This window comes from Lagenorhynchus albirostris, chromosome 13, assembly GCF_949774975.1.
Source record: "Lagenorhynchus albirostris chromosome 13, mLagAlb1.1, whole genome shotgun sequence".
Lineage (NCBI taxonomy): Eukaryota > Metazoa > Chordata > Mammalia > Artiodactyla > Delphinidae > Lagenorhynchus > Lagenorhynchus albirostris.
In genome coordinates this window covers 38,067,754-38,139,842 of record NC_083107.1, presented here as the reverse complement: position 1 = coordinate 38,139,842, position 72,089 = coordinate 38,067,754, and the positions used below count along the sequence as shown (strand labels likewise).

Genomic DNA, 72,089 nt, shown 5'->3' with positions numbered 1-72,089 from the left:
AACCCAGGAAACTTTTGAAAGGGGACGTTCAGGGAAGGCGCAGGAAGGTGAGATGAGCTGCAGGAGAACTAGGTAGGACAGTGGCAGATAGAGTCCAGGCCTTAGATATTGGTCCAGTAGGACAACAGCATCCATGAGGGGTCACCCACCCAGGAAGACGGATAAAGGACAAGATCTGTGTCAACAGCCACGTTTCTGGCAGACTCAAGACTTCCTAACTACAGATGGCTCACTGAGGTGGACCCCACAAGACAGAATCCAAGGAGTATATCAGAAAAGCAAATGTCTGGACTCAAAAGCATAGGGAAATAAAGAGGAAAACATTAATCAGTACAGCAAATGGTGCTGGCTGATGTGATAAAGAAGGAAATGATCAACTCAAGAAGCAAGTTAAAGTGTTAAAAATGTGGCTGAGTCTTCCTGAAAAGAGAAGTGGAACAACAGAGGCAAACAGATGATCAGAGACATGAGCCACTTCACAGAGAAAGAGGACATAGGGAAAGTCTCTGCTGCCTTTGACCCAAGAGAAAGGCAGTGCTTTGTGGACTAGCACACGGCAGAGGTGGTTGTCCTCACCAGCCCCAGGGAAGAGCCTCAGAACCACCACCACAAACAAGTATGTGCTGAGAACCTTCTGTGTGCCAGGGACTGTTTTAGGCCCTGGGAGTACAGCAGTGAACAAAGACCTCTGCCATCACGGAACACATATTCAATAGCAGCTTTAGTTGAGGAATCCACTATGAGAGATTCTCCAGACTAAGCAAGTGACACAACTTCTTTAGGAGGCCTGAGAAATTCCAGGCAAGAGGCTGTGTGGCTCGTAAGGGCTCGTAAAAGCTGACACTAAAATGTTCAGGGGGCTTCCCTGGTGGCACAGTGGTTGAGAGTCCGCCTGCCGATGCAGGGGACACGGGTTCGTGCCCTGGCCCGGGAAGATCCCACATGCCGTGGAGCGGCTGAGCCTGCGCGTCCGGAGCCTGTGCTCCGCAACGGGAGAGGCCACAGCAGTGAAAGGCACGCGTACCGCAAAATAAATAAATAAATAAAAATAAAATAAAATATTCAGGGATGTACCTGCAACTTTGGTAGCTTGAAACCTTCCACAGTGGGAGTATTTACACCAAGGAAATTGGCAAGTGCTATCAATCAGGGCTTTTTTTTCTTACACAGAGCTGGTTTACCAGCACACCATTGCAATGACTGCTCACAAGAGGAAATGTGGCTGTGTCCTTAGTTTGACAGGGACACAGGGGAAATAGAAATTAAGGGGTTTTTAAGTGGGGAAGAAATAAGCCTCCAATAAATCCTGGAGAATCATTAAAAATTTCTAAATTTTGCAAGAGGCTGGGAAGGTTTCAATTTCCAGATATGATATGGTAAATCTAGGCCATAATTAACATCTTGATGAAAGACTTCTCCCAACACCATGTAAAGTTAACAGGTCAAGGGACTTCCCTGGTGGCACAGTGGTTAAGAATCCGCCTGCCAATGCAGGGGACACAGGTTCGAGCCCTGGTCAGGGAAGATCCCACATGCCACAGAGCAACTAAGCCCATGTGCCACAACTGCTGAGCATGTGCTCTAGAGCCAGCGAGCCACAACGACTGAACTCACGTGCCACAGCTACTGAAGCCTAGAGCCCGTGTGCCACAAGAGAAGCCTCCCTGATAAGAAGCCCGTGCACCAAAACAAAGAGTAGCCCCTGCTTGTCACAACTAGAGAAAGCCCGCGCACAGCAACGAAGACCCAGTGCAGCCAAAAATAAATTAATTAAAAAAATTTTTTTAAAGTTCACAGGTCAAGAACTATAGAAAAGTGATATATAGACGGAGAGGCATTCAGACAAGGCTAATATCAATAAGGTTTTTTTCTTTCATGTTTTTTCAGCCTTCCCTCCTCCCCTCAGATTCTGCTGGACCTCTGCCTGGGTCTTCAGTTGGTGCCAGTACTATGTGTGTGTTCTGGGATTTCAAGAACTTTATTTTGACTGAAGTAGACATTCATCTTGATTTTTAGGTGCCCATCATCTACACCTCTTCCCACTCCTTAAGAGTCTTGGTTGGAGGCAGAGTCTATCTCCTTTTATAGAAGCAGAAAATGCTACTTACTCACATTTCCAGCTTCCTTGAAGCCATATGACAAGAGTGCGGCCATATGACCAAGGCTTATTCTGTGAGACCCACCCACCTTGGACTTTGAATCAGGAGTCAGTGACACACAGACCCAGCCCCAGCAGAGAATTCCCCAAGTCTGTGGGTCCAGGGCTCAGCTGCTGACTACAGGGTCTTCTCAGGACCAGTTCATAGGTAACACCAGGTTTTCCAGTCTTCCCTGTGATTCCGCCAACTGCCCAAAGAACTACTAATACATTCCTTCTCTGCTTAAATCAGGCAGAGTTGATTTCTGCAGCTCAAAACCTAGAATCAAGACTGATACAACTGGTCTAAATGCCAGGTAGGGCCAGCAGATTTGACCCTGTTTTCTAAGTTTCTTGGGTGTGGGACTGGTGCTGGGAAATCTATGTCCTGTTAACCCTTTGGACTCTAAAAGTAGAGCATATAAGAGACTTTGCCTGCAACCGCTGAGGGAACTCCGCTCTTTCGAGGCACTGAATGATGCCCCTGGGCTGAGGCTGAACAGGATGAGAGTTTGTGTAGAAGATAGCTGTGGACCTGAATGTCTGTGGTCTTTACCTTACCAGAGCAAGGAGATTTGATTTGGGAGCTTTTAGTCCTCTATGGGGATGTAATACTATGTTTCATAACATCTAACACACTACCAAGAGAGGGGGAGAAAATGCCCACTAAAGTTTGCACAACACTTGTCACTTAAAACGTTTATCTTATACTTTCTTAATAAGCTCGTTTAGACTTAGACATAGATCTTTATCGTACATTGTTCTCATGCATATATTAAAAAGAATATGAGCAAAAAAACTTAAAGTATTCTTAGAAGCTCTTTATATTCAGAATTCAAATATTCTGAATCATGCTTATTTTCAAAGTTGGAAAAGAGCTTTTGTTGAATATCCTTTTACTTTTTTCCCCTAAAAGATAGTTCACATGTCTATAAGCAGACTCTGAATACAGATATTTTTTCTTTTTCATATTCTTTTCCATTATAGGTTATTACAAGATATTGAATATAGTTCCCTGTGCTATACAGTAGGTCCTTGTTGGTTATCTATTTTATATATAGTAGTGTGTATCTGTTAATCCCAAACTCCTAATTTATCTCCCCTCCCCCCCCCCACTATCCCCTTTGGTAACCATAAGTTTGTTTTCTGTATCTGTGAGTCTATTTGTTTTGTAAGTAAGTTCATTTGTATCATTTTTTTAGATTCCACATATAAGTGATATCATATGATATTTGTCTTTCTCTGTCTGACTTACTTCACTTAATATGATAATCTCCAGGTCCATCCATGTTGCTGCAAATGGCATCATTTCATTCTTTTTTATGGCTGAGTAATATTCATATATATATATATATGAATACACACACACACACCACATCTTCTTTATCCATTCATCTGTCAATGGACACTTATGTTGCTTCCATGTATTGGCTACTGTAAATAGTGCTGCTATGAACACTGGGGTGCATGTATCTTTCTGAAGTATGGTTTTCTCTAGATATATGCCCAGGAGTGAGATTGCTGGATCATATGCTAACTCTATTTTTAGCTTTTTAAGGAACTTCCATACTGTTCTACATAGTGGCTACACCAATTTACGTTCCCACCAACAGTGTAGGAGGGTTCCCTTTTCTCCACACCCTCTCCAGCATTTGTTATTTGTAGACATTTTAATGATGGCCATTCTGACCAGTGTGAGGTGGTACCTCATTGTGGTTTTGATTTGCATTTCTCTAATAATTAGCAATATTGAGCATCTTTTCATGTGCCTGTTGGCCATCTGTATGTTTTCTTTAGAGAAATGTCTATTTAGGTCTTCTGCCCATTCTTTGATTGGGTTGCTTGTTTTGTTTTGTTTTGATACTGAGCTGTATGGGCTGTTTGTATATTTTGGAAATTAATTCCTTGTTGGTTGCACTGTTTGCACATATTTTCTCCCAGTCTGTAGGTTGTCTTTTCATTTTGCCTATGGTTTCCTTGGTTGTGAAAAGCTTTTGATAAAATTTAATATTATTGAACTGAATACAGATTTTTAAAAATATAAGACCTCCATATTGGATGGTATTCCAAAAGGTACTTTTTAAAGCTTTTTACTTTGAAATAATTTTGGACTCACAATAACTTGCAAAAATAGTAAAAAGTGTTCCCATATATCCATTACCCAGCTTCTCTCGATGTTCTGGATCACTTTTTAAAAATGAGATACCATTCATATACCATAAAATTCACCCTTTAAAAGTGTACAATTCAATGGTTTTTAGCACATGCACAATGCTGTGCAACCATCACCACCACCTATTTCAGAACATTTCCATCATTCCCCAGAGAAACCCTGTATCCATTAGCAGTCACTCCCCAATCCATTCCTCCCACTCTCCCAGCCCCTGCAACCACCGATCTACCTTCTGTCTCTATGACTGAACCACTTTTTAACTCAGAGTGGCCTGAATGATCTCAGATGGTATCACCATCTGTGTCATTAAGAGCACCTCGTGAGGGAGCATTTTATAACAACACTCTGCTCTGTCTGCTGGGTTTTCTTCCAAGCTGCTGACACCCATTCTGCCAGTTTTGATGCACATGGCAGGCAATGACACCTCCAACATAACAGCTGCCTGGCTGAGGAGACTGTAATATGACTCCCAATTTTAGAGAGGTTAAAATGTGGGAAAAAATTCACATCCTAGAATCAATGAGATTCTGTAATGGAAGAACGTTATTTGAGACATTTCAATTTTATTGGCATTGTATCATTGTCAAACATCATATTATCATAAGTTTATACTGTCATTTGATCCCATTGCATATCTTCTGGTAAACCAGTTGGACAATACAGCTGAGCAAATATGGGATAGGAAAGAGGACAGTGATGAGTTTTCACCCTAGGGTGCAGTGGGCATTGAAAACTTTATTAAATAACAGTTCTGCTCCCATTTCAGAGCCTTCTTGGAACAAAAGCTAAACGACCTAACAGTGGTTGAAGGAGGGACTCCAAGGAGCAGTGGATGGTAGGGGGCAGGGTGTGGAAGTTAGTCTCATAAAGGTGAGGACAGAACCATGTGCTGGTTCTTTTCTTTTTTCTTTTCCTTTTTTTTTTTTTTTTTTAAACTTCTTGGCCCTGTCGCCCAGCATGTAGGATCTTAGTCCCCCGACCAGGGATCGGGCTGGACCCCCTGCAGTGGAAGCGCACAGTCTTAACCACTGGACCGCCAGGGAAGTCCCTGTGTTGGTTATTTTCTGATTGCCCATTCCCACCCTTTTCTGCCCTGCTTTGTACCTGGGCAGGCTGACTGCTTAACAGACTACATTCCCTTGTCATTATAGTGCTCTGGTTTCCTGTGCGTTTCGTCAGTGGGAGGGAGTTTAGATGGTGGGAAGAATGAGTAGGCTGGATATTTCCCCCCTCACCGCCCCCAGCCCATCCCTACCGCTGGCAGTCAAGGGCACACTTTGGGCACTGACTCCTTCCCTCTGCCACATTCCTGTTGGGCAGCGCCTCTGCCTCAGCTACAACTCTCCTGAGTTCTGTACGAGCTCCCTCCTCTTGTCCCTAGAACTAGAACTTCCATGTAAATCCTGGATGCTTCCACATCACTTTTTTGTACCCTTAACCTTGCCCACACCTCTGCAAATAATCCCTTTGCTACATTCCCTTAAATTACCTCTTTTTAAGTATACCATTTATTTCCTGCTGAAACACTCAGTCCTTCCCCCAGGGGGAGTGACTCACCGACAGCTTGGGTGCTTCTTTCTCCTCCCCTCTCTCTCTCTCTCTCTGGATCCGTGCCCCCTGCAGCAGGCACCCAAGTCCTCTCTCCTACATGATACAATCTTACTGGGGCAGGCTCTATTTCTGAAATAGGGATATAAGCAGTGCAGGGCAATAGGTTAAGTCCTCGGGGAAGATATTAAAAAGTCCAGGTTTGTCTACAGATCAAAACTATACTCTATAATCTAGTTTAATCAATTAACAAAAGTTAAGGTTTTGTTCCCTAAGGTCTATTTCTCAAGTTGCTTCTGAACTCAGAAGTTAGGGGGCATTATTCATTGGTCCCCTTAAATCCCAACAACCACTCTCAAATGTATATCTCCAGTTTCAGACCCATATAGACAGCTGTCCTGTCATTTTGCTCTTCCTCTTTCTACCCCAACCTGTTCCAAGTTCCCTATTTCATTCCATCTAACCACTCTCCACCCAAGTGCTCATGCTGAAAGTCATTCTTTTTTATTTGTTTTCTGAGGGCCCTCTTCCAGGTTTATTTTATTTTTTAACATCTTAATTGCAGTATAATTGCTTTACATTGTTGTGTTAGTTGCTGCTGTATAACAAAGTGAATCAGCTATATGTATACATGTATCCCCATATCCCCTCCCTCTTACGTCTCCCTCCACCCTCCCTATCCCACCCCTCTAGGTGGTCACAAAGCACCGAGCTGATCTCCCTGTGCTGTGCAGCTGCTTCCCACTAGCTATCTATCTTACATTTGGTAGTGTATACATGTCCATGCCACTCTCTCACTTCATCCCAGCTTACCCTTCCCCCTTCCCGTGTCCTCAAGTCCATTCTCTACATCTGCGTCTTATTCCTGTCCTGCCCTTAGGTTCATCAGAACAATTTTTTTTTTTAGATTCCATATATATGTGTTAGCATACAGTATTTTTCTCTTTCTGACTTACTTCACTCTGTATGACAGACTCTAGGTCCATCCACCTCACTACAAATAACTCAATTTCATTTCTCTTTATGGCTGAGTAATATTCCATTGTATATATGTGCCACATCTTCTTTATCCACTCATCTGTAGATGGAACTTAGGTTGCTTCCATGTCCTGGCTATTGTAAATGGAGCTGCCATGAACATTGTGGTACATGACTCTTTTTGAATTATGGTCTTCTCAGGGTATATGCCCAGTAGTGGGATTGATGGATCATATGGTAGTTCTGTTTTTAGTTTTTTAAGGAACCTCCATACTGTTCTCCATAGTGGCTGTATCAATTTACATTCCCACCAACAGTGGAAGAGGGTTCCCTTTTCTCCACACCCTCTCCAGCATTTATTGTTTGTAGATTTTTTGATGATGGCCATTCTGACCAGTGTGAGGTGATCCTCATGGTAGTTCTGATGTGCATTTCTCTAATGATTAGTGATGTTGAGCCTCCTTTCATGTGTTTGTTGGCAATCTGTATATCCTCTTTGGAGAAATGTCTATTTAGGTCTTCTGCCCATTTTTGGATTGGGTTGTTTGTTTTTTTGACATTGAGCTGCATGAGCTGCTTATATATTTTGGAGATTAATCCTTTGTCAGTTGCTTCGTTGGCAAATATTTTCTCCCATTCTGAGGGCTTTTTGTCTTGTTTATGGTTTCCTTGCTGTGCAATAGCTTTTAAGTTTGATTAGGTCCCATTTGTTTATTTTTGTTTTTATTTCCATTTCTCTAGGAGGTGGGTCAAAAAGGATCTTGCTGTGATTTATGTCACAGAGTGTTCTGCCTATGTTTTCCTCTTAGAGTTTGATAGTGTCTGGCCTTACATTTAGGTCTTTAATCCATTTTGAGTTTATTTTTGTGTATGATGTTAGGGAGTGTTCTAATTTCATTCTGAAAGTCATTCTTGACACCTTCTTCTCAACCTTATATACATGAATTTTCAAATACTGCAGATCCTGTCTATGAAGAAATCATTAATCCATCCAACGCTCTCCATCAACACTGCTACAACCTTGGTACAAGCCACCGGTAACTCTTGCCCAGACCTTAGTAATAGCTTTTCTTAAAGTTTTAAGGGGGAGACAAACTAAAGAGACAAAAATTTGTCCATAAAATTTCAGATGTATCATGAAGCTTCCAGGAAGTCCAAAATAATAGCTAAGAAACATTCATTCTAATACAGAATGAATTCTAGTCCTTTTTTCTAATAGTAAGTGACATATTTTTAAATGAAAGTGACTAATATCTAAGGGCCTTAAAACAATAAAAAAATAAGTGTCCCAGGGTTTGGAGCTGCGGGAACCGTGAAGGGTGGTGCTCTCTATTTGCTTGATGTTTGCAAGTGCTCCCTAGGATGAGACCTGAGCCAAATCTGGTGTTCATCAGTAGCATCACTGTTCTAAGAAATACATGATAAGGAGGACATCTTTGACCCAAAGATCCTCCAGGGCTCTCTGCCCAAATCCATTGCTGTTGTGGGTTGAATTGTGTACCTCCAAAAGATATATTCAAGTCCTAACCCATAGTACAAATGAGTGTGATCTTACTCAGAAATAGGGTCGATGCAAATATATTTAGTTAAGATGAGATCATACTGAATTAGGGTATGACTGGTGTCCTTATAAGAAGAGAAGAAACACAAACACAGATACAGAGGGAAGAGAGCCATCTGAAGATAAAGTCAGGGTTTGGAGTTATGCTGCCCCAAGCCAAGGAACACGTAGGGCTACCAGAAGCTAGAGGAGGCAATGAAGTATCTTCCCTCAGAGGCTTTGGAGGGAGCAAGGCTCTACAACAGGTTGATTTCAGATTTCTGGCCTCTAGAACTGTGAGATAAAGTTCCGCTGTTTTAAGCCACCCAGTTTGTGGTACCTTGTTACAGAAGCCCTAGGAAACTAATACGCCAGCCTTTAGGAACTTAGTCCTCTAGAGCAGGGGTTGGCAAACTGGCTCACTGACTTTTTATTTGGCCCATGAGCTAAGAACTTTTTTTTTTCAGAGGTACAATTTGCAATCAATTTGAGGATAGGAAACATTAACTTTGAACCTCAATTAAGTGAAATGTTGTCTCCTAAAAAAGAATTCCGTTTTTCTCATTAGCAGACCTGTATTACAAAAAATATATATACTCAATTATTATTATATTTTTAATATCATTTTGAAATGTGCAGAAATTTGTTTTCTCTCTTATTATATGAATTCCTACATAGTATTTATGGTTTTGCCTCCTGGCCTGCAAAGCCTAAAATATTTTCTATCTGGCCTTTTACAGAAAATGTTTGCTAAACTCTGCCCTAGAGGAATCTCAGCAACGTCTTCTCATTTAGCCAAGGAAATTTCTAAGCATCAGTGAAAACATTTTTTTAAAATATTTATTTAGGGGCTTCCCTGGTGGCGCAGTGGTTGAGAGTCCGCCTGCCGGTGCAGGGGACACGGGTTCGTGCCCCGGTCCGGGAAATCCCACATGCCACGGAGCGGCTGGGCCCGTGAGCCGTGGCCGCTGAGCCTGCGCGTCCGGAGCCCGTGCTCCGCAACGGGAGAGGCCACAGCGGTGAGAGGCCCGCGTACCGCACACACAAAAAAAACAAAAACAAACGAACAAACAAACAAAAATATATATATATATATATTTGGCTGGCTGCGTTGGGTCTTAGTGGCGGTACATGGGCTTATCTCTAGTTGAGGCAAGTGGGCTCCAGAGTGCATGGGCTTAGTTGCCCTGCAGCATGTGGGATCTTAGTTCCCCAACCAGGGATCAAACCCGCATCCCCGGCATTGGAAGGCAGATTCTTAAGCACTGGACCACCAGGGAAGTCCCAAAAACATTTAATTATGATTTTTATCTGTTTTCATTTGACATAAACTTTTTTCCCTTGTTACTTTTTTTATAACAGCTTTATTGAGATATAATTCACACAACATACAATTCACCCACTTTATTAAAGTGTACAGTTCGATGGTTTTTAGTATATTCACAGTTTTGCAATCATCACCGCAATCAATTTTGGAGCATTTTCAGCACCCCATAAAGAAATTTCGTACTCATTGTACCCATTAGCACTTAGCCCCCATGTCCCACTAGCCCCACACTCTCCAGCCCTAGACAAGCATTAGTCTACTTTCTGTGTCTATGGATTTGGACATTTCATACACATTTTCCATGTTACTTTTCTACATTTTCTTTGGTTGATCTTAATTTTTATTCATTTTCTTTCAATCCTTTAAACCAAGAACAAGAAGAATTAAGACCAGAGGTGTGAGCCATAAAAAGCTTTTACTTCTCTGACATCCATCTTTCCCATCCTGATATTTAGCTCACACATATGGTCCCACTGGCTGCATGTCCCATGTAGACTAAAAATGTCCTGGACTTTACCCCACAGAAACGTTACATGATTGAATGTCCTGAGGTCAGGAAACTGGAACTCAGTCCATAGAGTTCCTAAACCTCCCTAAACCTCCCAACTCTATGGACTTGAGCTGCTGAATTGTGACAAGTCAGGAATCACCCCAAATATCTGTCATAGTTTGTTGATAATATGAATCTCTGAAATAGGAAGAAAAAATGGTAAAAAAAGAAAATTACTTACACAAATTGCCTTTGAGAAATACAACATAATCTTTAAACATTTCATGTTTACATAAAGTGAAGTTCTTTCAGAGTCAAGGTTTTTTAAAAATATTACTTGGCCTCACCAATTAATTATTTGCTTTAATTATCGGTAACAGATCCTCTGACTGGAAACCACCAGTTCATCTAGCTCGTTATAGTAATTAGCTATAATGACTTCTAATGGTCCTAGAGTTTTTTCCTTACTTATTAAAGAGCCATAGCATTTAAATCATCTCATCTATTGTTCCGGCTATCTATTGCTGCATAACAAACCACCCCAAAGCTCACTGGCTTAAAATGACAACAATCATTTTATTATCTCTCGTGGTTTCTGTGGGTCAAGAATTCAGGAAGAGCTCCACTGGGTGGTTCTGCCTTAGGTTCTGCAGTTGAAGTCATTCAGTGCCAGGAGCTGGAAGAGTGAGCACTGGGAGAGCTTGGGCTGGCTGAGCACCTCTCTCCATTTCAGAAGGTCTCTCCCTATGGTCTGTCTGCAAGCACAAGCATGGGTTAGCTTATGCTTCCTCATAGCACGGTGGTCTCAGGGTGGTACTGCTTCTTACACAGTAGTTCATGTTTCTAATGCAGGGCCCAGCAAACCAGGTAGACTCTGTACCACCTTTTATGACCTACCCTGCGAAGTCACATAATATCAGTTTTTGCCACAGTTTACTCGTCAACCAGTCACTAAGGTTTAGCCCAGATTCAGAGAGGGGCCACAGAATTCACCTCTTTATGGGAGGTCAAAGGATTTGCAGAAAGTTCTTAAAGCTGTCATTGTCTATGCAGAAGACATTTTTTGGCTTATGCAATAATTACTCCAGTGAGAGACATTATTTCTCTCTTCCTTTTACTTCCTTGTGTTTTTTTTCCTTCTTTCACAATCCCCTTAAAATGTTTCCAATTTAAAGATTTCAGCTCCACATACTTTGCTTGGTACTTTTGTGTTCTGCAGATAGACTAATTCTTGAGCCAGACCCAAATATTTCTGGCTGTTCTGTTCTACTCTGCCTACTTCCTGTTTGGTTGACTTTTATTTCCTGTACTCTTTGTCAAGGGCTTTGTCAAAACTGTAAACTTCCATTTTGGCCTAGGCACTGTGTTCTATTTCTGAATCTGCCAGTGGTCTTGAGCAATAGTATGCATACAGTAACTGCAAGTATAATACCAGAAGTGAAAATTAAAATACTATGTCTTAATATAGATAGAATTAAATACCCACTTTAAGGAAATACATATTTTAGTGGAGACCATTTTCCAGGAGATCAGACCTCAAAGAGTCAGCTCACCTTCTCAGGGGTGAACCGCTTTGAGCCATTGGTTGGACCATCGACGATCCAGCCCCAAAGATCTTATTTCCAAGGGATTACAAGGCTAGCTAGAATTCTTTCTTTTAGAGACAGTTCTATAGCTCTTAAATTGTTTTGGGCTGCAAACAACGGGAACCTCAACTCAACTGGCTTAAACCATAAGAGAATTGTTTAAGCAGCTAACCATGTCATCAAAAACTCAGATTCCCTCTAAATCTTTCTGCTGTAACATCTTCAGTATGTCGGCTTTATTTTTAACTCACGGTCTTAAAATGGCTTCTATAGTTCACTTGTCACTCGCAGACACAGCAAAGTACAGTAAATTCCTAGATGTCTCTTTTTATTATGAATGAAAAAAAATTATTCCAGAATCTCCCTAGCAAATTTCCCATCTTGTTACATTGCTCAGAAATGTATCATTTGCCCATTTCTAAACCAGTCTGTGGCTCAAGAATGGGATTACCATGATTGGCTTAAAGATGCACTTGGCATTTGTAGCACGGTGAATTACCCAAACAAAATCAAGATTCTGGTAAAAAGGAGGAAGAGAAGAAAGAATGACAGATGGGGAGCTTTCTAATATTTGGATTTAATGTAATACAAAGGGAGAAATTCCCCTCCCGTGGAGTTCCTAGATCATTGAATGGGACCACAATTAATACAGTTGCTCAAAGCAGAAAGCTGGCAGTTCTCTTTACCTATGTCTCCCAATTATCTATTCCCCAAAGCCACTGTCTTAATTCAAGCACGTATATTCTCTCCCCTCCATTGTTACAATTATTTTCCTTACTGGTCACCTGCCTCTAGTCTTCCACTTCCCTTAATCCATCTTCCACATTGTTGAGAGGCTGAGCTTTCTTTCATGGATTATCAGGGTATTCTCAGTGGAGCACAAATGCTAAAAATGGAGTGACTTTCACCGTCCACTTCCTCCACACGAGTTGGTGAAATGTATTTTGTGGCTGCAGATGTATGAAACAGTTCTGGTGCAAGGGTGTTCAAGAGACAGGTGGGGAAGCAACAGAGGAGATGGGACGGCATTCGTTGCTATCATCAGCCTAATGATGGTATGGAGTCACAGAAGGGGTTAGAGCCGAAAGATAAAGATACTGTATTCATAGTAGATTCTGTGAGACTTTAGGCACAAGCAGTCTTTTGTGAGTCCCAGGTGACTGTGATACAGTGTTGGACAGAAGGGAAGGTCTTCTGAGCTCAGCAAAGCAGGAAAGAATATTTCATGATCTATTGTACTCTGTCCCTCCTATTTCAGTGATATACCAAGATCATATCAAAAGTCTAAGGCAACATGGATGGACCTAGAGATTACCATACCAAGTGAAGTAAGTCAGAAGGAGAAAGACAAATACCATATGATATCACTTATATGTGGAATATAAATATGGCACAAATGAGCCTATCTGTGAAACAGAAACAGACTCACAGACATAGAGAACATACTTGTGGTTACCAAGGTGGATGGGGGGTGGGGGAGGGATGGACCGGGAGTCAGGAGTTAGTATATGCAAACTATTATATATAGAATGGATGGATAACAAGGTCCTACTGTATAGCACAGGGAACTATATTCAATATCCTGGGATAAACCATAATGGAAAAGAATATAGAAAAGAATGTATATAGTGTATAACTGAGTCATTTTGCTGTAATCAAAAATTAACACATTGTAAATCAACTATTCATCAATAAAAATAAATAAATTTTAAAACGTCTAAGGCAAAAAAATACTCAAAATATACCCAGTAATATGAAAGAAAACTTTATGATTTTTAATATTGATCTATAACATTGAATAAGTACTAAATAAAAATAAATGTGTGTATGTTTACTATGAAAAGGAAAAAGTTCCTTCTGGAATATCCAAAATTAGGTTTAATATAGTCTGAACCTCATTAGAGATTTTGATAGCTTGCTGTAAATATTAGATGAAATATTAACAATTATTATTAGATGAAAATTATGCTTTCTTCAATTTCAGTTGTTAGATAACAAAATACAAGTCTTTCTTATGCAATAATTTAAAAAGCCCACATTTCTGCTCATAATTTCCTATTTTTCCAACTTTCCCACTCCATGGTCACACAAAATCTGTTTTTTAACCTCAGTAAGACCTACAAACCTTGGAACTATTCTCAGTTTGCTAGGACATCCATTTTCCAGCCAGCTTCCTTCCTGAAAGAACTTAGTATAAAAACTATGTAGCAACACAAGACAAAGTGGATGGTATAAATATCAAGTGGGAAAAAAAAAGGCTACCAAATTTTATGTATGCATAGTATTCATCGCTGTAGCTATATAAATTATGTAATAAAAGTTATCTGAGGATATACTCCAAACCATTACTCTTGGATAATTTTTTCCCAGGGTTGGAGGTAAAGTCATTTTAACTGATTCGCATTTTCTCTGCTTTAATTTTTTACCATAATCAAGTAATAGCAGAAGAAATCAAAGTCTGCATATGAAAAAGTCCTGGAAGGAAACACATACACACACTCACACATGCACATAGGTGATATCTGTATTAGTAAGATAGAATTATAGGCCATTTTTCTTCTTTTCTATAACTTTCTTTAATGTTTTATATATATATATATATATATATATATATATATATATATATATATATATATAATTTTTGTTTTGGCTGCACTGTGCGGCATGCAGGATCTTAGTTCCTCGACCAGGGATCAAACCCATGCCCGCTACAGTGGAAGCGCAGAGTCTTAACCACTGGACTGCCAGGGAAGTCCCCTATATGTATAATTTTGATGGAATTTTAAAATAAAAATTTTAGCAAAACTTTAAGAACTTTGCATATTATTGAATAATTTAACTGGTTGGCTCAACTTGCTTCTATGATATTAATCCGTGATTTTGGTATTTGTCTTAATATAATCACTATTATGCCTCTCTGCGGGCATGGTAACTTACCTCTTCGGGGAGGGAGAGTTGAAGCCTTGTGTGTGTGTCTCTTTCTCTTTCTTTTTTAATAGTATCTCATGCCCAGTGGTAATAAATTGTTACTCATATCAATACTGGACTGATGCAATGTATAACAATTTATATTTCATTAGATATTTACTGAGCATCTCAATACTCAGGGCACTGTACTGACCACTGTAGGGAATAAACGATGAATATGATTTTTACTTTTCCCATGGAGTTCAATTGAGGACTTTTGGGAAAACAGCATAAGGGTCTTCTTTTTTTTTTAATTGAGGTATAGCTGATGTACAATATTACATAATGAGAGTCTTAAAAGATACAGAGCCTGTGAATGCTAAGAACTCCATATGTTAACATTTTTATTAGTAAGATTATGGCTGCTAAAATTTTTTTTTATATTGCTTTATATCTTAGATCAGATTTGGAAATGCAATGTGACATACAGGACAAAGATCCAAACTATTAGTTTGGAGGTCTAGTTTCAAGTTCCAATTCAGCAACTAACTAGCTGTATGATGTGGGCATAGTACTAAAATTTTCTGTCCCTCAGTTTTTCCATGTGTAAAATGGGTTCCTTCTAACCTTAAAATTTAACTGTCCTCTGTTGAGACATATCAGAAACATCATATGACTTTAAGGTGATGACGACTTTATTACCAGTTCTGAAAAATGCTAATTCTAAATCTGTGCAAGTAATTATTGGATCACATGCTTGTGAAACACCAGCTATTATTACTACCATTATAGAAACCAAGTTAGTATACTATGTCATACTTCCAAGCAGTGCTATACACATAAAACTAGCATATATAGAGCTATAGGGCCTTCACAATGTAAAGATTAAAAAGAGAGAGGTATTTTATAAATGAATGTTTTATGACTGCTTTTTAGAGTTTTCACATACTAAGATTTCATTTCTCTGGGTGTTCATAAATCTCACGTTTCAGTTCCTTAAATGAAAATAGGTGAGTGGGGAGGGTTTCCTCAGAGCTATAGGTTCTTACTTTAGGGACTGGTGTTAGGGAGAACAGGCAACACTGATGATGGCAGGATCTGGGTTTGCTGCCACACTCCAAACAATTTATGCATTTTTGAAGTTAATCTACATATTTCCATTTTCCTGACAGCAATTCCTGCTGTATCTGCAGTTTTCCAGATTAGAAATCTGGGACTTTTCTTTGACTTCTGGTTCTTCTCAATTCCCTATATCCAGTTAGTCACCAAGGCTTATTACTTTTCTTTGTAATACCTCTTATTTTCCTTCCTCTTCTTTTTTTACTTCATTTCCACATTCACCATCCTGGTCTGTTTCAGACTCATATTTGTTTCACTGCAATAACTGCTTAATGGAGCCTTTTTTAAAAAATAAATTTACTTATTTATTTAATTTTTGGCTGCATTGGGTCTTTGTTGCTGCAAGCGGGCTTTCTCTAGTTGTGGTGAGTGGGGGCTACTCTTCCTTGCGGTGCATGGGCTTCTCATTGCAGTGGCTTCTCTTGTTGCATAGCACGGGCTCTAGGCACGTGGGCTTCAGCAGTCGTGGCTTGCGGGCTCTATAGAGCAGGTTCAGTAGTTGTGGCGCACAGGCTTAGTTGCTCCGCGGCATGTGGGATCTTCCTGGTCCAGCGCTTGAACCCGTGTCCCCTGCATTGACAGGCGGATTCTTAACCACTACGCCACTAGGGAAGCCCTAATGGAGGCTTTATATGCTACCAGTGTGATTTTCCTGAAACACTGCTCCCATCACAGCACTCTCTAGTTTAAGAACTTGGAATATTTCTCTAATGCCTATGAGACAAAACTAAACTACTCCTCTAACCCCTCCATTACCAGGTTTTAACCTTATTTCCCTCTGTTTCCTAACACGTACTCATATTAGTTATTGTAATGCTAGCTGCTATAACAAAGAGATCCAAATGCAATGGATGAGAAAAGAGAGAAATTCATTTCTCAATTTAATGTCTGAGTTCCGGGATGCTCCATGCAATCACACAGGTTCCTTCCATCTTGTTTCTCGAGCCTAACCTCTAGGACAACGTCCTCAATATTAGAACTGAATCTGGATGACAGGACATCTTCTCATTAGCCTGAGGGAAGGCAAAAGAAAAAGAAGCAGGCTAAACATCTGAAAGGCTCTGCCTATGAATGGGTGGGCATATATTTCTACCCAAGGGAAGCTGGGAGATAGAGTGTAGTTGGTCAACCATATATCAAGCTACAATTAATACAGAAAAAGAAGAAAAGTCAGCTAGCACTGTCTGCTGCACACCCTCTGCTTCAATTGTCCTGGTCTCTCCAACATGCAGTTTTTCTTTCTTTCTCTCCTTCCCTTCTCTCCACTTAGCCAAATGACATCCACCCTACTTAAGCATTACCTCCTCTTGCCAGTATTGCAGCCATTTTCAAAGAATGCTTCAGTATGCTGAAGAAAGTGGAAATGGTTCCAGGACTGTTCAAAACTGTTCAAAAGTCCTCATTTTTTTATGACGTGTTTTTCACTTTAATTTTGTCTTTTACAACCTCTTAATCCACGGAAGCGGATTTTGGAGGTCTCAAACAATGCCCACATAGGAAGTAAGTAAATAGGAGAGTAGCAGGAGAGTAGCAGTGAAGAGTTCTGGTAAAATCCACTCCTAACAGCTGAGTCCGGCCATTACAACTGTATGTCCTGACTGGTAGTATTCGAACTGGGACTAGTGTGTAGTCTTGATAAGGCTTAATTTCTTGTAAAGTATCCTTGTGGCCTAAATTGATATAAAATATCTGCATAAACTATGGATAAAAGTGGTATCAAAGAGAAGCAATGTGGTCATATTCATCTAAAATTCTCTAAGAGACACAACGAATCTGATGAACAGGATCATTCTGGTTATCAGAGAAGTATAAAAATAACTGCTTAGGCACGTTAAAGTATTGAGAAGTGTACCACTGTCTACAATCCAAGGTCTGTGTTGTTTGCAAAGCCAGGGCCCTTAGTTATGTATGGAATAGGGATAATTCAACAGACTTTTTTCACAGCCTCCATTAAATATTATTCAAGACTCTCTCGCTCTTGGGGTAGTCAATACCAAATACAGATTCCAGGGCCCTTCTCCTACCCACTGAATCAGAATTTCTGGGAGCGGGGACAAAGAATCTGTATTCCCAACAAGCTCCCCATGTGATTCTTCTGACAACCAAAATTCAAGAACCACTGTTCCAAACCACTGGGGATATTTTGGAACTCTATGACCAAACAGTCCACACCACTGGCATTTACTGTAGGAGTGGTCAGGAATGCTAGATGCCCTGCAAAGGACAGTGCAGCATGGCTAAGGACTGTTCACCATCCTCATGACTTACCTACGTTTCACCAGAAATTCACGTTCATGTAGATGAAAAGTCTATTATAATAATACAAGCCTAGATCACCACTCCATTTTACATATAAACACAAAATATTTTTTGCATGGTTTTAAAAGAAACTGAATTTCCCAGTAATACAACTACAGTCATCCCTCAGTATCCAAAAGGGATCGGTTCTAGGACCCCCACAGATGCCAAAAATCCTTGGATGCTCAAGTCTCTTACATAAAACGGCATTGTATTTGCATATAAACTACAACACATCCTCCCTATATACTTTAAATCATCTCTAAATTACTTATAATACCTAATGCAATGTAAATGCTATGTAAATAGTTGCTAGTGCACAGCAAATTCGTTTTGCTTTTTGGAACTTTCTGGAATTTTCTTCCCCAAACATTTTCAATCTGTGGTTGGTTAAACCTGTAGATGTAGACCCATGGATGACCGTACTGAGTAAATCAAGAGTAGATTGTTTTATTAGAAAACTGTTTAGAAGTTGAGAAATTGTTAACTATGACAGCTTACCAGTACAACATATCAGTGTCAGGCTGCATTTGGAGCCTGTGATTCTACATATAGGTGCAAACATTTGAAAACTTCATTATGTCTTTTTTTTTAATTAATTAATTTTTCACTGCACTGGGTCTTCATTGCTGCGCACGGGCTTTCTCTAGTGTGGCGAGCAGGGGCTACTCTTCCTTGTGGTGTATGGGCTTCTCATTGCGGTGGCTTCTCTTGTTGCAGAGCACGGGCTCTAGGCACATGGGCTCCAGTAGTTATGGCATGCGAGCTCAGTAGTTGTGGCTCATGGGCTCTAGAGCACAGGCTCAGTAGTTGTGGCTCATGGGCTTAGTTGCTCCGCGGCATGTGGGATCTTCCCGACCAAGGCTCAAACCCGTGTCCCCTATACTGGCAGGCGGATTCTTAACCATTGTGCCACCAGGGAAGCCCCATTATGTCTTTCAATGTAGTCATGCCCAAGCATTTACATATCAAAGTCAATATTATTTTTTATAAATGACTTTTTTATTTCACCTTGATATTGCTATTATGGCATTATTTTTGTTTGAAAACATACATGGAAGGTAGATTATACATATGATTTTCACTTCAGGGGAGTAAAGGGGATGTTACAAATATCTGTTATAAAACAGTGGACACTGATCTGGTAAGGCAGAGAACCACTGCTCTTGATACTAAAGAACATGGCTTAAACATTTTAAATCTTGTTGTTGGAAGAATGAAAAAGACACTTGGCATCGAACTGAATAGATGTAGTTATAACAAAGTTTTAGAATTAGATCAATTGTAGGCTCAGAAGAGCTATCCAAATGCAAGGTGTATGATATATAACACACTAAAGACCAGACCTGGTAGGATGTTCAATAACCCAACCAGGCTTGAGAAACAAAGGTGCTGATCTCTAGACAGGATAATTCATTCAACAGATATTGAACATCGGCTATGTGCCAGCCACCTGGAATAAGTTTTCCTGCTTTCAAGGATTTTATAGTTTAGTAAGGGAGCCAGGCACATGACCAGATAACTGTAATTCAGTGTGGTAAACCGGCTGATAGATAATATGCTGGCTATTATGTTGTCCAGAGAAGAAATAGCCTATCTGGCCAGGGGAATCTGTAAAGGCTTCCTGTAAACTGAGTCTTAAAGGATGAGGAGGAATGAACCAAGTGAAGAAGTGTGTGTGGGGGGGCAATATAGGGGTTGGGGAGTGGGAGGTACAAACTATTAGGTGTAAGATAGGCTCAAGGATATATTGTACAACACGGGGAATATAGCCAGTATTTTGTAATAAATGTAAATGGAAAGTAACCTTTCAAAATTGTATAAAATTTTTTTTAATGTATTACATTGTGAAAAAAATAAAATGAAAAAAGAGTACAAAAAAAAAAAGAAGTGTGTGTTAGGACACGGAGAGGAGGAAGGTGGTGAGGAAGGTCTCAAGGTAGGGCTGTGCTGGTTGTGTGGCCCTGGTGGGGAAAGGTATTCAAAAATCTTTTCAAGTATTTAAAAAAATTGAGATGTAACGTATATAAAATAAACAAGTCTTTATACACCAGTATAGCTCAATTAACTTGTAAATATACGTAACCCATGGCAAAGGTAAACAAAGCCAGACACTAGTTACAGTGATAAAGACAGATTCCATTCAGTTCAGTAGGGAAGACAGCCCAGTGTAAACTGACTTCAACTTTCATTTGTGCAGAGGTAACTGGGCATTTTCAAGGGAGAATGAGGGAATAGGGAAGGAAATGAGCAGCATGAGGGAAGTGGAAATTTATAAAAAAGTGGGAAGGGGAGCTGGTCAGTGTATTAGGCCATGCAGGTTTGTTAACTGGCACTTATGGAAGTGAGGCTCCCACTCTCCCACAGAGACTGGGAGATAGAGGCCCTGACTTTAGGTGTTGGTTGGAATAAACAGTAAATTCTTTTGGCAACCTTGAGTTTTCTCAAGCAGGAAACTATGGGGGCTGAACTTGTCATCTTAGGGATGTGGCCTTGAGCTATTAGAAAATTTGCTGGTGTTATTCAAGTCTCTTAGCAAGAGAGGATTGGCAAAATCATTTGTGCTGAGAGTCTTCAGTTGTTATAGGCCAAGGTTGAGGCTTAGTTGAGAAGCGGGCTCAGAGGAGCCTGCCAAGAGTTTGGTCAAGGAGAGAGCCTTTCTCACTCACCACCCAGATCAAGATATGGAAAATTTCTAGCAACTCAGAAGGCTCCCTCAGGGCCACTTCTTGTCAATTTCCATCCTTAAAGATACCTAATATTTTGCTGTCCATCACAATAATTAGTTTTATCTGTTTTTGAACTTGATATTGATGGATTCATATAGTATATACTCTATTGTATATGACTTTTCAACTTATAAGACCCACCCACATTGTTATGTGGCAATAGTACATTCTTTTTCATAACTGGGGAGAAATCTATGTTACGAATATAGTGCAGTTTATTTATCCATTCTGCTGCTGATGAACATTTGAGTTGCTTTCCTATTGCTGGATAATACAAATAAAGGTTCCCTTAAATATTCTTATCTGTCTTTTGGTAGATACAAGCACTTATTTCTGTTTGGAATATACCCAATAATAGTGCTGCTGGATCATTGGGTATTTATAGTTTAGGTTTAGTAGACACTGCCAATTTTCCAAGGTTGTTTTACCAATTTATATTCCCACAAAAAATTTTAAGAGAATTCCATATCCCCACCAACACTTGGTATTATCCTTTTATTTTTAGTCATTCTGATGAGGTGTAGCATTATTTTATTGTTTTTTTAATACATATTTTCCTGCTGACTAGTGATTCTGAGCATCTTTTTATATGCTTATTAGTCATTTGGCTATCCTCCTTTGTAAAGTGCCTATTTGAGTCTTTTGCCCACTTAAAAAAATTGAGCTATCTTTTTTTTTTATTGATTTGTAAAGTGGATATGAGTGTACCAGTTGGGTACTCTGGGAAGCAGATGCCAATATGTAATGAGCAATGCAAGAGATTCATTGGGGTAACACCTACGAAAGACAAAGGGGAGAGAAAGAAGGAGTAGATAGGGAAAGTTCAGATGCAGGTCTGACACTTGTGAAAAGAAAGGGGGAAGGAAGGAGGAAGTGGACAGGAATAGAATTAGATTGGGGTGCATCTATGATAAAGTCTCAGCCAGCCCCATGGGGAGCTCTAACACAAAGATTGCCCACAGAGAAGTCCTGTGCTGGCCAGAGACAGCAAGCCTTTGTACCACCACTGTGCTTATAACTGGCTACGTGCTTCCAATGAAACACACGGCCCTGGCTTGAAAGCTGAGGTAGACCCTCTTGAGAAGGGAGATCTGAGCAGAGTATCTTCATGGATGCCATAGAGTTCTTTATCAGATGTATGTATTGCAAGTATCTTCTCCCAGTATGTGGCTTGCCTTTTCATTATCTTAGTGGCTTTTTTTTTTTTTGCAGTACGCGGGCCTCTCACTGTTGTGCCCTCTCCCGTTGTGAAGCGCAGGCTCAGTGGCCATGGCTTACGGGTCCAGCCGCTCCGCGGCATGTGGGATCTTCCCGGACCGGGGCACGAACCCGTGTCCCCTGCATCGGCAGGCGGACTCTCAACCACTGTGCCATCAGGGAAGCCCCTTAGTGGCATTTTTTAGTTAATTTTAAGTAAGTCTAAGTTATCTATCTTTTCTTTGCTAGTTAGCACTTTTTGTGTAATGTTCAACAAGTCTTTGCTTATTCCAAGGTTATGAAGGTATTCTGTTTTCTTCTAGAAGGTTAATTATTTTACTTTTCACATGGAGGTCTATGATCCATTTAAAATAATATTTTAGGTATGGTATAAGTTTGGGGTCAGGTTTCATTATTTTCCATATAGATGACAAATTTGTCCCAGCACCAGTTAATGAAAAGACCTCCTTTTCCCCCACAGAACTGCAGTGGAGACTGTTGTAACAAGTGACTGTATATGTATGGGTCTATTTCTGGATTTTCTAATCCAGCCCATTGTTCTATTTGTCTAAAATTATGCCAATATCACTCTATCTTAATTTCTGTAGTTTTATAATAAATTTGTCTATCTGGTAAGGTACATTTTCCATCTTTATTTTTCAATATTGGCTTGGCTATTCTAGGACTTTGGTATTCCTAGATATATTTAAAAATTACTTTGTCAATTCCAACAAAAAATATGCTGTTTCTTTTTCCAATTTTTCAAAGACAGTTTTAATGCCATGGGGAAAATGCTCACGACGTTAAAATGGAAAAAGCAAGATACAGTACCATATATGCAGCATGAGCTCAACTATGAAATAATTTTAATATTTATACATTGAAAAAAAAGACTGGAAGAAAATGCACCAAACATTTAACTGTAGTTACCTCTGTATAGTGGGAAAACAAGATACTGAATTTTTTACTTTTTGAAAATTTTCAAATTTTCCAAGAAATCAGTATTTATACATCAGAAAACCAGTAAAAAAAAATTTAAACTTAAATGTTAAACTGCTTCACAGCTAACTACCAATGGACTATTAAGGAAGTACTAGGTGAGTAAACTGGCTTTGAGGCATGGCTACATGGACTTTTTCACCTCAATGAAAAAAATGTCCAAGAAAATTTTATTGCAAATTCATAACAGTTTTGTATTATTAATGTTGGAAGCTTTAGTTAAGTTTTACCCACAGAAACTTCAGTAGCTAATATCTAATCTTAATATATAGAAAATGCCAACTTTTCATCAAAAATTTAATGCTATCTTAATTGCCTTAATTTGTTCAGAGGCTGGTGTGAACAAAGGGTATAATTTAAAAATTCCAGCCTTCAGAAGAGTTTCAATTAAAGAAGATTTAAAATAATCAATTTTGGGCTTCCCTGGTGGCGCAGTGGTTGAGAATCTGCCTGCCAATGCAGGGGACACGGGTTCGAGCCCTGGTCTGGGAAGATCCCACATACCGTGGAGCAACTAGCCCTGTGAGCCATAATTACTGAGCCTGCGCGTCTGGAGCCTGTGCTCCGCAACAAGAGAGGCCGCGATAGTGAGAGGCCTGCGCACCGCGATGAGGAGTGGCCCCCACTTGCCGCAACTGGAGAAAGCCTCGCACAGAAACGAAGAGCCAACACAGCCATAAATAAATAAATAAATTTTTTAAAAAAATCAATTTTAAGCAATTAAGAGATGAGATTTGCTTTTGGTGCATTAATCTCTTACTTCTTAATTTCCAAATAAGTTTTTAAAACATTTTACTGTTAAATAACTATTGACAGTTCTGTTATTTCAGGAAGATGCAGAATGCAACATTCAACAAACATTTATTAAGAATCTACTGTGTTCCGCACTTTGTGCTAGGAGTGTGGGCAAGAGGAGGAAAAGGGATTCTGAAAGGTGGTTGGATATAAATCCCCCACAGGTCAGTTCTAATTAATTCTGTACAACAGAAAATTGCCAAGAAGTTTCTTTCATACTGTACCATTGGTTTAAAAGCACTTAACCTAAGTATTTGTGTGGCTGTCAACATTTGTTTCTATATATTTAGCTTTATCAATGGATGGAATGAAGAGTGACAGAAAAGGGGAGAGACACAGAACCAAGCATAAATAATCAAATTTCTTCTTAAAGGTACAGATCTCAATTTTATCAGGAAGATTTGTTCTCACCAAAATTTGGGAACTTCTCTACTACACACAGGCCAAAGAATGTTCTGACAAAATAACAAAAGCTACAAAACTTGTGCTCAAAGGAGCAAGAAAATCCTATTGGTCCATGCTGCCTAAAATCACAACTTTCCAAACTGTAGGCGAAGAAGGGATCCATTTTATGACAAATTAGGAATCTGCCTTACATTTTTTTCTAAATAAAAATTCCTACCTGACCTTACACCCCTAAATATATCAAATGAATGCATTTATCTTATATGGCCCTATACTCAGTCTCTCCAGATCCAAGAATCTTGTCAAGCAACTTAATGATTTTAAGAGACTAAGGATCACCACATACACCAGAAAAAGACTTTTTTAGACCAAAAAGAGAAGCCAGATATGGAGCCTATTAACTCCTGAAGCGATGGCACCGTGCCTCAATCTGATTGCCTGGGATTACATGCTTCAAACTGTCTAATAATACAATTCTTTTAGACTAGAAACTCCTTGAGAGATTATGTGATTCATCTTTGTATCACCTGCCCTTATCACTAGCCTCTAATAAATAGAATGCTTGGCTGTTTACTATGTTCACTAAATGTTGGGTAATAGGAAACGCTACAGAATGACAAGATACATTTGTATTTTTAAATGATCACACCTTCCACAGAAGGATTTTAATTGCAGAAATCAGAACTCATAACACCACATATGCTGGGTTTTTGATTGGAATCCATTAAATCTATAAGTTGGAGAGAACTGACATTTAAACAATATTGAGTCTTTCAAACCACAAACATGGCATGTCTGTGGGAAGGAGCATTCTAGGCAGAAAGGAAAGCATGAACAGGGCAGAAAGACAAGAAACGGCATGGCTCATGGAATATGAGAAGCTATGAAGCAGTTCAGTGAGGTGTGAAGTGCAAGGTGTGGAGTGCAGAGGATGAGGCTAAAGAAATGGACAGAGGCCAGATTATGGGGGAACTTGTCAGCCATGTCCAAGTTTGGATCTAAGGCTAATGGGTGGCCTTAAAGCACAAGAGTGGTAGGTCTGATGTGAATTTGTCCAGAGGATTCAAGCGGCAATGGGTTTGAATATGATTGAGTGGCTTTCAAATGGGACAAAAGTATAGACAGGCATAATAGTTAGAAGTCCATTCCAGTAGTTCAGGTGAGATATGATGAAGATTTGAACAAGGACAATGGCAGTTAAGATGGAGAAGCAATGGATTCACACTGGACTGGTAAAATCAGCAGGACTTGATGATTAGACATTGTGGGTTTAGAGGATGATTAGAGAGAGAGTCAAAGATGGCTCCCAACTTTCTAACTTGTGTCTGGGTAGATGGTGGTACAAGGAATATGGGAATAAGAGTAAACCTGGAAGAGGAGATGCTGTGTTAATTGAGTCTGGGATGTCTATGAGTCTCCTAATAGACAACTGGATATACAGGTCTGAAACCCATGCAAAGATCCAGGCTGGATATATGGTCCTGGGACTATAGGTAAAATAATGGGAATGGGTGACATCACCCAGGGAGTGTGTGTGAGCTGAGAAGTACTTAACATCCCTCCCTCATATTCCCATTTAGACTTAAATTTTCCTAGTTCTTTGTCTTCTTCTTCAAAAATAAACCCACTGATATCCCCTGGGTTAAAAACCATACAAGAAATACTGTGTACTGGTCTGACATTATATTTATGACCACAAATTTCAAATGATTATTCAGTACAGCCAGACACATCTAATGTTCCACTCTCACAGACTGCATTTTCAGCTTCTCCTCTTGCTTGTTGCCCTCCACTCTCAGCTGAACATAACCTCATACCTCATACTTCACTAAAAAAAAAAAAATGCAATTTGACTGACTACTTCATCTCTATACCATCAGGTCTACTAGGTTCTACTTTCCTTCTTGTTACCACAGAGGAAGTGTCCCCATTCCAATCTATGGCCAATCCTATAACCTGTGCTTTAGATTTCATTCTTTCTCCCTTACTCATTACTCCCTTCCTCTCAATCATCACCAATTTCTCCTTCACTAGTGAGTCAGTCTTATCTTTTACAAACATGCCTTAATCTGACCCTCTATAAACAAAACAAAACTGCAGTACCAGAGACTGCTAGTGATTACTCATATCCAATTTCTTCTCTACTTCCACGGCACATATTTAAATTCCATTTCTCAAATTATATTTCTCAGCCCCCTTGTGGAGACCATATGGAAAACAGACTGTTACCAGAGGAATGTATTCCACTTTCAGGTCTGGCACATAAAAATCTCCCGTTCGTGATTCTCTACCCTCTTTCCTTTTCCAAGATGACTTTAAAATCCACATGTTGGTGCTACAAGATAGAAGGCATCTAGGTTCCTGGATAACTTCTGGAAGAAAGCCACTCAACTGACATTGGACTGTGACGCAAGTGATAAATAACCTTTGTGTTAACCTGGTGAGATGGAGGTTGTAGCACAGCCCTTAGCCTAAGACAACCCCACATCCCCCTCCAGCTATTGCCCCATTTGTTTCCTTCAACAGTCTTCAAAGAGTTGTGTATACTCATCCTTTCCATCATTCTCTTCTCAACCTCCTCCAATTCAGCTTTCATTCCCACCATTCCACTGACATGGCTCTCATCAAGGTTACTGATGACCTTCATCTTGCCGAATCCAAGGTCATTTCTTTATTCTCATCTTTTGCAGTCTCTCAGCATCATTTAACACAGCTGACCACTTCCATTCTTTTTGAAACAGTCTCTTGGTTTTCCTCTTCTTTCACTGGCAGCTCCTTCTCTTCTACCAGCCTTCTTGGGTTCTTTTTAATTTTTTTCCTCTGTGCTCCTTTTTTTTAAATGAAATGCTGCTGACTCACACATCTTTATTTCTACCTTTGACCTCTCCCCTTAGCTTAGTTCTATATATTCAACTACCTACTCAGATATCTAATAGGCACCTGTAACTTAACAAGTCTAAAACAACTCCTGGTTTTCCCTCTCAAACCTTTCTCTCACCAGCCTTCCTTTTTACCTTGTTGCTCGGACCAAAAATGTGAGTTATCCCTGATTCCTTTTTTTCCCCTTCCATCTGCATCCAATCCATCAGCAAGTCCTTCAGGCTCTGACACCTGAATCTTACTGAATATGACCCTTTTTCACCATCTCCTCTGCTAAAACATAAGTCCAAACGACTTTTACTTCTCCCTTAGACGACTGCAACAGCCTCTCTGCCACTCTGCCTTCACTCCTGCCCCTGGTTAGCATACAGTGCCCCTAGCAGTTTAACACATCAGCCAAAGTAAACATCTGGAAATGTAATCATAAATCAATCACATGCTTAAAACTTTCCAGTAGGTTCCTGTGTGCACCTGGAATAAAATCCATCCTCATTACCATGGCCTACAAAGCCCTACATGATCTGGCCCCTGCTTATCTCTTCAACCTCATTCAGTTTGGTTTGGTCCCAGTGGTGTTTCAGCCCCTCACGTAAGCTCTTTCCTGTCTCAAGGACTTCGTACTTGGTGTTCCTCGCACTGGAATGCTCTTTCCCTGAATCTTTCTGTGGATGTCTCTTTCTTATTCCTCAGGACTCCACTCAAATGTCACCTCCTCAGAGTATCCCTCTCCCTCAGTCACTTTCTATCCCATTACCTCATTTTCTTGACAGCAATAAAGAAACAAAATGGTTTAATAATAGTATTGTAGATGATCTTACTTGCTAACACGCTTGATGTCTTTCATGCGAGACAGAGCTGCACGAAGGCAGAGATTTTGTCTTTTTTTTTTAATTGAGGAGTAGTTGATTATCTTGTTATTAGTGTTCGTGCCACAATCTAAAGAGCAACTGGCACAGAATATATATTTGTTGGACTGAATAAATAGTATCAAAAACTGTAAGCCCTTGAGGAATAATACCATGTGTTACATTATAATCCCCACCAATTAGCTGCCAATCATCTTTACAGTAATAAACTATTTTCTCCCCACATAAGTCTGAAAAAAAATAAAAACCACTACTCACATTTGTTGTTGTTTTTAGTCCATCCATCACCTTGTCTTGTAATCTTCCTTTTTTTTCTAATTAAGTTTATCCTGCACAAGTGAAACATTTTCACTTTTCAGATGTGGACTGGATCTTTGAAAAAAGGGTTCAGCAAGTTTCTAAAATAGTGAAAGGATTTTCAAAAAAGCCTTTAAAAAGGTGAGATAATATAAATCTATAGCTTCTTCATGTGACAAATAGCCCTGGAAATAAATACAAACATGCCATCCTATTAGTGAGGAGGTTTAAATAAGTGAGTCTTTGAAAAATAAAAATAAAATAAATTCAAAATTCTGTAGTGTTACTAAATCTCATAAGATCCAGCTTGTGATTTCATAGTCGGAGTGGTTTTAGGACTAGTTTGAGGTCCTGAAACTGGGACAGATTCTGTTTGGCCCAGAACTCTTCAGTAAGCAAACATTATTGTGTCCTATTAAGAAGCACCTATGGGCTTCCCTGGTGGCGCAGTGGTTGAGAATCTGCCTGGTAATGCAGGGGACACGGGTTTGAGCCCTGGTCTGGGAGGATCCCACATGCCCGTGAGCCACAACTACTGAGCCTGCGCGTCTGGAGCCTGTGCTACTCAACAAGAGAGGCCGCGCTAGTGAGAGGCCCGCGCACCGCGATTTAGAGTGGCCCCCGCTTGCCACAACTGGAGATAGCCCTCGCACAGAAACTAAGACCCAACACAGCAAAAATAAATAAATAAATTAATAAACTCCTACCCCCAACATCTTAAAAAAAAAGAAGCACCTAAAACCAATCAATTTCTGGAGGTGAAATATAAACAAATACACGCAAACTATTTTCCATTCCTATTCGTCTCTCATCTCCTGTTGGATTCTTAAACATTTATGCTTAGTTCATTCATATAGTTCTCACATTTGGGGTTGTAAGGGTGAATACAAGTCTAAAATAATTAAATTTAAAAATCTGCCTGGTGCCAAAAAGAACAAAGAACATTACCCCCTTACTTTTCATTTAGCAATTCTTTTAGAAAAACAGAAGCTATAAATTATTTCTCTGAGATGTATGTACACCTTTTAAAAAGCTAAACAAGTTTCTTGCCAGTTTTGTACCCCCTGAAGATCTTTCTTGGGGGCCTTTGAGCTATCTCTTTGAAATGTGAATATCAAGGAGGATGGTGCCCCATCTCTCTGTCTCTGTGGGAGTTTAAACCTTGGCTTTTGGCTCCAAGATGTAACTTCCTATTTTTTTTCCTTGGGAGAAGGACAACAGGTATGTAATTGATTGCATCTGTCTGATTATATAAACGAGTGAGATTTCTTCTCTTTGCAATCTCTTTAGTGCATCACAGTATGGTTTAATGCTTATTCTATAATAAAACTATTTCATTCTTTTCTACTTTTCTATATTTTGTGGAGAGGATGTTTTGGGCGTGGCAGGAGAGTTTATTTTTAATTATTTCCCCAACTGGGTCCTCCAGTTTTGGCACTAGTATGGCTGATATTTCCCATTGCCCCTCCATACTTACTTTAGGCAGTAAAGGATAGTGGAAAGAGCATGGAGCTTTTGGAGTCAGAAAACCCTGAGTTTAAACTGTTCTTTTTTTTTTTAGTAGCATTCTGAGGTATGAACAAGTTACTTAACTTCTCTGAACCCTGACTGCCTCATCTATAAAATGAGGATAATACATTATAAGGTAACTAAACTGACACATAGAAGGTTATTTACACATGAAAGAAACAAAGTTAACTTAGATTCCTTTAGCATACTAAACTTTCGTCCTCCTTTCCACGTGGGTAACTCTGTCAAACCCCAAGGCAGTGTCCACGTCATTAATCTCGAGCACACTGAGTGATGAGGCAACGAACTCACACTGCGGACCTCAAGAGTTTAAAAAGTTTTAGTTTGTAAAGTACGTTAACAGAACAATTGAGATGATGCAAACGGATAAGATCAGACTGCTGGGGTCCCCGTATGCAAATACCTTAATTACAGGCGCGCAGAGGCCGCTGCAGCTTCCGCACTTCCCCTCGAGTGCGCTCCGGGACGCCCGCCAGCGCGGGGGCGGGGATTTGCATGTGCGAAATCAGGAAGAGGGGGAACCACCCAACGAAAACCCCAGCTGTCCTTACCCCAGGCTGGGAGGACGGGCCCCACTTCGCCGCCCGGCCCGCCCCCAAGTGCTCGCGGGCGGCCGGCCCTCTAGACGTCACCGCACCCTCCCACCCGCTCCTGAACTTTAAGCCACGCGTCCAAGAACACCCTGGAGGAGGGGGATTTCTCAGGAGCCGGCGGCTTTCGCACGCTCGGGGCCGTCACCTCCCGGCTCCCAGCGTTCCCTGCGCTCCCGAAGGTCCCGCGCTCGCGCTTCCGCGACGAGGTCCCAAGCCCACCGGGGCTCCGGGGGAGCGGGCGGGGCACGGGCGGGGCACGGGCACGGGCGGGGCGGGGCGCGGGCCGCTGAGGGCGGAAGCACGCGCGCCGGTCGCAAGACGCTCCGCCCCCGCCCCAGCCCGGGGGAAGCGGCGGTGAGGAGTTTACGTCAGCCGCGGGAAGTCCCACCCCGCCGGGCTGTTCGCTTCTCGGGCCGACCTGCCCTCAGCTGTAGCAGCGCTCCGCCTCCTGGCTCCTGCAGCCGGGACGGGCAACGCCGGGTGACAGGAGCGCGAGAATTAAGCGGGTGGGAAGGTGTGAGCCGCAAACCCAGAGGAGGGCGGGAAGGAGGAAGAGGAGGACCCGGGGGTGGTCAGGGGGACTGGGGATCCCGCCGGCAGAGGTCCCTTGGCCGCCTGACTAACGGGCTGATTGACTGCAGCGGCTTCGGGTCCGGACGCTCGGAGCGGGGCGGCGCGGTGAGCTGAGCCATGGCCTCAGGTGAGTGTTCTCGGCGCGGGCTACCGAGGGCCGGGCGCGAGCCTGGCCCCGACGGCGGGGGCGGAGGAGGAGAGCGTCCGAGGGTCTTGCCGCTCAGGGTTTCGGGCGCTCAATTTTGGTTGTGACTCATTCTGTCTTTAAAATCGCCTCTGGCAAACTGTCAGCCTTTTAAAAAAGTAAGCTGGTTCAGGGTTTGCGTGCGAAATCAAAGTCACGCTCTGTAATTTGATGCCATTATAATAGCCGGAGCCTTAGAGTTTCCCAAAGACTTGGTTTTTGGATTAGGGAAGTAATAAGAATCTAAATAAAGGAGAACGAAGATTTCCCGTATTTAAAAATTGATTTAAATTGAAACGGTGGTTTTACGTTTTAGAACAGGAACGAGGAGCCTTCCGACCTCAGGAGAGGTCTATCTTTTTTAGTTTAATTTCATCAGTTGCCAAGAGGTGATCGCTGTCGTGCTGACAGTTGGACAAAATGCGGTGCGGCTTTAAAAATCACCAGTGGTATTTTAACAGGTCTTACGTGGAAATGTTGCTTCAACAAAGTGAATCATTTTTACTGTAAAGTGCGTACTTTCTAATTTATGGAACAGAAGTCGAGTTTTGTTTTGTTTTCCTTTGTTGGAAAGAAGGGGAAAAGAGGATTTTTAGAATCCCCGTGCTTTAAAATATGAGTAAGAATGAAAACAACTTTCTATCACTTATGTGAATACTTACTTTTAGTCAATAAATGCGTGGATCTCTTGCTTTGGGGGAAACCAGTTTACCAAGAAACTGCTTAAAGGGTGAGGGAGGGAGCCTCACATCCAGCCATGGTTTAGGTCTGCCTGTAATCTAAGGGAAGTAAATCAGGTAGACTGCATTCGAGTGGGATCTTTACAGAAGTCTGGCAAGGTTTATGGGGGCACTTTCCCGGCAGAGGGAGCAGCGTGAGCAGAGGCTGGGGGGCCTAAAAGTGTGGATTAACCCTGTGCTAGGAGGCTACAGAGGGAGACTTGTTTATGCTTGACCCGCATCCTCCCAACTCCCTGGTTCAGTGACCCTCAGTAGAAGGCTGATGACTAGCGGAGAAGAGGAAGTAGAAAGCATAAAGGACTTTTTTTTTTAAAGGGTTGAGCAGAACAAATCCATAGCTAGTGCTGTAGGCTGAGAAGGAAATTGGGGTGGTTCACATGACATTTGATTTCAGTTTGTCTGTGGTTTTCATGTGAGAATACAAATGTAGTTTAACATATTTCAACTTTCTCTTTAGCCACCTAAGTGACCCTGAACTTTCAGATAATCCTGTAAATTCATAAATTCAAACCGTGTATAAATTAAAAGTGCAAAGTGACTTGAAACACTTGGTAAATTTATTGATTATCAGAAAGATTTTGTATGAAAGTTAAAGAAGAGCCAGCATTATAAGAAAAAAAAAATCAGCCTTCTGGTAATTTAACCAAACTTTGTTGATATATGGCATGAATGTAATACTCCTAATTCTTTCAAAAGAGAAAGAAAATAATTAGCCATTTATATAGAGTATCCTAAGACCCACATCATTTAAAAATGTGATACAATTTAAACTTGTTTAATGACACTATATTTTGTTCTGTTGTGAGGACTGATTTCCTAAATTGAAGGGGAAAAAATTTAAAGGAGTGGAAAGTTGTAGGGTAATTTTCTTTTCTTGTTTTTCCTGTTTTCTGGAGTTGCATTAAAATGGGACTGTTTAAAATATAACAAGTTATTTAAGTTGTAATTCAGTTGTCTGAAAACTGCTGAGGAAAAGTCTGGGTGTCCTTAATCACTCAGTAAAGACCTTAGACAAAAACATTCACAAAATTATAAACTCCCATCCTGTTTTGAAACAGTAATTTAACCGAAAGAGTAACAACAACGACAAAAAAACTTTTGCTTCATTAGTTTACCATTGTCTAGTTTAGAGTCTGTTTGTAGTAAAGTTGTATAAAACCTCAAAAAGTATTTTTTATTGATTACCAAGCATTTAAGACCATTTCTTACCGGATGTAATATGTAAATAGGTGTCTGTAGTTGAATATATGATCTGTATAACGTGAAAGTAACAGATCATTATTTCATAAATAAAATTATATAAGTACCATGAATAACTGGGACTTTATGTATGATTCTGAATTTTGTTCAATTAAATTATGTTATTTAGGATTTCACAGCTCAAGTTCTATTAAGCTGTCTTTATTGCTTTTTTAAAAAAAATTACACCTTGGTTCCAGTCTTTTGACACAATTAATGAGGACAGGCATTAAGAAAAATGTTCTCAGTCCTATCCAAGGTATGCATAGACAGTCATTACTCTTGTATATTTATGATTCTATCCTGTTTAGTATAAATAAAATTAGCTCTTTTTTTGTCTGAATTTAAAGCTTCTCATTGTTCCAGTAGAAAGTGCAAATGTTCCTGTGTGCGCATAGCTCTGTTTACTAATAAATAGTACTGTATTTGGTAAAATATGTTTTAAAATTTAGGTAATTTATTTTTATTTACAGTTTTAAAAATTATTATTTTTTAAATTGGAGTATAATTGATTTACAGTATTGTTTAGTTTCACATGTACAGCATAGTGATTCGGGGTTTTTTTGCATATTCGGGTATATTCCATTATGGGTTATTACAAAATATTGGGTATAATTCCCTGTGCTATACAGTAAATCCTTGTTGCTTATCTATTTTATGTATAGCATATTCACAGTTTTCTTTAGTATAGTTCTGCTACGTCACATAATAGGAAGTACATGAAGATATCGTGTACTACTTACCAACTTTGCACTACTTACCAACTTTGTAGTGTAAATTGCAAGAGAACTGTTTGTCTTGAGTAAAGGGGAAAAACTCAGTGTAGTACGACACAATTTAATGAAAAACTGGAGCTGGAATTGATAGGTAAAGACAGTGATTTATTGTTTTTAGTAGAAGACTGAACACATAAACATGAAGGCAGCTTCAGAAGTGCAACACATGAAAATGTAGAGATAACAGTAGTATAAAAGAATTAAGATGATATATGATAGACATAGAGTGAAGGGAATGAGCAAGTGAAATGACTAGGGAGGAATCATGATGACTCATAATTGGGAACATCTGGGGTGTGTGTAGTATCTTTCTCAAATATAATTTGAGGGACTCAGAATTTCCTTTTGTTCCATCTTTCTTTCATCTGTGTTTTCTGCAAATGATTGTGTTTGTAGGCACATGACCCAAATAATTGCATGGGATATACTTACAGTAAAAAATTATTTGTTTAATTCATATTTAAATGGGCATCCTATAATTTTTATTTTTAAATCTGACGGTCTTAATCCAGACAGATGATTTGGCCCTGCCATCTGTTTTTAATTTCGTTTCTCTACTTTTTTCACCCTGGAAGTTAAAATTTTTTTTCAGGACTTATTCTTCCACCCCACACCCCAATGGCAGTGGAATCTCTAGCAGTAAAATCTCTTTGCCAAAATTTTTTACATATTTTATTTACCTTGTGGTGCATACATCAGTCAAATACTCATCTGCAAATTCCCTTACTTGGATTCTTAAAGCCCAGATGAGAGAGTCAGCCTGATATATTAGAGTAAACCTGGATTTTAGTCCATGATGGACCTGGGTTGGTTTTTATTCCAGTTCTGCCACTCTATGATTTGAAAATGGGTATAACAACTGCAGAGTCTTAATAGGAGCAAATGAGGTAATGCATGCCCATAAATGTTAGTTTTCTTCTGTACTGGAGCTCTTTTGGGACTCAGACCTCTAGGAAACAGGAGCTCCTAGAAACACTTGGCACTTAATACTGTTTCAGTATCCTGATGATTCTAGAATTTTACGAAACCTTAAGGTTTCATAAAAATAGACTAGACCAGATGCTAGATAGAAAATATATCTTTCAAGAATATGTAAGCATGCCCATTTACTTTTAAATAATTTGAAGTAGTTTTGTGTATATTTAAACTAGGGGAGTAGAAGTTGACAGTGATGTTTGGAGGCAGTCTCCTTTGTCCACTTAAATGATAGTAAGCATTCTGAAGAAGAAAGTAAATAAAAAATTGCTTAGTAAATAAACCACGTGTCCTTTTGCTAATTTGATTGATATAACTTATCCTTCCTTTGATTTCTTTTGCACCTTCTGTGTTAGTCTTTTTCTGTCTTTATGGGAATAGGCTTGAGTTTTCCTTGCCCTTTTGTTAATTGGATACAATTCTGTGTAGGAAGTGGTAACTCTAAATTTTTATCATAATTGGGAAGAAATGGAAAAACTCACCTGTGTCTTAAGGTAAAGAAGGTCATCAACATAATTCAGTTGGGCTTGAGGAAAGAAGAACAGGTCTTTTCTTTTTCTCCAAAGTGAGTAGAGGTGATATTTAGAAAAGAATATATTGGTAACTCCATTTGCTCCTTTGGGTCTCAGGCAATCTGTTATCCTGTACTTCAGTGAATGAGATTCAGTCTCTAGTCAGTTATTCAAAACTGTGGTGTTCACACATTGGCATGCTGTCTTGTAAGAAGTGTTACTGATGATAGTTAAAATATTAATTTTGTAAAAGATTTATTTTAAATATCAGTGCAGTTGAAGGCTATCTCTGTAATAGTGCTTTTTTTCTCTTGCTTGCATTTGGGTAAGCTTTTTAGAGTGGGAGAGAGTTACAAGTAGTCAGAATTCCTCAACCTAGTCTGTCCATCACCCGGCTCATCCTTGTACATGAATTTTGGGGTTGCTTCTCCAGATATGTGCATTGTTGTTTCCACTTCTTTGTGTTTTAGGGCAATGGTTCTTAATCAGGAGTGTGTTCAAATTGCTTGGGAAGTTTTTTTCAGAAACAAGTCTGGGCTTTAGATGGATTTCTATCTCTATTCAGCAGATCTCAGGTGGGGTCAGGACATGTATGTTTTTTGAAAAAGCTACCTAGGTGATTCTGATATATAGCCCCAATATGAACTTTGTTCCAGGAATTTCATTGCATCTAAATACTCACTTGCCTGTGCCAAGATGCATTATCTTCTTAAACTAATTTGCATTTATTTTAGCTTATTTGCTATATCAGTTATTGTGACTTTATCCACAGCTGCTTTTATGCTGCTTGTTCTCTGAATTTGACCCCCCTGGGATCCCAGCTGTCATATTTGCTAATGTCATTCATAATTTCTTTTTCTTATAACTTTATATAATTTTGAACTTTAGTTTTAGCAACTGTAAAATGGGATAATAATTCCTGTCCTGTTTTTATGAGACTAAAGTTAAAAGGATCAAATGAGAAATGTATATTAAAGTGCCTTAAAACAGTGTTTTAATTACTATAATTAACATCTTTTCACTGTGCAATTAATGCTGGTCCCAGTGCTAGCTGTCTGACAGTTGATCATCCACTTTTATCTTTTATTTCAATGTACGTTCTTTTTTTTCCAATGTACTTTCTTTTTTTAATCTTAAAAACTCAAATAGCACTCTTTCTTGCCTAAGTGCAAATAAAAACATAAATATATCTTGCAGACATTTTGGCTATATTTCAAATGTTATTCTGGTCTGTATGAGCATTTTATAATACTGTTAAAAATTTAGGGGTCAATCCCAGCTGTGCATAATATTGGTTAACGAAAAGTACAGTAATCAGCTTGTTTAGAACCAACTTTTGAAGACGTTTCTATGATTTTCAAAACTGTAGTGATTTGAGATAATCTTAGTTAAGAGTACTCATTTTCTCTACAGTTCCCTGATTTATGTTTTACCAACTTCCACTCCATAGATGATTGCATTTCACCACTTTTTATCTTCAGGAAGGATGGCACTTCAGAACAGAGTACTGAGGAAGGAAGTAACTGATACACTGTACTGATGCATGATATTATAAACGATTTATAGCTGGGAATTTTTTTAAAATTATAAATAGAGGTAAAGAAATGAGAATATGAATAGGTATGAGGAGTATGAAGGTGTAGCGATTTTAGTACTTACAAAGCACTGTTTTTTTCCTTAGTAGTACAACCTAATAAGGAAAATGTGAATAATTATTAATATAGTCTTTCAATGTTTGCATAATGTAGACAAACAAAAAGATCTTTAGATTTTCAGTCATTCATTCCACAGATATTTACTGAATATCTGTGCAAGGCACTGATGAGTAGGACACAATTCCTGCCTTTAGGTAGCTTGAAGAAATAAAACAAGTTGTTTGAAGAAATAAAACAAGTAGCTTTTTTTCAAGAAGAAATAAAACAGTGAGTCTTCCCTAACTTCAGTTATTTGCAATAATTGCCATAAACAAAACGCTGTGATAGTTTAGAGGAGGGGAAGATTATTTCCAGCTGGGGGAATGGAGAATATTACAGTAAACTCTGGTTGTTAGACTTTTTACCAATAAAGAGCTTCTACAATAGAAAGAATAGAGTTCAAGGGTTTTTTTAAGTACTTGATGTTATATGATAACTAATATTTGTCATTTTTAGAATTTAAAAATCTTTAGAAAATGTTTTATTTAATCTTTCAGCAACTGCTTTTCTGTTCTCTTGTCTACAGACTTTTTTCTTAAACACACTTTCTAGTTTAAGGAAGTGTTGTATAACCAATGAAATATTTGAGTGCTCACTTTAAGCCTAGCACTTTTATTCACACTCCTCCCTCAAAAGTTAGCCACTTACCATTAGTGATGTCATTCTATATCAACTTCCCACTAAGACACCTTTAAATAAGCAGTGGGCAGGGATTTATTTGACCTTTAGTTCAACCACAAAGATGATTTAAGATATTACTTAAAAAATACTGTTGAGTATTTTGAACTTCGTTTTCAGAGGAAAATGTACTTTCTTTTAAATACTCCTACAAGGATATATAAGGTTGTGAAATTTTTTGTCTTTTTTTATTAGAGTATAGTTCACTTACAATGTTGTGTTAGTTTCTCTTGTACAGCAAAGTGAATCATATATATATATATATATATATATACACATACACATATATATACAAATATATATCCACTCTTTTTTAGATTCTTTTCTCATATAAGTCATTACACAGTATTGGGTAGAGTTCCCTGTGCTATACAGTAGGTTCTATTTTTGTGGCTGCGCTGGGTCTTTGTTGCTGCGCACGGGCTTTCTCTAGTTGCGGCGAGCAGGGGCTACTCTTCTTGCAGTGCACGGGCTTCTCATTGCAGTGGCTTCTCTTGTTGCAGAGCATGGGCTGTAGGCGTGAGGGCTTCAGTAGTTGCAGCACGCAGGCTCAGTAGTTGCGACACATGGGCCCCAGAGGGCATGGGCTTCAGTAGTTGTGGCACATGGGCTCAGTAGTTGCGGCGCACAGGCTCAGTAGTTGCCCCGCAGCATGTGGGATCTTCCCAGACCAGGGATCGAACCTGTGTCCCCTGCATTGGCAGGCGGATTCTTAACCACTGGACCACCAGAGAAGTCCTATAGAGTAGGTTCTTATTTGTTATCTATTTCATATATAGTAGTGTGTATATGTCAATCCCAATCTCCCAGTTTATCCTTCCCAAGGATGCAAAATTGAAATACTCATCTGCGTGCGTTACATTTTTCAGTAAAATTGAAATAAATATTATTAACTTGATTAGGTTAAAGTCAGTTTTCCCTGGCTCTTTGCCTTTTGAATAAACAAATAGGTAGTAAATTCAAGCACAAGGAGTCTAAACCAAACAGAATCAAATTAAAGATACCAGTAATACTTTACTTAGTAACACAAAGTAGAAAATATGGAGCCATCAATGATTCTTTACTTTCTCTTAACCCTAATGTTCGTTCAGTCACCAAGTACTGTCAATTTTATCTTTTAAATAATCCTTCATTCCTATTATCACTACCAAATTTCAGAAATACTCTCATCATTGCCCACATTACTGTAACAGCCTCTAAATTGATCACCTTACTTTCTCTTTTCCTTTTAATCTGTTCACTGCCACCAGAATTCTTACTCTAAAATGTCAATCAGATCATGTGATTCCCCTGCATAAAACCTTACATTGATTCTCTGTCGCTCATAGAATGAAATCCAAATCTCCAAATGTACTCTGGCTTTGGTTCTCTTTCTAAGGGTGGAAGTGTACTTCATTTCCATTGGGGCTGTATTGTGATTCTTTGGCTCTTTTTTACTGTGCCTCCACCTCTGGACACACTCTTCCCTTTCTCTAGAATGCCTGCGTTTCTCCCTTCCCCCTCCCCACCCTTTTGCTTCAGTACCTCTTTTTTTCCTTTGACATAGGCTTTCCTGACTCTTTTGTTCTTATTACAATTTTATGCAGAATTTTGTTAGCATAAACAAAATTTTGTTCCTTCCTCTATAGTCTAATAATTTGTGTTGTTTGCCTCACTATTCTGTAAGATCCTTGAAAGAAGCAGTTGTGTATATACTGTCATGGTATCACTATAAATCATTGTTTTCAAGAAAGCATTCAAGATAATAATAGACCATTTACTGAATATTTGTTATATGTCTGATACTTGGTAAGAACCTAACACATGTTATCTCTAATACTCACAACAACCCTATGTGGTAGGTGCTATTGTTATTATCTCCATTTTATAGAGTAGGAAACTTAAGAGATATGATATTTCCAGGGTCTTCAATGTTAAGATGTGGCTGAGGAGTACTCAAAAGGCCTCTTCCCCATACTGCACTGATAATACCCACTGTGTTACCCTTTCTGAAGATTTGCTTGCATCATAACAGAGGATAAGCCTTTAGTCAAATAAATGGATATCTTAATTGTGGGAATTTAGAAATCACTAAACTGATTGAGGGAGGGTTTTTTGGGGGGTTTTGGGTTTTGATTTGGGGTGTTTTTTTTAGTGGAAGGCATCTTTATACCCCTGAAATAAAGATACATTGCTAAGTACCCTACTTGTAAGCACACTTGAGTGTCTTTATTAAACTGTCATTTCCATGATTTGGATCATTTCCATGATTTGGATAATAAGAGGGGGCAAAAGTGCATATGTTTTAGACAGCTTTATTGACATATAACTAATGTACAATAAATTACACATGTTTAAAGTATGCAATTTTATAACTTTTGATGTATTTATACAATTTTGAGATCATCACCACAATCAAGTAATTAACATGTCTGTCATTCCCCAAAGTTCCCCATCCACTCCACACCCCTATGCTTAGGCAACCAGTGATCTGCTTTCTATCATTATAGATTAGTTTACATATTCTAGAGTTTTATATAAATGGAATCATAACAGTATGTGCACTTTTGATCTGGCTTCTTTCACTCAGCGTATTTATTTTGAGATTCATCCATGTTGTTCTGTGTATCCGTATTGATTCTAAAGGTATATATTTTGAATTACATTTGCTATAGAAAGTAAATAGTTATTTTCTTTTCCTCTGTTGTGTCTTATACTTTAGGTGGGACTGACTGAAAATTCTTTTGAGCGTAAAGTCCCTTCTGGAACTTGTTTTGCTGTACTATGTATAAGTCCTTTAAGATTCCAATGGAGAAAAAAAAACTTAACATTTCCTTCTGCGAGGATTTAAATACATTTTCATTTTCAATGAACAGTCTTTTAGTCCACTGTTAAGTCTAATGTAAAATCAAGCAAAGTCACTTTTGGAATATAATATTGTACTTTTGAATACTATCTTCTTGACCCATTTGGGAGAATTTTGGGGAAAAACCCTTCTACTTGGTCTCATGTAAGTGGGTATCTCTGAAGTGGTTATCACAGAACTTCACTCTGGCATTAGTTATAGATATTAAACAATAAAGTGCTAACCAGTAAATATGATTTGAATGACTTGTGTTTACACTGTACGGGAGCTCAATTTGAATGAGAGAGAAGAGTGTCTTTGCCACCCAATCTTTGATAATTACATTTCAACCTTGTTATTTAATATTGAGAGGGAAAATTTTTTAGTCTACTGTTTTATAAAAAACAAAATGGTCAATATCCATTATCATTCCTATTTTAATCTCACCCTCCCCCCTTTTAAAATTTTCAGGTGGTAATGAACCACGTATAGAGATAATTGAACAACCCAGGCAGAGGGGAATGCGTTTTAGATACAAATGTGAAGGGCGATCAGCAGGCAGCATTCCAGGGGAGCACAGCACAGACAACAACCGAACATACCCATCTATCCAGGTAATAGACCATTCTCCTGTGTGTGTCTGTCTCTTAGTTGCTTCATATTTTAGCTACAGCAACTATGTTAAAGACCCAGCTTCTTCACAGTGATCTCCAGCAGCTTTTCTTCCTTTTTTTTCTTTTTAATTGATCTATATACTGCATAGAATTCTAGGGACATTTATTAAGTACAGCATGGATTCTTCATCCCTGTGGATAGTTATACATTGTGTGTTAATCTAAGTAGAGTGATTCCCAGTGCTTAGTATACATTGGCAGCTTTTGGATGATGATCCCTTTCACGGAACAAAAAGCTAATGAGGAAAAAGCATTCTCTCCTTGCAGAGGTGATCAGAATTGTTCTGTAGATTGAAAACATGGATTTGGGAATTCAATTAGAATTCTTCCTGCAGTCACTTGGTTAATCTAGGGTCTATGTAAAAAGAGAACATTTTTTGTCTTTTTTCCCCCTTACCTTTATTGCCTATCCCTGATACTCTGGGTTGCCTTGACTGATTTGAAATATTGTCACTTTTTAAATATAGTTTTTTCATATTAGCATAAATTTCGAAAGCAGTTTGACTTTGGTAATATACTATAATTATAAACTATACCATATTTGTATTTTATATTTATATACATTTCCTTCAGTTTTTAATGATTTTTTTTTTATTCTTTAAATGCCAATTTAAAACCTTAATGGCAGAGTGGATTTTTGAAAAGTTTTATTCAATGTTTCATCAGCAGATCTGAATTCACTATTTTATAACTAGATTATTTACAGAGTTTACTCTATTGAACTTAAAGGAAATGCTAAGTTATATAACAAGCCAATGGCAAAATTACATATTGAATTACAAATTCCAATCTTCTATCACACTTTTTTGTTAGCAATATAGATTTGAGTTAGATCTAAGTCTTTTGATATAATGTTAAAATGGGAGAGGTGCTAATAAAAGGTAAATAAGAAAACAGTAATCTTCTATTCCTTTAAGAGCGAATTTTAGCTCTTCTCCATAATTCAGCTTATTCTATACATTCTCTTTAATATTTCTAAGGTCTATATCCTTACCATTCCAGTATGTTCTAAACAACTTTGCAGCTTGAGTTCTACATTAGCCTACCTTATGCTTTTTTCTTTTTTCTTTTTTTTTTGGCTGTACCACACGGCTTACAGGATCTTAGTTCCCCAACCAGGGATCGAACCTGTGCCCCTGCAATGGAAGCACAGAATCCTAACCACTGGACCGCCAGGGAATTCCCAGCCTTACACATTTAAGTTGTTACCTTCTCTTTTATTCAGAAAAGCAATAAATACTTTCTGGTTACTGTTCAAATTAAGTTTAAATTCAAAATTATGAATTTTAATGCCCTTTTACCTGTGAAACCACCTATTCTTACTTAACTGCCTTGTCATTTGTGCTTGCAAATTTGCCAGCTTCCAACCTAAACATTAGCTCATCCCCACATGCTTCCGTCCTCTCCCATGTTTAACTCTTCTCTTCTTTCTCAGTGTTCTGTGTGAAAACTTAATTTTGCAAAACTCAACTAGATTTATTGCCTGTTATACAGTGAACACTTGCAGTATGCTTACTGATTAACAAATATTTTTTTAAATGGAATGTAATGTATTAAGTAAAATGATCATATTTGTGTGTTATCATTTCCATTATGGCTTAAATATATACTTTTTTGCTTTTTGGCTGCATTGGGTCTTCATTGCTGCGTGTGGGCTTTCTCTAGTTGCGGCGAGTGAGGGCTACTCTTCGTTGCGGTGCGTGGGCGTCTTATTGCCGTGGCTTCTCTTGTGGAGCACAGGCTCTAGGCGCACCGGCTTCAGTAGTTGCAGCACGCGGGCTCAGTAGTTGTATCTTGCGGGCTCTAGAGCATAGCCTCAGTAGTTGTGGTGCACGGGCTTAGTTGCTCCGTGGCATGTGGGATCTTCCCAGACCAGGGCTCCAACCTGTGTCCCCTGCATTGGCAGGTGGATTCTTAGCCACTGTGCCACCAGGGAAGCCCTAAATATATACTTTGAAGGGATGTTTATGGTATGACAATGAATATAAGAGCATGGCATTCAGTGACTCAACATCTTAGAATTTCCTCATGCTCTGTGATAATATTTTGGTGTAATTTTACTTGTTTTCAACGGAAAATAAGCAGAAATCAGATGATATGACCAATTGAATTAGGGCACAAAATAATATGCCAAGGAACTGAGAGGTAAAATTCTCCTCTACTGGTATTCTCTGTAAAGTTTCATCCAAACTGCAGTTGCCAGTCAATTGGACTTTATTTATCCAGTGCTAACTGTATTATATAAATTGAACTCTCATTTTGTAGATCAGTTCTTAATGAGATGTATTTATGGATCATATATTTAATTTCCCCCCTTTTCAGATTATGAACTACTATGGAAAAGGAAAAGTGAGAATTACATTAGTAACAAAGAATATCCCACATAAACCTCATCCTCATGATTTAGTAGGAAAAGACTGCAGAGATGGCTACTATGAAGCAGAATTTGGACAAGAACGCAGACCTTTGTTGTAAGTACACAGTCACAGACATTTTTAGGAATAGGATAAGCATAGAATGAATGCTCTTGATTCCTATCCATGTACATCTGTTATTTTTTAGCAGAATAAACTAATTCCTCACTGTACTTCTACTTACTATAGTATACATTTACATTTTCTTATCATTTGCATTGGAACTACCCTTTCATTCTTTATTAGTAGACACAGTCCATGATGGTAGCAGGAATACTTCTTTATTGTAACTAAAAGTAAACAAACTTATTTTATGCTGCGATTTTTTTTCTTAGTTTTAACAACTTATGAAATATTTTCTTTCATAAATTTTTACTCTCTTTTCATTGATAGTTAACTTAAAAATTGCCAGATGTGAGAAAATCAACTGGAAAACTGGAATTATTATTTGAAAAGGGCAGTTATAAAATTAACATACAGCAATAGTTCTAAGATTTTAAAAAAGTATGTAATAGTTTGTGTTTGAGGCTGCTGGATGGATCCATTCATCCTATTGGTGAGAGTGTAAATAAATATAATCTTTCTGGTAGGCATTTTAACAACTACATAGCAAAAGCCTGAAAAATATGAATGTCTCTTGAACTAGCAATTCTATTTCTAGGAATTTATCCTGAGGAAATAATTTCTAATTAAGCATGTTCAGAAATTTAGCTATAACGATGTTCATTGAAGCTTTGTTTGTGATGGCAAAAAGTTAGAAGCAATCCAGATAATAAACAAAGGGGGATTAGTTAAATAAACTGGTATATCCATGCAGTGTACTCCTATGTAGCCTTAAAAATAACCTTGCAAATATGTCTTTGTATAGAATGATATTCCCAATATTTAGATAAATAAAATAGGGCTTTAAAACAATGTGTGATAAATAATTTTTTTAATTTTCATTTTATATTGGAGCATCGTTGATTAACAATGTTGTTTTAGTTTCAGGTGTACGTGATAAATAATTTTTTCAAAAGTAAATGTGTACATACACATAGTAGTATAAACACTAAGGTATTGATAGTAGTTGTCTCTGGGTGGGAAGAATTGTGGGGTTTTATGTTCTTTTAACTGGTGTTTATTTTATAATTCATTTTTTGTAACGAACATGTGTTGCCTTTGAGGAAAAATGAAACCAATTGCAATAGGAAAAGATTAGTAGCCTCCTTAAATACTAGCAGTAACCATTTAGAAAGTATACTTTAAAAATATTCCTCTTTCAGTAACAACACAAAACATAAACTATCTAGTTATACAAACTTGGCAAGAAGTATTTCCTGCTTATATTATTTGACCTCCCAATAGCATTTTACATTGTAGATTACTCCTTTATTGGAACATTATTATTCCTTGATTTCTGATTTAGTGAGAACAAACTTTCCTGTTTTACTTCTTACTTCTCTGGCTGTTCTTTCTCAATCCTAGTTACAGGCAGTTAAATTTTTGGACTACCTTAATTATGTCCAGTGATGCCCAATAATGCCTGTTAGGGCTGTCCTACCCTTCCCCTCAATCCAAGATCCTGTTAAGGATCATACATTATTTTTAGGTGTCATGCTTATTTAGTCTCCTTTGATTTAGAACAGTTTCTTGGCCTTTGTTGGTCTTTCATGACATTAACATTTTTGAAGAGTTTAGGTTGTTTTGAAGAATGTTGTTCAATGTGGATTAGTCTGAATGGTTGCTCATGATTATGTCCATGTTACCATGAATAATAATTTCATGTTAACATGAAATATTTTGGATGAGAAATCTACAGAGGTGATGCTGTATTATTCTCAAAATAATGTTTTAGGAGACGCTATATTAGTTTTTTCCCATTGGTGATATTAATTGGCATTCTATTGTAAAGAACTTTTCCATCTTTCCCTACCTCAGTTGAAAAAATAACACTATAGACACATGGATTCTTTTATTCAGTGTATTATAATTGAATGCTAGTCCATTACTAGCATTATTATTTTGATTTTCAAATTGACCCAAACTTGACCAAGGCAAGCCCCTTCAAACTGTTTCCTGTGTCCTTTTGACATGTCCCCATCTTTCTTCGAGCACTTCTTTACTTTCTGACACAGCGAAGTGTTCAAGAATTACTCATACTTTTCTTGCCCAAGCCTTGAAATCTTCAGTTGTTTCTAAGGATCCCTGGTTTCTTTCAGTAGGGAATGGTAATAAGGGTGATTGCCTTTTTGACATATTCTCTTAAATAGCTCAAAAGCACCTCAAATAGAATATGCCCCAAACTATGATCTTACCCTGATCATATATACCTCTTTCCTCTCAAAATTGGTCTTCCAGTGTACCTTGTTTTACTAGTTGCTGTAAAAGCCCCAAACATAGGTGTCATCATTGACACCTCCTCACAGAGGTGCACACGTTGAATTCACTAACAGGTACCTCCTAAATAGGTCTTGAATCTATCCACTTCTCTCCATGACTCCATCACCAACATACTAATTGATCAACTCTCTCCCATCATAGGTTCCTGTGACATAATGTGTATCTCCTTTATAAAACTTGTCATGATTTCAGTTTAGCATCTTGGTGTGTGATTACTTCATGTCTGTTTCACTAGAAAAAAAGTTTCAGCAAACTTTTTCTGTAAAGGACCAGACAGTAAATATTTTAGGCTTTGCAGGCCCTGTGGTCTCTACTGTACCTGCTCAACTCTGCTGTTGTGGCATGAAAGTACCTGTAGATAATATGCCAACAAATAAGTTTGTTCGAGTAAAACTTTATTTACAAGAACAGGTAGGTGGTGGGCCAGATTTAGTCCATGGGCTATAGTTTGCCAACCCCTGCTCTAGACTGTAAGCTCCACGAGAGGAGGGATTGTATACTCCCATTACTTACCAGAGTTTTTGGTACGTAGTAGGAACCCCAGAACTTGTTGAATGACTATGAATGAATGAGTAATTGATTCAGATAATCTCTGTGATCCTTGGTTTCCTCATGTCAGAATTTCAGTGTGTGAATAGGAGTCAAATATGATTATTCAGATGAAACTGTCAAGTAGTGTATAAATATATAAAAACAAAGAGTTCTTTAAAATCTTTTGTCAAAGAAAAAGTGAGAACCAACCTAAGAATCTTTCAAAGAAGTGGAATACTTTTGAGGAAGACAATCATGATTTCAGGGTTTCGAGAAAGGATTACAAGTTCAAGATTGACTTTTTAATTATTGGAGGCAGAAGAAGGAAATGTTAAAGATATTTTAGGTGCTAACAAAATCACAGGTGTGGTGAATGTGAAGAGCATGAACAATAAGACAACAGTGCATGGAGGGGGCAAACAAGGCAAGCGACCTCCTGGTGCAAAGGGCCATGTCAAGTTTGAACAAATAGTAATGTTAGTATAACCAAGTTTTGCTTCCTTATTCACACCCACCCAACTTTAATGATGTCATGGTTTTTCCATGTGGGAACAAGTATGACTGGTGGTGGTAGGGGAGTTCCCCCCACCATCATCTGTACTACACATATGCAAATTAGTAATATTTGTAGCAGTTGAGAAATTTTCCATAAATGACATTTTGAAACTTTTGTTAAATATTATTGTTGGTATTAAATATCTTTCTAATGAAAAAAATATGTAGTTTGATGCTTTCTTATGATGAATGATTATTATAACTTCATATGATAAGGCACAAAACATATTCCACTGCTGCTGGCCGTGAAGTCATTTGAAGTCAAAAACCAGATGTCCATGGAGTGGAGAGGTTGAGGTGTAAGAGGATTAGCAGGCACTGTAGCGAACTGCAGAGCCCTGTATAAATGGGGCTGCAGGTGCTTAGCTCCAGCCAGGTGTTTCTGTGCCAATCTGCTGTTGCCAGACCTTTAAAATGTTCAAGAGAAGCCAGAAATCCAGAATGTTTATATGCAGTTACCTGGTTTTTAAATGTTGGTAGTCTACGCACATTTTTTAAAAATGTAGTCAACACTTTTATGAGCTCAGCAAAACTATACCTGTAGGTGTCAGCCTGTGGGCATCTTTTTACAACTTTTGCTTTACATTATCAAATGTACAGATTTTATTGATTTGATTGTGAATTCGTTTGGGAGGTGAATTTTAGCTTTTTGGTGTTGCTTTCCTCTTAATCTTTGTCCACTTTGGTATATTTGATGCAGGAATATTAGTAAGATCTAACCATAAAATACTGTATGTAAAAGTGATAAAGTATACACTGCTTTTCTTTTAACAGTTCTTTTAGAAATATAGCCCCATTTTTTTATCCTCACATCTTTATCATAGCAATTGGAAATGTACTTCATGTTTTTAATATCTCCATCTGACATTATGATGACCTTTCAGTGCTGCTTATATGCTTGATTTTTGCAGTATCCTTTAATAAAACCTCATTTATGTGTCCTTGTATTCAGCTATAAGGAAATTTGAAAGTTCTGTGTTTTCCTTCTAGTTTTCAAAATTTGGGTATTCGATGTGTAAAAAAAAAAGAAGTAAAAGAAGCTATTATTTCAAGAATAAGGGCAGGAATCAATCCTTTCAATGGTAAGTATGTTTGATTTAATTAATTCTATTATTTGGATATTGACTTATTGTGATAAAGGATTTCTATTTGTATCTTCAACCTGTGCTTTAAAAGCTGTCTTAAGTTCTGTGTTAACTTATATACTTGTCTTACACCTGTAAATGAGGATTAAAGTATATTTAAAATGCTTCAGTATTGAAAAAAAAAATCTTATTCACACAAGGCTTTCTACTATCAGTGAAGAGTTTCATTGTTTTCTATAAGAAAACCCTCTCAAAAATATTCTGATTCTTTTGGAATGTGGCCTTCCTTTTGCCACTCCAGCAGACAATATATACTCCCCCCTCTGAATATTGAATAGGCACTGTGGTTATAAGGTATTGGAGTGCATTTAACTCAAGGGCATATTCAACAGTGAAACTTAAACTAATCCCAATGTGGAAGTAGTATAGAAATAGTAGAGGCTATACAAAATATTTTCATAGTATATTTGTGTGTACGGCTAGATATTTACTGTTCAGTGGATTTTGTTGGGGATGGCACTGTCTGGTGTAGCACCTGGTAATGATGCCACAATTGCTACAGAATAGGTGAGGGCTATATTTCTTGAATAGAAAAATGACTACCAAGCTGACACCCTACACTACAGTGGTCTCCATTGTAAAGTCATCTGCAGCCACTTAAATCTGCATGATTCAGGTATTGAACAACTATAAAATTTTCAAAGAATAGATTTCTTTGTCATATTTAAGATATCGTTATATTGTTAGTTTGTGTTTTTTGTGGTAGTTTAAAAATAATTTCAGGGATATGATGATAATTTAAAGAATATCCTCATAGACAAGTAGTGTTTTTATGAATTATAAGGTCTGCATCTCTTTTCTCTAGGTCTTTATTTTTCATACTATTTAGTATAACGCAAAAGTTCCCTTCTTTCTCTTCAGTATTACTCACTGTAAGAGACTACTGTTAAATTTGATGTAAAGTTTTCTAGAATTTTCTTTATACATGTGTCATGTATATATATACACACACATGTATTTTTTATACAAATGGAGTCATGTTACACTTCCTAATCTACTACTTCGTACTTTTCACTCAGGAATATATCTTAAACATCTTTCCATATTAGTACTTATAAATCTAGTTTACTTTTTAACAGTATTCTGTGGTTTGGGTAGGCTTTAATTTGTTTATCTAGTCATCTATTAATAAACATTTAAGTTATTTTCAATTTACTAAAAAAACTCCATTGAATATAGACTTTGAACTCTTGTGTGATTTTTTTAAAAAAAAAAAATTTATTTATTTATTAATTTTTGGCTGTGTTGGGTCTTCGTTGCTGCGCGCGGGCTTTCTCTAGTTGCAGTGAGCAGGGGCTACTCTTCGTTGTGGTGTGTGGGCTTCTCATTGTGGTGGCTTCTCTCGTTGTAGAGCATGGGCTCTAGGCGCGTGGGCTTCAGTAGTAGTGGCATGCAGGCTCAGTAGTTGTGGTGCATGGTCTTAGTTACTTAGTTGCTCTGTGGCATGTGGGATCTTCCCGGACCAGGGCTCAAACCTGTGTCCCCTGCATTGGCAGGTGGATTCTTAACCACTGGGCCACCAGGGAAGTCCCACTTGTGTGATTTTTTTTTTCCTTAAATATTTTCTATGCCTTCATTTCCTTATTTATAAAGTAGAGATAATAATAGTACCTACTTCATATGTTGTTATAAGAATTAAATGAACTAAAATATGTAAAACACTAATTATGTACTAGGAACTATTCTAAGTGCTATATGAGTATATGTTATTAATATCATGCCTTGTTCTGGATTGGTAAAAACAAAAATCAGAAAACCCCCCAAACTTCCACAGATGGCCCATCTGCCTTTTGACTCCTGCATTTTCCGTTTTAATGCCCTTTCCACTGGAGTCAGGAGATCTGGATTTGAATTCCAGCATTGCCACTTGTACATGCTACGTGACTTGGGAAAGTTAAGTAACCAAAGCTTTGGTTTTCTCTTCTGTAAAGCAGAGATTAAATAAAATAGTGTACATAAAGTACTTAACATTTACTCCTTGACATACAAATAATACTTAATAAATGGTAGCTATTATTTATAATCTCCTTGTTTTATACTGCATTATCCCTGTTTCATACTATGCCTAGACTTGATGGCCACTTTAATTTAAAAGTTGGCCTTTTACTTTAGCAATAAATCAAAATTTTAAATGAGCATACTCTTGACCCAGAAATTTTCCACTTTTGAAAATTATCCTAAGGAAATAATACCTGGTGGAGCTAGGATTTGAAAACAGGTAGCCTGGCTCTCAGGCACATTGCTTTATCTCAACTATGCTTGTTGTATTAACTGTTGTATTAACTCCCCGCCCCCACCCATTAGAATAATCTTAGAACAGTGCTTTATTATTGTGATTATATATTATTATTGATTATTGATATTATATTATTATTGATTATATTAATATAATCACTATATTATTGTGATTAAAAAGTTGCAATGGCTCCTTAAATAGTTTAAAAACGAAATGGCCCTAAATTGGAAATCTTCCACATGTAGCTCCAACATATCTTTCCTACCTTCTTGTCCACTGCTCCTCTTCATGAACCATTCTCTATTCCAGAAAAACTGTTTTGTTCATCTACCCTGACCATCTCTCAGTCATCTCTGTTCTTCTCACTACCATTGTAGGAATGTAAGCTTACATCAGTTTTTAGCCTGGACTGTTATTGATAGCCTCTAAACTTGTGTTCCTGCCTCTATTCTAGATCACCCTCCAAGCAGTTTATACACTCTACATCCAAAAAGATTCTTCTGAAACCAATATGAATCAGTTCAGAACTCTGCTTATTATCCTTCAGTGACTCCACATCATCTTCACCAGTGACTCTCAATTTGAATGTGCATAGGAATCCCTTAGTACTTGCTAAAAATGTAGAATCCAGGCCACATTTCCCCTAATTTGATAGGTCTGATGTGGGGCCTTGGGCTCTGCATTTTAAGAAGCCTCTAGATCCGTGTTTCTTAACTGCAGCTCACAGTAGGAAATAGATTTTATTTGTCTACTCAATACATACACATGCACACGTACACACATAGATAAAAAACAATATTCTTACTACATGCAGTATACTCTCTAATCCATTCCTTTCCATTTGATTTTTTTTTAAAGTAAATGCATGTCCAACCCAGTAAATTAATTTTATGACCAATGGGTCCTAAACTCTTAGTACATGCAGTATGCTTTCTATTCTATTCAATTCCATTTCTTTTTCTTTTTTTTTAAGACAATGCTTAATGAAGCCACTAACTTAATTTTATGACCATTGGGTCTCAAACTACAATTTGAAAATCTCTGCCCTAGATGATTCTAATGCAAGTGATCCATGGACCACACTTTGAGAAACCCTGATATACTTGCTAGATTCAGTTTCTCAAGCATGGCATTTAAAGCCCTTCATAATCTGATCCTTGTTTTCCATTCCAGCGTCATTTCTAGCTGTCATCCTCTGCCTCAACTTCCTGTCCGTCCTTCCCCTAGCACTGAGTGTACACATGCCATCTGAACTTTTGGCCATTCTGAATTACTTGTCATGTTGGAAGAGCCATATTTTTTCTTGCTACTGTGTTCTTATACGTGCAGTTCCTAGCATGAAATACCTTAATCTACATGGTGAATTCTTTCTGCTCATCCCTCAAGTTTAAGGGACACTTCTTTCAAGCTATCTGTGACCTTCTCAGAGCAAAGTATTCTGTTTTCCCAAAGTGCTGTACATATTCTAATATGGTTAATCCCCTGAAAAAACTCAAAACCCTAAAAACTAATTAAAATAATCTGAACTCAGCTATAGACCTTTCTTGGTTGTTTATTCTGTGCTATTTTCAGGATATACTGGTAAATTCTACCACTTATGTAGGAATTTGTCAGAGCTGAACTGACACTTTTTTATAGATGTATCACTTAACACAGGAAAATTATACTGGTAAAGATAACAAGATACTAGCCGACTTTGTGTTATATCTTTATGATATATAGAAACAATGGAATTGGAAATGTTTAGCAGAATAGGGTCTACAAATTCTGGCCTATAGACTATCTCATTATGACAGTCTGTTCCCTAAAGATCAAATATGTGAAAATGCAAAGACTATTAAAAATTATTTTTACTTTGCATGTATCTAGGATGTTTTAAGGCGAGTCCTTATCTTTCTTGCCATTAGTTCTTTAAAACAGGAACTGTCTCTTGCAGATAGGGACATATAACAGTCAAGTAGTATTAAACTTGAGGCTTCATGTAAAATACCTGTTCAAATTATCTAATAACGTGCTGAAGTCTAAATTGTGTGAGGAATTTATTTAAGGGCTCCATTATCAAATTTTAACAGTGTCCATTTAGCTGGCACCAAAAAAATGTCAGTTAGACTTCATAGGGGACTCTTACTGCAAAAGCAGGGAAAAAATTTTTAATTGTCACTTTCTAACTATGTATTTAATGACATATAAGGAATTCTAATATTCAGTGATTAAAATCCATAAGATTTTTACAATACAGTATTTGCAATTCTGTTTTATTAGTCACTTTACTTTTTTTCCATGTACAGAGGACATTGAGTTGTTGTGAGAGCACAAAGGCTGTTTTGCAGTTGGGTTTGGGGGGATTATTTTATTTTGGTAGTCTGAAAGAGAATACAGTTTAAAAAGACAGGTAGTCTCTTAACAGATTCTTGTCTCTAAAAGTCTGGTTTAATACAAGAAAATAAGAGCCTTTCCTCACCACTTAAAACTTAAAGCCTAAACAGCAAGAAGAAAAAAAAGCTCTTGTGTACTTCATTATCCTTCATTGCAGTCATTTTAGAAAGCCTTCTTTATTACGCTGTGCAGAACTTGGGGCACTTTTATGCCTTCAGTACTCCTTGAACATACTCCCATTATAACACTTTTCACGTTACATTATGTAATTTTAGTTTATGCATCTGTTTCTCATCCAGACACTAATCTCACTAAGGGCAGGCTGTCTTTTCATATCTCTGTCTAGCATTTGTTTTAGCACATAATAGAAGCCCAATAAATACGTTGAAAGAATGACTAATTAATGATAGACTGCTATGACCATTTACCTTTTGCCTGGCACACAAGCGCTTAAATGTTAGCTTTTATTATAACTATACATTTTAAGTAACAGAAATTAAAAGAATTATAACTAAACTTTGGTTTTTTCCCCTTAAATAAGACATAGCTCTTAAAATTGTTAATCTATATACTGTACATTTTTGCTCTGTTAATTACTTTTTAAATTTTAGTAATATTTAGCAATAATTAAAATTTTAGAAAAGTCACATCTCTAGAGCTAGTAGGTGTTATAATTGATTTAAAAAATTTAATCCCTACTTTGAAAACAAATCATGATCATATCTTTTTGATAAAAATGAAATTCTTATTGCATATACACTGCTCTTAGGACTAAGGAGTGACATTTATTGCTAAAGATAGATTAAGGAGAATAATTGTTACCTTGTATGTATCTTTTTGATCACATATAAAGGGAAATTTTAAACTAGTTTAAGAGAAATTTAAGAGAATTTGATTGGTCTCATGCTTTCTTTTGCTAGATTTTTCAACTATCATTTTTCACATTGCAGAATTTTTAAAATAAGACATTCTGTATCATGCTATATATTTAAAAGCCTACTGCAAGCATTATCTAAGTGGAGGAAACATCCAGAGCATTCACTTTAAAGTTAGGAATGAGAAAAGGATGTGCACTCTTGCCACTTCTATTCTACATTGTACTGGAGATTGTAACCAGTGCACAGAGCTGATCAAAAATGAAGAAATAAAACTGTAATTATTGGAAGCTATTATTTACAGTGAAAACTCGAAAGGATATACAGATTATTAATATAATGTTTAAAAGGGTGAATGCATTGTACAATTAACATACAAAATTCAGTTACATTTCTATACATCAGCAGCAAATAATTAAAGAAAATATTGTCAGAAAATATAAAATACCTAGCAACAACTCTAAGAAATGATGATCAAGATTTCTTTAGAGAAAATTATAAAATTTTATTATGAGATAATAGAGAACACCTAAATAGATGGAGAGGTATATCATATTCTTTAATATCAATATTATAAACATTGCATTTTTTCCCAAATTGATATATGGTTCAGTGAAATTCCAAACAACTCCCAACAAGATTTTTCACTAAAGTGATAAGTTGATTCTGAACAGGAAAAGGAGGATAATTTATAGAGGAGGAATAGTGATGAAAAACTGACCTTATCAGATATTAGGGTTTATTCTGAAGAAATACTTATGAGATATTAGGGTTTATTATGAATAAGTACTAATTAAGTAATATTGGGGTAACAATAGGCAAATTGACCAGTGGAGTAAAATTGAGAGCCCAGAAACAGACTTAAGAAAATATGAAACTTTAGTAAATGACAGTGGTGGCATGTCAGATCAAGAGAAAGGGAGGAAATATTTGATAAGCAAAGCTGGAAAAAATGATTAAGTTGGATTCCCACCTCTCGCCATATATAAAAATCAGCTTTCAAATGGATTAAAGACTTTAATGTAAATCAACACTTAGAAAACTCTTAGTATAAAATATTGGTAAATAGATTTTAGTCCTTGGCTTATATAGAAAGACAAGACACAAAGTGTTTTCTATAAAACAGTTGATAAATTTGATGACGTTTAAAATTTCAGTTTACTGTATTTTTCAGTTCTAGAATTTTGTTTGGTTCCTTTTCCAATAGTTTCAAGTACTCTACTAAACTCTCAATATTGTCTTTAACTCCTTACATTTATTAAGTGTAGTTATTTTAAATCATGTATCTGAAAACTTCATTATTTGGAACCTTTGTGGTCTGTTTCTATAGTCTGTTGTTTTTCTTTTCTTTAAAAAAAAATTACTTTGTCTCTTCTTATGCCTGCTTATTTAAAATAGAATACCAGTCATCCTATATGCAAAGTTGTTTAGGTCCAGGGTGTTTTCTCCCTTCAGAAGACTTTCTTGTGGTGGGTGGCTTGTCACACTAGCAGTCCCAGATCATCTAAAATTAGTGAATGATTTAGGTGAGGTCTGGTATCTCTGCATCCAGTTCACCCTTACTCCTAGGGTATAGCTCCTCCAGAGCCCCAACCAAAGCACTGGGCATTTATCAGATTCTCCATCCTTAGCAGACCCTGAACTCCTTTATTTTTTGCCTGTAGTCTATTGAGAGTTCAACTTGGTTTCTCATCGTCTTAGCTACCTCTTACAAAATTGGCAAGCTATATCTGGAAAAAAGAGTCCTCTTATTCTGAACTTACCTCTCTGGGTTTCTGTGATATTGTGATTTATAATAAATATATCTTCATTCCCATTCCTGGTTTATTAACGAGTTTATTTTTCTTTTATGTGCTATTTTAAAGATTTTAAATAAACTTTTCTTGAGGTCTCATTTACATACAGTAGGATCCACCCAGATATATGTAACACCACCACAATCAAGATAAGGAATATTTCTACTACTGCCACTATTAACTACAAAATTTCGTTGTTCACTTCCCGGTCAATTCCCTCTCCCATCTCTGGCTCCAGTCAGCTATTAATTTGCTTTCTGTTGCCATCAATTAATCTTTTCTAGAATTTTCATATAAATGGATCATGTGGTATATATTTTACATCTAGTTCCTTTTGCTCACATAATGTTTTCGAGATGCGTACATTTTTGCGTATATATCCATAGTTCTTTTTTATTGTATAGCTGTCACAGTTTATCCATTCACATAGGTTTGTTTTTAAACTTGTCAGTTTATTTTTGTGTTTATTGATTACTCATCTTTGGAATTGGGAAACACTAATGTCTTCACCTCTAAATTTATAATGCTATAAAAAATTATTTTGAAGAGGTAGATCTCTCATTGCATACCTAATTGTGCCAGGAGAGTATGCTGCTGTGGTACAGGTGTTTGTATCATAACATTTGACCTTTTAGTTGTACAAATATGTTTTTGTAGGCTCTTTGAAATGCTAGGCTTAAGATTGCTGACAATGGAATAATTTTTAATGTTGTGATAGCTACTGAGTGTAGTTTAAAAAAAAAACAGTCAAAAGTACATATGGAGGTTCCTTAAAAAACTAAAAATAGAACTACCATATGACCCAGCAATCCCACTGCTGGGCATATACCCTGAGAAAACCATAATTCAAAACGAGTCATGTACCAAAATGTTAAGTATGGAAACACAAAAGACCCCAAATAGCCAAAGCAATCTTGAGAACGAAAAACGGAGCTGGAGGAATCAGGCTTCCTGACTTCAGACTATACTACAAAGCTACAGTAATCAAGACAGTATGGTACTGGCACAAAAACAGAAATATAGATCAATGGAACAGGATAGAAAGCCCAGAGGTAAACCCACACACATATGGTCACCTAATCTTTGATAAAGGAGGCAGGAACGTACAGCGGAGAAAGGACAGACTCTTCAATAAGTGGTGCTGGGAAAACTGGACAGGTACATGTAAAAGTATGAGATTAGAACACTCCCTAACACCATACACAAAAATAAGCTCAAAATGGATTAAAGACCTAAATGTAAGGCCAGAAACTATCAAACTCTTAGAGGAAAACATAGGCAGGACACTGTATGACATAAATCACAGCAAGATCCTTTTTGACCCACTTCCTAGAGAAATGGAAATAAAAACAAAAATAAACAAATGGGGGCTTCCCTGGTGGCGCAGTGGTTGAGAGTCCGCCTGCTGATGCAGAGGACGCAGGTTCGTGCCCCGGTCCGGGAGGATCCCACGTGCCACGGAGTGGCTGGGTCTGTGGGCCATGGCCACTGGGCCTGCGCATCCGGAGCCTGTGCTCTGCAGCGGGAGGGGCCGTGGTAGTGAGAGGCCCACGTACCACAAAAAAATTAAAAAAAAATAGAAAAATGGGACCTAATGAAACTTCAAAGCTTTTGCACAGAAAGGAAACCATAAACAAGACCAAAAGACAACCCTCAGAATGGGAGAAAATATTTGCAAATGAAGCAACTGACAAAGGATTAATCCCCAAAATTTACAAGCAGCTCATGCAGCTCAATAACAAAAAACCAAACAACCCAATCCAAAAATGGGCAGAAGACCTAAATAGACATTTCTCCAAAGAAGATATACAGATTGCCAACAAACACATGAAAGAATGCTCAACATCATTAATCATTAGAGAAATGCAAATCAAAACTACAATGAGATATCATCTCACACCAGTCAGAATGGCCATCATCAAAAAATCTAGAAACAATAAATGCTGGAGAGAGTGTGGAGAAAAGGAAACACTCTTGCACTGCTGGTGGGAATGTGAATTGGTACAGCCACTATGGAGAACAGTATGGAGGTTCCTTAAAAAACTACAAATAGAACTACCATATGACCCAGCAATCCCACTACTGGGCATATACCCTGAGAAAACCATAATTCAAAAAGAGTCATGTACCAAAATGTTCATTGCAGCTCTATTTACAATAGCCAGGAGATGGAAGCAACCTAAGTGTCCATCATCGGATGAATGGATAAAGAAGATGTGGCACATATATACAATGGAATATTACTCAGCCATAAAAAGAAACGAAGCTGAGTTATTTGTAATGAGGTGGATGGACCTAGAGTCTGTCATACAGAGTGAAGTAAGTCAGAAAGATAAAGACAAATACTGTATGCTAACACATATATATGGAATTTAAGAAAAAAAATGTCATGAAGAACCTAGGGGTAAGACGGGAATAAAGACACAGACCTACTGGAGAACGGACTTGAGGATATGGGGAGGGGGAAGGGTGAGCTGTGACAAAGCGAGAGAGAGGCATGGACATATATACACTACCAAATGTAAAATGGATAGCTAGTGGGAAGCAGCCGCATAGCACAGGGAGATCAGCTCTGTGCTTTGTGACCGCCTGGAGGGGTGGGATAGGGAGGATGGGAGGGAGGGAGACGCAAGAGGGAAGAGATATGGGAAGATATGTATATGTATAACTGATTCACTTTGTTATAAAGCAGAAACTAACACACCATTGTAAAGCAATTATACCCCAATAAAGATGTTAAAAAAAAAAAAAGATGATGTGGCACATATATACAATGGAATATTACTCAGCCATAAAAAGAAACGAAGTTGAGTTATTTGTAGTGAGGTGGATGGACCTAGAGTCTGTCATACAGAGTGAAGTAAGTCAGAAAGAGAAAGACAAATACCGTATACTAATACATATATATGGAATCTAAGGGAAAAAAATGTCATGAAGAACCTAGGGATAAGATGGGAATAAAGACACAGACCTACTAGAGAATGGACTTGAGGATATGGGGAGGGGGAAGGGTGAGCTGTGACAAAGCGAGAGAGAGGCATGGACATATATACACTACCAAATGTAAAATGGATAGCTAGTGGGAAGCAGCCGCATAGCACAGGGAGATCGGCTTGGTGCTTTGTGACAGCCTAGAGGGGTGGGATAAGGGAGGGTGGGAAGGAGGGAGACGCGAGAGGGAGGAGATATGGGAACATATGTGTATGTGTAACTGATTCACTTTGTTATAAAGCAGAAACTAACACCATTGTAAAGCAATTATATTCCAATAAAGATATAAAAAAAGATGTTAAAAGAAGATAAATAAATAAATGTATGTATGTATGTATGTATGTAATAGGACTAAATACTGCAAGTAAAAGATCAATATTATCAGACTAGATTTAAAAAAAAAAAGGTACATTGTCATTTTTATTAGTTATTGCTAATTGTAAAGAATTGGGGTTTTGGCCTTCCGTGTTGGCACAGTGGTTAAGAATCCGCCTGCCCATGCAGGGGACACGGGTTCGAGCCCTGGTCTGGGAAGATCCCACATGCCGCAGAGCAGCTAAGCCTGTGTGCCACAACTACTGAGCCTGCGCTCTAGAGCCCACGAACCACTACTGAGCCCGCGTGCCACAACTACTGAAGCCCGCGTGCCTAGAGCCCATGCTCCACAACAAGAGAAGCCACTGAAATGAGAAGCCCGCACACCGCAACGAAGAGTGGCCCCCACTCGCTGCAACTAGAGAAAGCCTGTGTGCAGCAATGAAAACCCAACACAGCCAAAAATAAATAAATTAATTAATTTAAAAAAAAAAGAATTGGGGTTTTAACTGTTTTCAAACTTAGTGTTTCAAATTTCAATACTTTCTGAAAACTAAAAATGTTCATATAATTTAATATGTGTATTTCATGCTTTTTAAAAATACGGCTATGTTAGTTATGGTTGATTGCTGCACCTTATAGTATCTTTGAAAAGGCAGTAATATTCTCCTTTGGAACTGGATTTCTTTTAAATAGCAATTTAACAAACTGTCATTATATTCTGTAATAAAGAATGTTTAAAAACTTTTTTTTCAGAACTGTAAAATTTTCCTGCTGTAGCTTTTTTTTTTTTTTTTTAAGCAAACCTAGTTTGCACATAAAATTTCTTATGGAAACTAGCTGACTTACCTCCTCTAGTATCCTCTTGGTATTTAATCCCTAAAATATTGATCTGAGTTTTTGTAGATATTCCTGTGTATGTCATTTTTATGCAAAACATATGTAAAATTTTCTAATAGAGTTCAGTTTTTAAGAGCATAGGCTCTGGATTCAGTGGCCTGAGTTTGAATTCTTCTGTGCCACTTCTTAGCTGTGAAATGTTGGACAAGTAATTTAATTTAATTTTTTTTTTTTTTTAGTAAATTAATTTATTTTGGCTGCGTTGCTGCATGAGGGCTTTCTCTAGTTGCGGCGAGCGGGGGCTACTCTTCGTTGTGGTGCACGGGCTTCTCATTGCAATGGCTTCTCTTGTTGTGGAGCACAGGCTCAAGGCTCAGTAGTAGTGGCTCGCAGGCTCTAGAGCGCAGGCTCAGTAGTTTGGCTCATGGGCTTAGTTGCTCCGCAGCATGTGGGATCTCCCCAGACCAGGGATCAAACCTGTGTTTCTTGCATTGGCAGGCAGATTCTTAACCACTGCGCCACCTGGGAAGTCCCAATTTCATTTCTTTAAAATCAGTTCCTCATCTGTAAAATGGAGTAATTCTTATATAGATTTTGGAGATAATTTACAGAGTCCTTAATACATGACTGGACTAAATACATATTTGTTGAATTAATGAATGAATGCCTATTCTCTATTGTGTATAACCTGCAACCATTTTTGTAAAAATTTGATTTATGTCAAGTTTGGATTCTGCTCTAAATTTCACATGACTGGGGTAGTTACTTCCTGACCATGGTCATAACTTAACAAATTATGTTGGATAGTGACTATATGATGAAAAGGTTAAAAAGCAGTCTTGAGATTATGTACCATTCTATTTTTGTTAGGACAGATTTGGATGCTACTGAAGGTTATAGGCTATATTGGGCAGGGAGGAGGCCTTAGCAGGATTTTAGTTCTATGTGACTATTCTGTATTCTTAAAAATATATATACTTTTCAGTCTCTGAGCAAGAGCTGCTTGATATTGAAGACTGTGACCTCAATGTCGTGAGATTATGTTTTCAAGTTTTCCTCCCTGACGAACGTGGTAATTTGACAACTGCTCTACGTCCTATTGTCTCTAACCCAATTTATGACAACCGTAAGTAATTTATTTTCTTGTATTTGTAGGCTTAGCTCTTTAAAATGATTTTTTAAAGTTTTTTTATAATTAGAAAAAGTGTTCATTATAGGAAAAATTCAAACATTACGGGGTAGACGTTATTTATCTGAAGTAGATAATGAGGAGAGTAAACCTCCTATACATCTCATTCTCCAAAGATATTTCACCGGCTTCTTCTTCATATATATACAAATACCTCATTTCATCATCATCACCATCATTCACACAATATATTTTTGGCAACTTTTTGAAAAATCGTCATTGATTTTTTTTTTTTAACTTTTTTTTTTCTCCTCTTAGCAACGTATCTTGAACCTCTTTACCTTTCAGGTACCTTATTCTTTTCGGTAGCTGCATATTTCCGTATATCATAATTTTACTAAATCATTACCCTATTACAAGACATTTGGTTTGTTTCCTTCTCAGTTCTTTTCTTTTTGCTTTAGCAAATTGTTTTGCAGTAAATATCCCACATGTGCATATCTTGTGCAAATGTCTCTAGCATAAATTTGTAGAAATGTTGGCAAATGCTAGATCAAAGGATATGGATATTTATAGTGTTAAAAGATTATGAAATTGCCCTCAAATATTTGTGTTTGTATGCTCTTATATATGCACCCACCAGTGGTGTATGACTATACCAGTTTTACATGTAGAAGGATAGTGGGACATAGAACTATAAAGGTAAATCAGAATATCCTCATCATGGAGAGCTTTGAATGCCAGGGAATTATTGGAATAATGTTGACCAGATAATAGGAAGCATGAAAACTGCATTGCCACAGGGTTATGGTCATGATTTAAAAAGACTAATCTGATGACAGTGTATAGGATGGATAGGACGAATCAGAATTTAGAAGCAAGGAGATTTAATTAGAGGACATGTCATTGCCTAGAAATGAAGTCATAACACTCTAAACCAGGGGACAGATGTGGATAATTAAGGTATTGAGTGCCCTTAATTTATTTATACTCTAAAGCTTTTATCTATCCTGTAAGTTGTTTTCCTAAAATTCTCCATCAGAAAGGAATAAGACATATTACTAAGGTAGCAACCCATTAAAAATATCCTTTATATTTAGGTGCTCCTAATACTGCAGAACTAAGGATCTGTCGTGTAAACAAGAACTGTGGAAGTGTCAGAGGAGGAGATGAAATATTTCTACTCTGTGACAAAGTTCAGAAAGGTATTTTGTTGTTGTTGTTTTGTTTGTTTCATTGAATTCAGAATATATTTTAGATTGATAGATACATTTTACTTTCTTTTCCCATTGTTACTTGCTTTCGTATTCACTAGATGACATAGAAGTTCGGTTTGTGTTGAACGATTGGGAAGCAAAAGGTATCTTTTCACAAGCTGATGTACACCGTCAAGTAGCCATTGTTTTCAAGACTCCACCATATTGCAAAGCTATAACGGAACCGGTAACAGTAAAAATGCAGTTGCGAAGACCTTCTGACCAGGAAGTTAGTGAATCTATGGATTTTAGATATCTGCCAGACGAAAAAGGTATGACTTTTTCATGGTAATGTTTTATATATTTCTTGAAGTTAGTCCTGCTAAGAACATTTTCTTGTAAGATACACTTGAATACAGTTGTGTTTATTCATAATTTATGTTTCTTTTCCTGAAAGTTTTTGGTTGATTTTTGACTGATCTTTGTGATCTTTGAATCTCTTCCTTAGGAAAGGTATCTGGAATAATTTCAAAGTATTCTAAACTGTTTATCAAAATTTGTTTTACATTTGAGATTCTATTTTGGTCCTTATTGTGCCCTCTTGATAGATGGCATACTTGCCACTCAGAAAGTGGTCTCCATTTTGGTCCTTATCTGCCATTATTGTATTAATTGACATTGGTGACTTGTAGGTGTTATAAGAAAACAAGATGAATATTATAAACTATTTTTTACTAAGAAAAATATCCTTTATTACTGACTTGGGATGTAGTTTGTGACACTTATAAATCCATCTTATGTACATTTATTTAAAGCATTTTCTATGTAGGAGTAAAACATCTGTATATTTATTAAAGGAGAGGAAGCATAATCCCATGATGAATTACGTTTTCTCGGTTTCTTTCTAACCAGATACATATGGCAATAAAGCAAAGAAACAAAAAACAACTCTCCTTTTCCAGAAACTGTGGCAGGATTGTGGTAAGAATATTTTGTCATTGTTGTTTTTAATAAATTTATTTATTTATTTTTGGCTGCATTTGTCTTCGTTGCTGCCCGCGGGCTTTCTCTAGTTGCGGCGAGTGGGGGCTACTCTTCGTTGCAATGCGCGGGCTTCTCATTGCAATGGCTTCTCTTGTTGCAGAGCACAGCCTCTAGGTGCACGGGCTTCAGTAGTTGTGGCACGCAGGCTCAGTAGTTGCGGCTCGTGGGCTCTAGAGCGCAGGCTCCGTAGTCGTGGTGCATGGGCTTATTTCCTCCACGGCATGTGGGATCTTCCCAGACCAGGGCTTGAACCTGTGTCCCCTGCCTTGGCAGGTGGATTCTTCACCACCGCTCCACTAGGGAGGTCCCTGAACATTTTGGATTGATTTGTATTTAAGTAAATTTGTTTTGTTTTGTTTTGTTTTGCTTTATTCAGTTTTTCAAATTTTAACTGATATACTGTTGTTTTTCAAATTACATTTAATAATGGAAAAAATTTATCATAGGAGTTAATTTTCCTGAAAGACCTAGACCTAGTCCCCTAGGATCAACTGGAGAAGGAAGATTCATCAAAAAAGGTATTTTATTCCCTATAGAGTATTCCTTGTGATTAGAGAGACCAGTGCTTTGCACAGTATATTGGAATTGCATTCTTAGGAATGAAAACTGCCTCTTTGATTTATTCCACTCCTACATATTTTTTATGCTATGAATATTGAATGAATTGATCTCAGCTTCCGAAAGACCTGTTGGCAACTATGATTATGTTTTGGGGATTTATTGTTTGAGAAATTACATTTCATTCATATGGTGGTAATTTTACTAATTACAGTGTGTCGTGGAAGAAATGATTTCGATCTGGCCAGTTGCCTATCTTTATTTATTTATTTGTAAAGTTTTACTGGAACATAGCTCATTTGATTGCATATTGTCTATGACTGCTTTTCTTGTACTATAGCAGCAGAGTTGAGTAGTTCCAACAGAGGTTATATGGCCCACAAAGTCTAAAATATTTGCTCTCTGGCCCTTTATGGAAAAAAAAGTTGCCAAATTCTGGTTTAGATCATTCAACCAGGGTTAATTAGAAGTCTTTTTTTCTTTTTACATTCTTAAATCAGAGCTTTTTCTTGGTTTAATATGTACAGCAGTCATATAACATGTAAATAAATACAGACTCGTTCATTTTTTTTCTGACTGGGAATTTTGTAGTACCTTAGAGTGAGTAGTATCTTAATATAGCTTGGAAATTTATGTAGATTTTTAAGTCATCCCTAATGAATGTTTCCTCCATCCCTCCATATTCTCCTAAAGAGGAGAATATGAAATGATTTTGAATATTTAGAGGCCCATTAACTGAAATTCTGATATTTATCTTTTACATTTCAAAAATACCTTTATAGGGCCTCAGAAGCTAGATTTCCACATTTAACTGGAGTGAAATTTTCAATGCCAAAGTAACTTACCAAAATTATTTTATAGGTATTTGTAAAACAATTAGTATTAAAGAATTCAATTTTGGACTCGTAATAATTTTTAGTGCTATTTAACATTTCTATTTGAAGTGTTACATTGGTTTCCTTTAAAATTTTTTATGTGTTTATGTAATTTTAATTTAGAAGTAATGCTTTTTATAATTTTGTTCATTTCCGTTTTGTACAAATACATTTCCTCCCCCACAGAACCAGTCTTGTTTTCGCATGGTGCAGTTTTGACAGAAACGTCCGGGCCAGTTTCAAGTCAAGCAGAATCCTACTATTCCTCATCTGCGCCCATCTCCAGTGCATTGCCACATCATGCTTCGGCCATACCCACAATGGTACCTCAGCCTTCTTCAAGCTGGTCATCAGTGGCCCACGCCACCTCACGTTCAGTCAATACAAATTCACTGAGTAGTTTTTCGACAGGGACGCTTTCCTCTAATTCACAAGTTATCCCACCATTCCTGGAAATGTCTGTTGTGAGTGATTTGAATGTGTCTAATGCTTGCATTTATAACAATACTAATGACATAGGCAGAATGGAAGCATCATCCGTGTCACCAGCTGACTTATATGGTATTTCTGATGCCAGCATGCTGCCTAATTGCCCTGTGAACATGATAACGCCCAGTAATGACAGCATGAGGGAGACTGATAATCCAAGACTTGTGAGCATGAATCTTGAAAATCCTGCCTGTACTTCAGTGTTAGACCCAAGAGACTTAAGACAGCTCCATCAGATGTCCTCTTCCAGGATGTCAGCAGTCGCCAGTTCTAGTACTACTGCTTTTGTTTCACAGTCAGAGGCATTTGAGGGATCTGACTTTAATTGTGCAGATAACAGTATGATAAATGAGTCAGGACCATCAAACGGTACTAATCCAAACAGTCATAGTTTTGTTCAAAATAGTCAGTATTCAGGTATTGGCAGTATGCAGAATGAACAATTGAGTGACTCATTTGCATTCGAATTTTTTCAGGTTAACTTGTAAGATATAAATGGTGATTGAAGAATTAAATCCCTTTAAAGGTAACCCTTTTGATATTACCTTTATAAATACAACATTATATATTTCTCTAAGACTATACTACAGTATATCGTGGACCCTTGAACAACACGGGTTTGAACTGTGCGGGCAGGTCCAGTTAATACTCACATTTTCTTCACTAAATATGTAGTGCAGTACTACACGATTTGAGGTTGGTTGAATTCATGGATGCAGAAGACATCCATGGAGACAGAGGGCCGACTGTACGGTTTTTTTTTTTTTTTTTGGTGGTACGCGGGCCTCTCACTGTTGTGGCCTCTCCCGTTGCGGAGCACAGGCTCCGGACGCGCAGGGTCAGCGGCCGTGGCTCATGGGCCCAGCCGCTCCGCGGCATGTGGGATCTTCCCGGACCGGGGCACGAACCCGTGTCCCCTGCATCGGCAGGCAGACTCTCAACCACTGCGCCACCAGGGAAGCCCGAGTGTACAGTTTTAAACACAGAGTTTTCACTGCACGGAGCGTCTGCACCCCAACCCCCGTGTTGTTCAAGGGTCAACTGTAAGTATAACTTCAGGTATGTAGGGGATTCCTCTAACAGGCAGTCTTGTCTTGGGAGCTTCTTGTTTTGCTGGCAGAGAATTTGTTGGGATATAAAAGATGAATGCTCAGTGCTTGAAGCTGCAGCTAAAAGAGAAGGATGAACTCATTTCCCAACTTCAGGAAGAGTTAGAAAAAGTCCAGCATTTACAGAAGACTTTTGCTTCAAAAGTAGATTAATCCACACAGACTGAACTCCTAGGCTATGATGCATTGTGGAATCCTACATACAAAGAAAATTTATGTAAACCAGTGTATGATGAATCTGTGACATGTTAAATACTGAATAAAATCAATTTTTCCATTAAAAAAATCCAACTTTGGGTATGTAGAATACAAAGTTGGAAAGTCATAAAAGGAAAATTCCAAAATAGAAATTTAAAAGAGCTTTACTGTTTCTTCTTTTGAAACATGTGATCTGATACTGTGTGTGGTGGGAATTCTAGCATGAGAATCCTGCCACATTTTCCCAGGACAGACTGAGGAGAACAATAGAGCAAGCCTTCAGTTTTTCCAGCTACATCGTTTTATACTTCTTTTATAATGTATTAATGTATTCTTAGTTAAATGAATTAACTGATATTTGCTTTTAAGCAAATTTAAGGTAAAACCTGTAATGGCTATGTCATTGGAAAAATTAATTCCTTATTATTTTTGAGGCCAATGGGCCAAGGTGACCCCTAAGGGGTTTTCTGAGGCTTTCTGGAGTTTCTTAGATTTACATGTAAATCAAAATTTCTTTAAAATGTTAAGTTGGGCAGCAGGCAGTTGAAGTAAGCTTTCAAGGTATGGGAGTTCCCTACATTTTGAAGTATTTAGATCCATACCTGTAAAATTGCTTATGATTTTAACTTTACATCCATGTTTTTAAGAGGAAGAAGTTTTCTTGGACCTGTCCTCTTTGTTATGTGTCTGAACTCACTGTGATCTCATCCAATTTCATGCTGTCAACTCCCAAATGTTACCCCTAGCTTAGACCCACCCCTTGAACTCCAGTCTTGGAGCTTATGTGTGTGTGTAAAACTGCTTATTTGACATCTCTACATAGAGATGTAATTAAAGCTCAAACTCAACACATCCAGAGCTGAGTTCTTGATCTTCCCTCCCAAACTTGCTTATCCTTCAGTCTTCCTCAACTCAATAAATGGCAATGCCATGTTTCCAGTTGCTCAGGTCCCAAACAATGGAGTCATCTTTGCTTCTTTTTTTTCTTTTATCTCTCATATCCAATCCATCAGCAAATCTGGTAGGCCCTACCTTCAAAATATATCTTAAGCTGCCCACCTCTTTTGACCTCTGATATTAACATCCTATTCCAGACCACCATCATCTCTTGCATAGATTGAATTATAGCCTCCAAAACTCTCTTCATACTTGTGCTCCTGCCGTCTGTTCTCCCTGAAGTAGCCACAGTGATTATTTTTAAAAGAAATAAAATCATATTCACTTGCTCAAAACCATCCAGTGGCTCGCCATCTCACTTAAAGACCAAAATCCTTAAAATTAGCGGGCCCACACTCCCTCTCTTACCCTCATTCACTACCATTTTCCCCTTCTCATTCAGCTCCAGGCACTCTAGCCTCAATGCTCCTCTTCAAAAACACTGAGGACACTCCTGCCTCAGACCCTTTGTACCTCCCTGGTGGTGCAGTGGTTAGGAATCTGCCTGCCAATGCAGGGGACATGGGTTTGAGCCCTGGTCCGGGAAGATCCCACATGCCACAGAGCAGATAACCCCGTGAGCCACAACTACTAAGCCTGCATGCCTAGAGCCCGTGCTCCACAACAAGGGAACTAGTTGTAAAATAAACTCAGTTGTATGTGTACCTCATGCCTTACATCCTTCAGTCTCACTCAACTGTTATTTGATCAAGGCCTTCCATAACTATATATACATTGACACTCCATGTCTCCCCTCCTTTACATTTGTCCATAGCACTTATCATGATCTGACTTTACTGTTTGTTTGTTTATATTTGTTTTCCCATACTGGAATATAAGCTCCGTGAGGGCAAAGTTTTGTGTTTTTGTTGAATCCCACATTTGTAGAACAGTGTCTGCTTCCTGTTATGCACTCAGTAAATATTTACTGAACATTCAAAGTACTACTAATAGAACTTCGGTTTTTGAAAGAAAGAATAGCTTTAATTATTAGATGTTTATGATTTTTATAGTTCTGCTTCATGTGACATTGAGTTTATTATATCAGAATCATGTACATTCAGGTTGATGACTAATAATGGTGACCCAAATTGTTTGAAAGCAAAGTAATCCCAGTGGCAAAATGACTGTAGAATTTGGACAGTAATCTTAATTGTGATGGAATCATCATGATGCTAAGTAACTTGCTAAAGATAAAGACCTAGTTTATTTTACAGCTAGAATGTACGTAAATGTTGAGCATATTTCTAGCTAGAAACAATGTGTCTTTTCACTTATGTGTAGTATCCAACCAAACCATAAATTTACTGGAACGATTAAAGCTAGCCAATTTTGTCAAAATGGGGAATGTGTGAATGTCATAAAAATTAAAATTCTGAGTTGAATGTTTCTGGGAAATGAGAAGGAGAGCATGATAAGACTTGGGGTCAGAATAGTCTGGAAAGAAAAAGATTAAAGACACCTAACTATCATTAATATTTCTTAGAAATTATGATTTCAAAAAGAAATACTTCTGTTGTATAACTTTAAAAATCATAAGCATATAACATACTTTAGTAGAACTTACCAGGGAGAAAAAACATGAAGGCATTTCTTCCCTGTTCAAAATATGTACCCAATACTCAGCCATAAAAAGAAACGAAATTGAGCTATTTGTAATGAGGTGGATAGACCTAGAGTCGGTCATACAGAGTGAAGTAAGTCAGAAAGAAAAAGACAAATACCGTATGCTAACACATATATATGGAATTTAAGAAGAAAAAAAAAATGTCATGAAGAACCTAGGGGTAAGACAGGAATAAAGACACAGACCTACTGGAGAACAGACTTGAGGATATGGGGAGGGGGAAGGGTGAGCTGTGACAGGGCGAGAGAGAGTCATGGACATATACACACTAACAAACGTAAGGTAGATAGCTATTGGGAAGCAGCCGCATGGCACAGGGATATGAGCTTGGTGCTTTGTGACCGCCTGGAGGGGTGGGATAGGGAGGGTGGGAGGGAGGGAGATGCAAGAGGGAAGAGATATGGGAACATATGTATATGTATAACTGATTCACTTTGTTATAAAGCAGAAACTAACACACCATTGTAAAGCAATTATACCCCAATAAAGATGTAAAAAAAAAAAAATTCATAGCAAAAAAAAAAAAATGTACCCAAGATATCTCCAGATAGTAGCTTATAGATGGTGAACTTTTTTTTTTTTAATACAGAATCCTATAATTTTGTAGTAACTAGCACTTAGCTTAAACACCGACTGTTAGGCTATCTAAATGGATACTTTAAATTAAACAACTGACTTGTTTTTGCGGGGTTATTTTTCTATGTAAGTTGAATCAAGGTCCGGCTACGTTTGTGTTCAGAGTATTTCCAAAGGATTTTTCATTTTTCAGGTGCTATTTACTGATCACAGATTTTATCTTATAATTTTAAAAAATTGGTAACCTGCTTCTTTTTCTCTAAATGTATTTATACTTTCATCTGTTCTTTTATCACCCTACTTTTAGTTTTGAGGAGATTACCTCTTGCTTCCTAAACTCTACTTGTATACTGGATCCCTCTTCCTTCTCTCCCATCTTGTTTCTGTATCCTCATATTACCATTTAGTGCTTTTCTCGTATAAACACGGTAACTGTTTTCTCTAGCCTAAAAGAGAAAGGAGAAACACCTTTCCTACCACTATCGTGCTCCTTCCCTTCACATCCAGACTTACAAAATGCTTTCAGCCTCCATTTCCTCACTTCCCAGCCATTCTTTAGCCTATCTCTTTTATCTCCTACTATTTTCTTATGATTTTCTGGGAAAAGTGACCAGAGACACCCACCCTTGTCAAATCTAGTGTCTTTTTATCAGTCCTCACTCTGCTTGACCTATCCATAACCTATCCTCTCGACCACTCCCTCTTCAGATACTCTCTCTGAGGTTGACTTTCTTTCCAGAGTCTCATCCCCAGCGCTCAGTTGGTGCTACTTTTTTCCCCTGGGTTACCTCATCAGTGCTCAGAAGAAAGCTTCAGCTTTCTCTTACGATACCTGAATGTCTTTATAAACTGGCTGCTCCTGTTGCATTCTCTACTTTCATTAATGGCATTACCATTTACCCTACCATCCAAGATATTTAATAGGAGCCTCAAAATCGTATTTTATTCTCTTTCGTCCTCACACTCAAAGAGTTATCAAGTCCTTTTGGGTCTGCCTCCTGAAAATCTCTTGTATTTGTCCTTTCTTCATTCCTGCTGCTTTCTTAGTTTAGGCCTTCATTCTTTTTCCCTAACAAGACTCTTTTCCGTATTGCCCCAGTTAAAAATAATACCCCTTCTTCCATACACTGTATTGCATAGTTAGCATTCCTTGAAGACTCTCTCAGGCCACTAGGCCTCCATGCCTTTCGCATGTTGTCCACTTTGCCTCTGCTCTTGACCTCCACAGCAAGCAGCCTTCACGATGGGGCTTCTCTGTGAAGTTTGGTCCTAGCTGAGGCACAGCTTTACACATACCCACCCTACTGCAGAACTCCTCACTGAACTATACAGTTATATGAAATTTCTCTCGTTCACCTTTGGAACTCCATCACTTAGCGCAATGCCTGGCACAGTTGGTGCTGAATAAATGGTAGTGCTGATAGAGAGGGAAGGGTGAAATTGACATAGGTGTGATTATAAAAAATGTGGACAAGGATATGGTTTTTAAAGGGAAAGGTATTTAACCTGGCAGGAAAAGCCGCGATGCCAAGATTACCAGGCTTGTGACGTACTTTACCCTGTGCCTCCTGTAGTGTCAACTGTATTGCGTAGAAATTTTACAGTTACTAGGACTGTTTCATATCTCTGACCTTACTCCTCCTCTCTCTGTGTGGCAGGTTTAATCTCAGTTCCCCTCTGGTGCATTCCCTCAGCACCTTACCCTTGCACAGAAACTCCAGTATTCATGTGATCAGTCACATTTTTGAATGTCTAATGTGCAAAGCACCATGTTAGGAGCTAGAAATGACACAGAGGTGAATGAGACAAAGTCTTGCTCTCAAAGATGTCAGTCTTTTTCTTTGGAGGGATAACATATAGTAAAGTGCATAACGTGGACTAATTTTAAATTTGCAGCTTGATGAATTTTTACTTATGTAAATAATCATTTCCAGCTCCCCAGAAGTTTCCTTCATGCCCCTTGCCAATCTACCTACTCCTCAAAACCACTATTCTGATTTCTGTCATCAGAACCTACTATCTTAATGGCCTTTTACATTGGTAACTGGGCTTCCCTACTCAAAACCTTAGTGAACAAAAACAGCTGGGTTGTCAATTTCTAACCTAATGCTTCAGAAAAACTAATTATACTGTCCATGTTAAGAGAGACTTAGAATTGGTGGTCCAGTCTGCCTAGTAGCTCCAAATAATTTCTTCTATCATTAATTGATTTATTGAGGGATTTAAAAACTTACTGTATGATGTTAAATAGCATGGAGAAATGGAAAGAGTAATTTTTAGTCAGAACATCTGGGTTTGAATCTTCAGCTCTGCCACTTAGAAGTCATTTAATATTTAGTAGATCACACTTTCTATGGGCCTGTCTCTTCAGATATAAAATGCAGATAATTCCCAGCATACTTAACTCACAAGGTGTGTTGTATTAAATAAAATAATGCATAAGAAGAAACACTGTAAATTTTATAATGCAAATCAAATATTGTTAGTAAATCAACATATGCATATATCCTATGGCCCTGATAATCTCTAATCCAAACACTCCTTCCAGTTCACAGAGTGACAGATCACTATGGATTAGATTCTTTAGTAAGAACCCTGGAATGACTTCCTCTTTAGAGTGGCTAGCTATTGCC

At 37.9% G+C, this 72,089-nt stretch overlaps 1 protein-coding gene across 2 annotated transcripts; it reads left to right on the top strand.

Moving 5' to 3' along the window:
• The first annotated feature begins 30,777 nt into the window (after positions 1-30,777).
• REL (REL proto-oncogene, NF-kB subunit) lies at positions 30,778-66,711 on the top strand. 2 transcript variants are annotated; one of them, XM_060168788.1, is made up of 11 exons: positions 30,778-30,908; positions 31,036-31,094; positions 41,061-41,203; positions 43,586-43,734; positions 48,136-48,227; positions 60,705-60,845; positions 61,949-62,053; positions 62,164-62,376; positions 62,957-63,025; positions 63,535-63,606; positions 64,708-66,711. In XM_060168788.1, exons 2-11 carry the CDS (start codon positions 31,085-31,087, stop codon positions 65,496-65,498), a joined length of 1,785 nt encoding a protein of 594 aa, XP_060024771.1. In that variant the 5' UTR covers positions 30,778-30,908; positions 31,036-31,084; the 3' UTR covers positions 65,499-66,711. The 2 variants fall into 2 exon arrangements, with proteins under 2 accessions (XP_060024771.1, XP_060024770.1); XM_060168787.1 differs by having other exon boundaries at positions 30,795-31,094.
• The last annotated feature ends 5,378 nt before the right edge of the window (positions 66,712-72,089 follow it).

What these genes read in the sequence shown, in the direction of transcription:
- REL (XM_060168788.1), top strand. An exon ending in CAAGAACGCAGACCTTTGTT is followed by an intron (nt 43,735 to 48,135) that starts GTAAGTACACAG and finishes TTTTCCTTCTAG; the next exon opens with TTTTCAAAATTTGGGTATTC. An exon ending in ATATCTGCCAGACGAAAAAG is followed by an intron (nt 62,377 to 62,956) that starts GTATGACTTTTT and finishes CTTTCTAACCAG; the next exon opens with ATACATATGGCAATAAAGCA.